Source organism: Salminus brasiliensis, chromosome 8 (genome assembly GCF_030463535.1).
Source record: "Salminus brasiliensis chromosome 8, fSalBra1.hap2, whole genome shotgun sequence".
Taxonomy (NCBI): Eukaryota; Metazoa; Chordata; class Actinopteri; order Characiformes; family Bryconidae; genus Salminus; species Salminus brasiliensis.
This window is the reverse complement of record NC_132885.1, coordinates 28703562-28764509: the sequence shown is the minus strand read 5'-3', so window position 1 is coordinate 28764509 and position 60948 is coordinate 28703562. Positions and strand designations below refer to the sequence as shown.

Sequence of the window (60948 nt, the reverse complement as noted above, 5' to 3'; positions counted from 1 at the left end):
CAGTTGTCAGTGAACCGCCTATAAATATAAGTATATCTATAAAAAATATTCTGTTCTAATAATTCTAATATTTTAATCTTCATTTTTATTGATCAGTGACCACTAGATAATATCATATATGAATATTCTGTCCATTTACAATCACTTAGTATTCAGATCAACGACATGTGATCAGTCCTCGTGACCCAACTAGACTAGCATATGCGCTAACTAGCAGATGCGCTTGTCGGCTGGGTGACGTTTGATGGTGGAACGTTTATGACGTCATAGAGTGAGAGAGATTCCATGGTAACGAACAGAGCGGCGGAGCTTTTAAGGAGCAGACAGCAGCTGATCGAGTCTCAGAAGAGATGAGCGATCACCAAAAGAAGAAGAAGAAGGAGGAAGTAAGAGAGGAGAAAGCCCTTCTGTCTCCCAGCAGACAGAACCAGAAGCACCTCGCCATGCTCAAGGTGGACCAGGTTCTTTTTTACCTGTTCTCTTAAACTTCTCCATTTACCTGTTTTTTCAGGTTCTTTCCAGAGCTTTTGGTAAATACATTTTGTGTAAGATGTGTGTATGGATATAGAGTCTAAATGAATGTCTGTCTTTTTGGGGGCAGAAAACATCTAAAACCTCTTTGGAACCACAGTCCGTGATGGAGGAAGTGGAGGAACCAGGAGAGGGCTTCATGGAGCTGCTCCACGAAAATGTAAGAAAGACAAAGGAGTTTCACTTCAGTAATGAACTATAAGGAGTCACTGGGTTTAATCCATCATGTGCTGAGTTGTGGAATTGCTCTACTATAAATCCTAAGACCTTTATAAGACCAGCTTTGGCTCTTCACTGGGCCTTTGAGTCCTGACCAAAAGTTCTGAGATGTTAATAATTCTCACTCTTCTCTTCTCACATGTAGACGGAGTACAACATTGGAAACTACATCTCTGCAATGTTCCAGTATATTGTGGAGCACCCAATTGTCCAGTTCCTCATCCTGGTCATTGCACTCCTCAACTGCATCATCATCAGCGTCCAGACCAACTCGAGGATTGCCAAGGTGAGAACCCAAAATCTTGATGTCACCAGATATTTTCAGACAGTTCGATCATGTTCCCTCTCCCACTGACTGACTAACCCTACAGTACAGTTCTGTGCTTCTGTCAGTGTGTTTTGTAGGACAGGTGATGTTTCTGGTACTTGTGTTTGAGTGTACTTTCAGAAACCCTGTATATTAAACTCCACTCTCTTTCTGACTGTAATTTCAGGACCATGAGACTGCATTCCTGATCTGGGAGTGGATCATCTTCACCGCTTTCATTTCAGAGATTGTTCTCAAGTTCACCTACGGTTTCAGGATTTTCTGGATGGTACTGTTTTTTTCTCAAAATGTTTACTTCTATTAATCCATATTTTCTTTGTAGAAGGTTGCTGTGTCTCATCAAGTCTTATTTGATCATTATTTCTTCTGTATCTGCAGAGTGGGTGGAATGTCCTGGATTTCTTGGTCAGTCTGGGTCTGATGGTGGGGTACAGATTCTTGCCCCCAAGCCAAAATAGGATCATCAGGTGAGGAAAATTACAGTGACGTGTTCCCACATTTTAAAACTCCTCAGGTTTTTCATCTAGATCAGTGTTCCTCATAAAAGGATGGAAAAGAGGAGAGTGATGGTGTATCTGTTCAGACTGAGCTCACAGTTTGTAACTGTTCAATATTTGTGCTTCTTTCTTTTCTCCTTTTCCAGAACGCTGCGACTCTTTCGGAGTGTAAGGCTGTTTGCTTTTTCCGAGGGATTTTCCAGAGCACTCAACAGCATCGCCCGTTCCATGTCTGCACTGCTGAACATCTTCATCCTCATCATGTGCTTCATGGTGGTATGTGCTCTTCCACAATTCGTATTTGTATGATAAAATCTCAGAAACGATCCAAAAGATAAGGTCTCTGTACTTGTGTTTTGTTCATGGTGAAATGCTGTACGCTGTGTCTGAAATGCTCTGTTATTGATTGTGCTCTAGATGTTTGGCCTGTGTGGAGTGATGCTGTTTGGGGATGAAGTTCCATCTGCTTTTGGAGACTTCCCTACAGCCCTGTACACTCTGTTCATCTGCATCACCCAGAATGGCTGGTTTAAAATCTACTATGGATTTAAGGGGTAAGCAGCTCTTGTCTGGATCTCTGACTATAACTAAATAAGTAAAAGTGTCAGTTCTGAAAGAGAACACTAGGTGAACATATGCGAGTGCAGTAAACTTCAGTGTACGTCCATCTGTTTTGGCACGTTTGTATTTGGTGAAGATTCATATTTTATAGCCACTCTGCTGACAGTTTTGTCTAATTTAATATTCTGTCCATTTCAGTGTGGATGAAGCACTTCGCTATGCTGCGTTGGTGTACTTCTTCATCTTCATCTTCAGCTGTGGGTTCATCTTCCTTAACTTTTTTAGTTCTGTGATTATCACCAATCAAGAACTAGCTGTGGAAACGGATTCCACTAAGGTAAGCCTGCTTTACATCCTAGCTTCACCTCCTGAGAACAACAGCGTGCAAATACCCAGTTTAACCCCCTACTCTACCTGAACATATTAATATTGTCTGCATGTAAGTCATGATTTTCCTCTTATTTTATTCCAACTAAAACTTTTGTCTTAATAACAGTCAGAAGAAGATGAATCCCAGAAGGATCTGGTACATGTGGATGAAGTGGTCGCAAAAACCAGCATGACCCAGCGCCAGACACCGTGGCACGACAGCTGCCTGACGAACCTGACTCTGGAGAACTTTGAGAATCTCGTCCTGTTAAGAGAAGCCATCGACAGGAATGAGAAAGAGTTCCAGGAGATTCGTCAGAAGTTGATAAAGTAAGGTTCAACAGCACAGCTGATAAACACCTTATTTTACTTTCAGTCTGTCAACGGCTATTACGAAAAGGTCCGCCTGGACCGTAGAATGATGAACTGCTCTGACTGTAAATGTGTTCATCCAGGATTGTGGAAGAGGTCCGAAACCTGCCCGTCAATAAAGAGCGGGAGCTCCAGGCCCAGAGGGAAAAAGAGATGGCTACCACCTTGACGGACAACTTGTTGGGTGATGACATCGCCTCTGGCCAGGCTGGAGATATTCTGTCCACTTTCATCGCTCTGGAAGAGGTGAAGAAATACTGTTACTGAGCACAAACACTTGAAGCACCGTAATCAGATGAGAAGTGTATCTTGTTCCTCTAGAAATAAGACTTCTATTTACTCTGAGCTTTCTTCTCTGTTTCAGGCCAACCTTCTGGATTCACGGACAACAACTGACGTGTTTGGTGAAGGTTTGGTGCAGGAAGGGATTCGCAGGCTGGCCAGAGAAGCTGTGACCGATTCCCTGTTGCGCAGCAAGTCTTCAGTAATGTCCGTGACCCATAGTAATTAAGTCATGCTGAAGCATTGACTATTGATCCTTGGTGGGATGTTATTGGACTTCTGTGCTAGTCACAGTTTGTCCATAACAAACAGCACGTTCAAACACAAGGTTGCTTATAAGTGTACTTGGTACAGAGCACCTTGGGTCAGAGGTAAGTTACCGACATCGAGGTCTTGTCGTCTGACCTGTGGCTGCGTGTTTCGGATGCATTGGTAAAGAGAGGTGCTGAGCTGTGAGCTGATCACCATCTGATGAGTTGAATCAGGTGGCAGCTAAACCTGCCAGACAAACCTGACAGGCCCAAACGAGTAGTCTGTGTCTGCCAGGGAAAGCTGGCAGAGGACTCTGATTTTCATCTCTGAACTCTCATCTCCAAGGGAGCTTCTCACATGTTCTGGAGGAGGTTGGAGACACTGATTCAGAATTGACCTTGTTGAAGACCTCAGTTGTGGAAGCAACTGTTCATAGCTGTTGCCAAAACCTTGTCCGTGCCTGTTATGATGGCAACCAAAGAACCTGTTGGTGAACACCAGCAGTGAGGGAGGCTGTCAAGCGGAAGAAGGAGAATCGGGGCACTCTTGATTCCGCTGATTGGCACAGACAAGTAAATAAGGTAGCAGCTTTGGCAGTGGCAGAAGCGAAATCCAGGGCATGTGAGGAGTCTGTAGAGTTAATGGAGACTGATTTTCAGGTGTCTTCAAAGATGTTCTGGAAAAGGCTCCAACAACTCAGAAGGGGGAGGAGGGACATTGCCCAAACTGTGCTCAATAAGGGTGATGAAGCTCTGAACTCAGCTGAGGATATTGTTGGGCACCAGAAGGAACACTTTGAGAAGCTCCTAAAGCCGAGGAACATGCCTTCTACCCTGAAGGTTGAGCTGGAGACTTCCAGGGAGGCAGAATTCGTCTGTGGCCAAAGTCACTGATGTAGTGAAAAAGCTTCACAGTGACAAGGCACTAGAGTGGATGAGATTCGCCTGGAATTGCTGAAAGCTCTTGCATGGACCTCAGAAAGCTCTCAATTTACCAGCTGAACTACATCCCCACCCTGGTCACGGACACAAGCGGTTGAAATGAGGTTATGTCCTCTGTTATCTGGGAGAGTCTCAGAGTAGAGCCGCTGCTCCTTCTCATTGAGAGGAGCCAGCTGAGGTTGTTGGGGCGTCTGATAAGGATGTCCCCCCAGTTGCCTCCTGTTGGAGATGTACTGGGCACAGCCAGCTGGGAGGAGACCCCGAGGTAAACCTTGGACTTGCTGGAAGTATTATATCTCCTGGCTGGCCTGGGAGCGCCTTGGGATGCTGGAGACAGGGATGCCTGGGTTTCTGTGCTTCCCCCATTGCCACTGCAGGCCCTGAGCTGAATGAAGTGGATAAGAATATGAAAAAAGACGATTAGGCATTCCACAACATCTTCTGGGTGAAACTGGTTGTTAGGTAACATTAAGTAAAGTCCAGCGGTAAGATGAGGTAAGTTTGTGTTTTTTTTTATTTCTCTTGGCTCTGATTTAAACTCCTGCAGCCGTGTTTGAATCAGCTGGAGATGTTTAATGATCTTTTTGGAGTCAGTTTAGGTTTTTGATTCTTTATTGTTGAGATTTTAATACAAAGTTGTTCTGGTGATTTTTTTTCAGGGTGAAGATCTGAAGGCCACTAGTGCCATGGAGATAACAGCTGCTTGAGACCTGGTTTATTAATTTCTAACTGGTTTTGATCAGAGGAGGATGGGTCTCCCCTTGTGAGTCTTGGTTCCTCCCAAGGTTTCTTCCTCCAGCTTTGAGGGAGTTTTTCCTTGCCACTGTCGCCTTTGGCTTGCTCACTGGGGGGTTTTATCTTCTATGTTTTGTTTCTTTTTACTTTTTTCTATCTGTACTTTTATTTGTTCATTTTTTTGAAACTGGTGTCTCTTTGAATGACCTTCAATCAAAGAACTGGTAAGTAATACTTTTTAAAGACATTTTAAAAAATCTGTATTTTATTCTGAAATATTTTATTAAGAAATAAAAATATATTAATATTAAGAAATAGCCAGTTGTTTATATTGTCAGGAAATTGAAAAGAGCCTGGTAAACTAATTACAGACCAGTGGGTCTAAAATGATCACTGATAGCAGCTGTATGGAGCTCATCATTTCTTCATTAATATTCTGTGTCTTTATTTTATGCCCTGTTATAAACAGGAGGACAGAGGTACATCTGGCAGCTGGTGTGAAAGATGAAGAACATAGCGAGAGAGAGAGAGAGAGACGCAGCAGAAAGATGATGGTGATCAGGTGATGGAGAGAGGTTGAGCAGGCGAGGATGGAAAGGGAAGGGTGAGGAAGGAGAAATTAGAGGAATTTGGTGTAAAGAAGAGAATAGTACAAATAAACAGTGAAAAGAAAAAACTACAAAGCCTTGTCATTACTGCACTCTGTGAGAAAGGTGGAAAGTGTCACAAGCTCCTCCAAAATCCTCTCTAACCATGTTTAGACACAGTGGTGCTCAGTTCTGGAGATCTATGAGAGTTCATATCCAACACATGGTTCTAATACTCTGATACCCCTGAAGGTCTTCATGACCTGGTTCTGGTGTGTTAGATTAGGACTGGAGATAAACTCATCAGGGTCAGGATTGGACACCCTTGTTCTAACAGCAACTTCTGTCTCAGGTAAACTGTTGTCATGAAGTCTGCTAAATGTCACTTATACCTCCACATTAATTATGGCCGTGTACGTTATGTGGTCTACATGTGTTTACAGTAGAAGTCTTAGTAAGTGTGTAGAATTTAGAATTAAGAAAAAGCACAGGCTTTCCTGAGGGTTGATTTATGTCTCCCTGTTTTCAGGAAACAGTGCCTTCATAAATGTTAGTCAGTTGTGCACGCTAGCTATTGTTTCTCCCATTCTGGTTCTGCCAATTAACCCACACGTTTGTAGCTCCTAGAAATGCTCCTGACACTCGGAGGGTACTTAACCCATGTCTCCAACAATACATGCGAAGCCAGCCCCCGCAAACATGCTGAACCGCAGCTCCACTGCACCAGCTAACAGAACTATGCCTGCCAACATCACTTAGGAGTGATGAGAGGAAAGAGCACGGCCAATTGTGCTCACTTGGACTCCAGCCACTGATGGCAAGGCGGCATGGCTCGGGATTCGAACTCAGAACCCCCCGAGTCATAGTGAAAAGAACTGAATTCTAAAATAAGACCTGAAATCTAGACTGTTATTATGTGTGTAAATCAAAAACTCAAAAGGAGCATTAAAAAAAAAAACATTTTTTTTTCTTTTTTACTTTTTTTTTTTTTTTACACTCTGTCCTTCTTCTACATAGCCTTGTGTGTGTGTGTGTGTGTGTGTGTGTGTGTGTGTGTGTGTTTGCATGTGGTTACATTTCAAGCACTGAAAACCTGTCAATTCAATTCAAATTTGGGGGGTAATATAGGGGGACAGGATCCAAAGTGTAGGCAAGGGCAACCGACCACAAATGGACTCGGATCAGCAGCAAGCAGACAGCAGAGGGCAGTTCAGCACACAGGGGAGAGAAAACAAAAGAGAAAATGATGATGTGTTTAGGAGTTTGAATAGACTGATGTGCAGCCTGTAAAGGAAGTAGATTAGAGAGACTGCAGCACTGATCAGGGACCTGTGAACAGAGAGCTGTACAGTCCAAATGTGTTAGTATTCTTACAAGCTCCATCAGCAAGGATAACAGTACAGTGCATTAATGGATTATCTGAGTCCCGAACACCAATAGGAAGTTTATTCCAGAGTTGGGGAGCCTTATCAGAGAAAGCTCTTCCTCCAGTGTTGGTTCTTCTAAAGCCAGGAGTTGTGAACGAAGTGTACGTGATGGGTTGTGTGGTTTAAGAAGTTCCTCAAGGTATTGTGGGGCCAAAACATTTATTTTATAATCAATGCAGAATTTAACTGGTAACCAGTGCAGGGACGAGAGAATAGGACACAGCTTCTCTGTGTCATGTAAGGAGAGTACATTACGCAGATTGGCAATATTACGTAGGTGAAAGAAGGCCATTTTAACTATGTAACAGATGTGTGCATCAAATGAGAAGCCAGAGTCAAAACAACTCCTGGGTTTTTTACAGTGCTGCTGGTTATGACTGAGAATCCATTTAATTTTACAGTAATATTTGGAATTTTTGGATTTATTCATATTTGGATCAATTAGTAAAACCTATGTTTTTTTCTGGATTAAGCAAAAACAAGTTGTGAGCCATTCAGTTCTTGTCCAGTTTATGTCTGCTCCAACATTCCTGCACATTTTAGTCTCTGTCTTGTGGAAACCTTTCTGTATGTGCTCACTCTATCCTACCTGCAAATTAGGATGGATAAGTGAACAGATTTGCCAGTATTGCTCTGCATCACAGCTGATCAAGATGGAGAGAAGAGTCTCTGCTTAAAGGGGCTTGGAAATCACTTTTTAAGAGAAAGACGTTTGGGGAGATGATGAAGAGAACGATCTTTCAGAATTTGAAGATCACATTTTTGTTGATTCAGGAGGAGGATGCTGGTGCCCTCTCAGCCCAACCCACAGAACAACCATCTGCAGAATCTGAAGTAGGTGTAAGATGCTGTGCATGTGGTGTACGTCTGTAGCAGCAGAAAGACTCAGTCTACCTGCATCAAGTGCAGGAAATACATCTGCAGCTCACACACAGTACAACTCTGCCCCTCATGTGTTCTGTAGGCTGGCATGAACTGACTATGTGTTCAGTGAGGCTGATGTGCTGATGTGGCTCTATTGGGTTAAAAAGCCAGTAATGCAGAGTGTCCAACCAGACCTACAGACATTGGCCGAGTGACACAAACACAAACAGCACAAGACTTCAGTCCATTTTGTAGCATTTTGTACTTTTATACTTGAGTAAAAAAATGTAAATCGTACTTTAGCTTTATTAGGAGCACCTGTACACCACTTCCATCCTGCAGTGATCTACTCAGCCAGTAGGTGGCAGCAGTGCAATAATGCCCATAATGCCCCAGAGTCTGTTCAAAAGCTTGAGCAGCTAATGCTGTCAGACACTCAACAGACAAGGTAATGCAGCTCAGAGCTGTGTGTGCTTTAGTTAAGGCCTTTTATAAGCGGATAACTTACCAACACACACATGAGAACAGTAAAGAAAAGGCATCAGTAGCGTTAGCATAGGCTGTATTTCTGCTAGCTAGTGAAAGAGGCTCTGATAACACAAGCTTGTAAAATGAGCGTCGCGAGCTCGCCAATATAGCAGTAACCTCCTCATTAAAAAGCCTGGCTTCTCCAACTAACATGAGCTGATGATGCAAAGATGACATCACTATTTCACATGTAGTTTTATTCAGCAAAGAGAATAGTTCATACATGTGAGTGACAGCAATATTACTAGTATAATAATCTTCTTCTTCTTATTAACTAGTAAAATGATTAGACAAGCAGAGGTAAAACTAGTCTAGAAACGCCCTGTATTGGATGATAACTATAAATAATACTACACTCCCATGAGGAGAACTTTGGAGATGATTTAATGAACACAGTGATGAAAAACCACAACTTTCTATAGGAATGTTATTAGTATTTATTTTAATATTAATGTTTTACTGAGGAAATAAACACTTGCTCAGAAAAGCCGCTTTTTAACTCTTAATTATCACAGATATCTAAAACATCTGCACAGAGCTGTATAGTTTTATATATTTTTAAATTATTTAATTTTTGTCACCTTGCAGTTACTTCTCTATCTAGATCAACATCATGAACCGAGCGGTGGAGCTTTTAAGGAGCAGACAGCAGCTGATCGAGTCTCAGACAGACGTGTTTCTGATGGAGGAGCTTCTTTAACCGCTCCGTTAGAAGAGATGACCGATCATCAGAGGAAGAAGGAAGAAGAAAGAGAGGAGAAAGCCCTTCTGTCTCCTAGCATGAGAACCTGAGGTGGCTTGTAATTAATGCTCACTCTTCTCTTCTCACATGTAGACTGAGTACAGCATTGGAAACTACCTCACTGCAATGTTCCAGTATATTGTGGAGCATCCCATTCTCCAGTTCCTCATCATGGTCATTGCTCTGGTTAACTGTGTCATCATCAGCGCCAAGACCATCTCAAGAATTGCCAAGGTGAGAACACTAAATCTTAACGCCACCAGATATTTTCAGACAGTCCGATCATGTTGCCTCTCCCACTGATTGACTAACTCTACAGCACAGCTCTGTGCTTCTATCAGTGTGTTTTGTAGGTGATGACGGGTGATGTTTCTGAGACTTTCAGAAACCCTGTATATTAAACTCCACTCTCTTTCTCACTGTAATTTCAGGACCATGAGACTGCATTCCTGATCTGGGAGCGGATCATCTTCACCGCTTTTATTTCAGAGATTGTTCTCAAATTGACCTGCGGTTTCAGTATTTTTTTGGTGGCATTGTTTTTTACAGTTTTCTCCTGGAACCTCCTCAAAATGTTTACTCCTATTAATCCATATTTTCCTTGTAGAAGGTTGCTATGTCTCATCAAGTCTTATTTGATCTTTACTTCTTCTGTATCTGCAGAGCGGGTGGAATGTCCTGGATTTCTTGATCAATCTGGCTCTTAGATTGATCAAGGGTACAGATTCTTGCCCCCAAGCCAAAATAGGGTCATCAGGTGAGGAAAATTACAGTGACGTGTTCCCACATTTTAAGATCTCATCAGGTTTTTCATCTAGATCAATGGTCCTCATAAAGAAATGGACAAGAGGAGAGTGATGATGTATCTGTTTAGACCGAGTTTACAATTCTTAACTGTTCAATATTTGTGCTTCTTTCTTTTCTCCTTTTCCAGAATGCTGCGACTCTTTCGGCGTGTCAGGCTGTTTGCTTTCTTCTAGGGATTTTCCAGAGCACTCAACAGCATCTCCCGCTCCTTCTCTTGGGCATGGTGTAATGCTCTACGCTGTGTGTGAACAGCTTTGTCTTTAAATGTGCTCTAGATGTTTGGCCTGTGTGGAGTGATGCTGTTTGAGGATGATGTTCCATTTGCTTTTGGAGACTTCCCTACAGCCCTGTACACTCTGTTCATCTGCATCACCCATGGCTGGTTTAAAATCTACTATGGTTTTAAGGGGTAAGCAGCTCTTGTCTGGATCTCTGACTTTAACTAAATGAGTAAAAGTGTCAGTTCTGAAAGAGAACACTAGGTGAACATATGTGAGTGCAGTAAACTTCAGTGTACGTCCATCTGTTTTGGCACGTTTGTATTTGGTGAAGAGTCATATTTTATAGCCGCTCTACTGACAGTTTTGTCTAATTTAATATTCTGTCCATTTCAGTGTGGATGAAGCTCTTCGCTATGCTGCATTGGTGTACTTCTTCATCTTCAGCTGTGGGTTCATCTTCCTGAACATTTTTAGTTCTGTGATTATCATGAATCAAGAACTAGCTGTGGAAGCAGATTCCACTAAGGTAAGCCTGCTTTACATCCTAGCTTCACCTCCTGAGAACAACAGTGTGCAAATACCCAGTTTAACCCCCTACTTAAAGATACGCAAGATGAACATATTAATATTGTCTGCATATAAGTCATTTTTCTTTCTCTATATTTATTCAAACTGAATTATTTTTGTCACAATAACAGTCAGAAGAAGATGAATCCCAGAAGGATCTGGTACATGTGGAGGAAATAGTCGCATAAACCAGCATGACCCAGCGCCAGACACAGTCTCATGACAGGTGTCTCACGAACCTGACTTTTGACAAAATCTGGTCCTGTTAAGTTTGGCCATTGACCGGAATGAGTTCCAGGAGATTCGCCAGAAGTTGATGAAGTATGGGTCAACAGCACAGCTAATAAACACCTTATTTTACTTTCAGTCTGTCAACGGCTATTATGAAAAGGTCCGCCTGGACCGTAGAATGATGCACTGCTCTGACTGTAAATGTGTTCATCCAGGATTGTGGATGAGGTCCGAAACCTGCCCATCAATAAAGAGCGGGAGCTCCAGGCCCAGACGGAGAAAGAGATGGCCACCACCTTGACGGACGACTTGTTGGGTGATGACATCGCCTCTGGCCATGATATTCTGTCTACTTTCATCGCTCTGGAAGAGGTGAAGAAATACTGTTACTTAGCACAAACACTTGAAGCACTGTAATCAGATGAGAAGTGTATCTTGTTCCTCTAGAAATAAGACTTCTATTTACTCTGAGCTTTCTTCTCTGTTTCAGGCCAACCTTCTGTTTTCTATCAACCTTTTATTTTATATTCCTGTTAAAAACAGAAGGACAGAGGTGGACATCTGGCAACTGGTCTAAAAGATGAATAGTGAGAGATAGATATAGAGATAGAGATGCAGCAGAAAGATGATGGAGAGAGGTTAAGCAGTCGAGGATGGAAAGAGAAGGGCGAGGAAGGAGAAATAGGTGGAATTTGACCTGATGGAAAGAAGATTGATGTTCAGATAAACAGTTAAAAGAAAAAAACTACACAGCCTCGTCATTACTGCACTTTGTGACAACGCTGGGGTGTGTGGATATTGTAAGATTACTGTGGATATAAGTGTAAATATTGTTCAAAATAAATATATTTGATAACCGCCTTTTCTATCTTGTTTGCTTAATTTGGTATCAGCTAGCTAGCTGAGACTTTGTAAAACGCGTAGCTAGTCGCTAATAAGCTAGCATGTTAGCGAGCTAGCTGAATATTCAGAATTAACCAGCTAACGTTTTAAAGAGGGTCAAATATTGTGTTATGTGCTAAATATGAGATACATGGTCATAAATGTAATAAACTGCATTATGGACAGTTTACTTAGCTAGTGAAGTTATAATCAAACTCAAAAATACTGAATAACATGAAGTTACTTCAGAGAAGACGGCTATGAAGCTAGCACTAGCTAGCTAACTTACTGTTAGCTATGTTGATGGTTTCAGGGCAGCTTGGTGAAACTACTTACTGAAATGTATTATTAATAAGAAAATTAGGAGTGATATTTCATGAACTTGTCCCTCAGTAGATGATGAGTTAGCACTAATGTTATATTAATTGGGGTTTTGGGTGTTTTTTCATTCATTTAATGTAATGTTTAGCTTCTACAGTCTCCACTCACTCTGTGTAGGATTTGTACAGTAGGGGTTGGCTCTGTTCTCTTGTCTGCACTCATATTAACGGCCTGTGCTCCACCCATAACTTCATTACTTTAATGCTTTGTGTAGACCCACATGATATAAATTATGTAATTTACAAAAATCTAATTTATCCTGTGTGTTTTTTCTTTATTTTGGTTAGTTTGGAGGTGAGTGAGTGAGACTGTGGAATAGTTTAATTTTAAACTTATTATTAGCACTGCTGAGATAAATAATTATTAGCACTGCTGAGGTAAATTATTATTAGCACTGCTGAGGTAAATAATTATTAGCACTGCTGAGGTAAATTATTATTAGCACTGCTGAGATAAATAATTATTATCAATGCTGAGGTAAATAATTATTAGCACTGCTGAGGTAAATAATTATTAGCACTGCTGAGGTAAATAATTATTAGCACTGCTAAGGTAAATTATTAGCAATGCTGAGGTAAATAATTATTAGCACTGCTGAGGTAAATTATTATTAGCACTGCTAAGATAAATAATTATTATCAATGCTGAGGTAAATTATTATTAGCACTGCTGAGATAAATAATTATTAGCACTGCTGAGGTAAATAATTATTAGCAATGCTGAGGTAAATAATTATTAGCACTGCTGAGGTAAATAATTATTAGCACTGCTGAGGTAAATAATTATTAGCACTGCTAAGGTAAATTATTAGCAATGCTGAGGTAAATAATTATTAGCACTGCTGAGGTAAATTATTATGCAGACTCTGAGGTAAATTATTATTAGCAATATTGAGGTAAATTATTATTAGCAATGCTGAGATGGAATTATTATTAGCACTACTGAGAAATTATTATTAGCACTGCTGAGGTAAATTATTATTAGCACTACTGAGATAAATTATTATTAGCACTGCTGAGGTAAATAATTCTTAGCAATGCTGAGGTAAATAATTATGAACACTGCTGAGGTAAATAATTATTAGCAATGCTGAGGTAAATAATTATTAGCACTACTGAGATAAATTATTATTAGCACTGCTGAGGTAAATAATTATTAGCACTATTATGCAGACTCTGAGGTAAACTATTATTAGCAATGCTGAGATGAAATTACTATTAGCACTGCTGAGATGAAATTATTATTAGCAATGCTGAGATGGAATTATTATTAGCGCTGCTGAGGTAAATAATTATTAGCACTACTGAGAAAAATTATTATTAGCACTGCTGAGGTAAATAATTATTAGCACTACTGAGATAAATTATTATTAGCACTGCTGAGGTAAATTATTATTAGCACTACTGAGGTAAATTATTATTAGCAATGCTGAGATAAATTATTATTAGCACTGCTGAGGTAAATAATTATTAGCACTACTGAGATAAATTATTATTAGCACTGCTGAGGTAAATAATTATTAGCACTATTATGCAGACTCTGAGGTAAACTGTTATTAGCAATGCTGAGATGAAATTACTATTAGCACTGCTGAGATGAAATTATTATTAGCAATGCTGAGATGGAATTATTATTAGCGCTGCTGAGGTAAATAATTATTAGCACTACTGAGATAAATTATTATTAGCAATGCTGAGGTAAATTATTATTAGCACTACTGAGATAAATTATTATTAGCACTGCTGAGGTAAATTATTATTAGCACTACTGAGGTAAATTATTATTAGCAATGCTGAGATAAATTATTATTCGCACTGCTGAGGTAAATAATTATTAGCACTACTGAGATAAATTATTATTAGCACTGCTGAGGTAAATAATTATTAGCACTATTATGCAGACTCTGAGGTAAACTATTATTAGCACTGCTGAGATGAAATTATTATTAGCAATGCTGAGATGGAATTATTATTAGCGCTGCTGAGGTAAATAATTATTAGCACTACTGAGATAAATTATTATTAGCACTACTGAGGTAAATTATTATTAGCAATGCTGAGATAAATTATTATTAGCACTGCTGAGGTAAATAATTATTAGCACTACTGAGGTAAATTATTATTAGCAATGCTGAGCTAAATAATTATTAGTACTGCTGAGTGCTGAGGTAAATAATTATTAGCAATATTGAGGTAAATTATTATTAGCACTGCTGAGGTAAATAATAATTAGCAATGCTGAGGTAAATTATTTTTAGCACTGCTGAGGTAAATAATTATTAGCACTACTGAGATAAATTATTATTAGCACTGCTGAGGTAAATAATTATTAGCACTATTATGCAGACTCTGAGGTAAACTATTATTAGCAATGCTGAGATGAAATTACTATTAGCACTGCTGAGATGAAATTATTATTAGCAATGCTGAGATGAAATTGTTATTAGGACTGCTGTGTGCTGAGGTAAAGTATTATTAGCAATGCTGAGGTAAATAATTATTAGTACTGCTGAGGTAAATTATTATGCAGACTCTGAGGTAAATAATTATTAGCACTGCTGAGGTAAATAATTATTAGCACTGCTGAGGTAAATTATTATTAGCACTGCTGAGGTAAATAATTATTAGTACTGCTGAGGTAAATTATTATGCAGACTCTGAGGTAAATTATTATTAGCACTGCTGAGATGAAATTATTATTAGCACTGCTGAGGTAAATTATTATTAGCACTGCTGAGGTAAATAATTATTAGCACTGCTGAGGTAAATTATTATTAGCACTGCTGAGGTAAATAATTATTAGCACTGCTGAGGTAAATTATTATTAGCACTGCTGAGGTAAATAATTATTAGCACTGCTGAGGTAAATTATTATTAGCACTACTGAGGTAAATTATTATTAGCAATGCTGAGGTAAATAATTATTAGCACTGCTGAGGTAAATAATTATTAGAACTGATGAGTGCTGAGGTAAATAATTATTAGCAATGCTGAGGTAAATAATTATTAGTACTGCTGAGGTAAATTATTATGCAGACTCTGAGGTAAATAATTATTAGCGCTGCTGAGGTAAATAATTATTAGTTGTGTTGACGTAAATTATTATGCAGACTCTGAGGTAAATTATTATGCATACTCTGAGGTAAACTATTATTAGCAATGCTGAGATGAAATTACTATTTGCACTGCTGAGGTAAATTATTATTAGCACTGCTGAGATGAAATTATTATTAGCAATGCTGAGATGAAATTATTATTAGGACTGCTGTGTGCTGAGGTAAATTATTATTAGCACTGCTGAGATTAAATTATTATTAGCACTTGCCGAGTGCTGAGGTAAATTTTTATTAGCACTGCTGAGTGCTGAGTTTAATAATTATTAGCACTGCTGAGGTAAATTATTATTAGCACTACTGAGGTAAATAATTATTAGCACTGCTGAGGTAAATAATTATTAGCACTGCTGAGGTAAATTATTATTAGCAATGCTGAGATAAATTATTATTAGCAATGCTGAGGTAAATAATTATTAGCAGTGCTGAGGTAAATTACTATTAGCAATGCTGAGGTAAATAATTATTTGCTCTGCTGAGGTAAATTATTATTAGCAATGCTGAGGTAAATAATTATTAGCAATGCTGAGGTAAATAATTATTAGCACTGCTAAGGTAAATAATTATTAGCACTGCTGAGGTAAATAATTATTAGCAATGCTAAGGTAAATAATTATTAGCACTGCTGAGGTAAATAATTATTAGCACTGCTGAGGTAAATAATTATTAGCACTGCTAAGGTAAATAATTATTAGCACTGCTGAGGTAAATAATTATTAGCAATGCTAAGGTAAATAATTATTAGCACTGCTGAGGTAAATAATTATTAGCACTGCTGAGGTAAATAATTATTAGCACTGCTGAGGTAAGTTATTATTAGCATTTACACTGCCCGCTGCGTCCGCAAAGCAACCACCATTGTGGATGACCCCACCCACCCTTCACACAGACTGTTCTCCCTCCTGCCATCAGGAAGAAGGTACCGCAGCATCAGGTCCAACACGACCAGACTCTGCAATAACTTCTTCCCCCAAGCCATCAGACTGAAAGTAGGGTGTCGGATTAAAAAAAACTAGCTTTCTACAAAACCACCTTCTCCAGTTTTAACTGGATGCACAAGAAAATAGAAATGAAGCTCCAGTCACTGGTTAATCAGTATTCCTCCCTACAAATGAAGACACCATGAAGACTAAAGAAAGAACACTCCACACAGCTCTGAGAAATGGTTATTGGTGAGTGTGAGTCAGGGAATGGAGACAAAACAATTTCCAAGTCACTGAACTTCACCTGGAGTTCTGTTAAATCCATCATTCAGAAATGGAATATGACACATGTGTAAATCTGCCTAGAGCCGGCCAGTCATAGGTGTCTTGGTGGCCTTCCTCTCTAGCCTCCTTCTTGCACGGTCACTCAGTTTGTGAGGACAGCCCTGCTCTAGAAAGATTTACGTGTGCCATATTCCTTCCATTTCTAAATTTAATTTAATTTCTTTTGTAAATTATTGTGACAAAAAAAATAAAATGATGTTGACCATGAAAGCAATAAAAGGGGAAACCATCCAATGGGCTGAATACTTTCATAGGCGCTGTAGGTCGTATATCACCTCCACATAAATAAGGGCACTATAGACTACTGTACTGTAAATCATCTGCAAACTGGTAAATCTGGTCTCTTCATTTCACTGTGATATAGAGAGACTATTCTCACAGGTCTCAGGTCAGTACCAGTAATTACCATTCACAGTTTCTCACTTCCTGTTCTGTTTGAGTATTTAAGCTTCATCCAAAACTCTTTTCTAACATCCAGCAAAACAAACGCTGATCTTACATTCAAGTTTTTCTTTGATCTCTGTTTATGCTTTATGAAACTTTGTGTAATTAAATCTGACATATGAAAATATTTAAACCTGCACAAGCCTTCATTTTCTATCTTTCCTCTTTCTTAGAGTGTCAGAACTGTCTGTATTTAAATGTAAAGGTAAATATTCAGCAGTTCCTGATTGTCACTCTCCGGCCTACCTGTGATTAGTAGCTTAGTGTGTTAAAATTATTACCTGTCCACATCTTAACTCATTGAATTTATGCAGTATAACAAATATTAAATATTATTTTATTATTAAATAAGCAGGCATTAAATGTGGTATTCACTTTAATGTGGCTACAATGTAAGTTTCAGTCTTTACCAAAAACCTGCAGATCAGTGCCCTCTACTGGTCACGTGTCCGACATTCTTGATGAATTTAAAATTTTCAATAAATATTTCTTTATTATTTAATAAACGTCCCTTACCCCATAAGCAGTCAATCCCCCAGACATGTTTGATATCTGAAGGTGCTTATTATGAGGGGAATATAATGATAAAAATGTATAAATGTGAAATCTAAATATAAATTTTGTAACTTTTGTTGATGTAAATTCCCAATATAAAATATGATAAAAATATCAGTGTGTTTGATGTGGAACAGACTGTAACATATCTTATATTTATAAAACAATGAAATCTTTAGTTTATGGATTTTCTTCTTTTTCATTTTTAAACACATCGTTGATGAAATTTTTCTTTAGACAAGTTTTTTTTTAAAGAAGCTGCAGAAAAGTTTATTTACTTATTTGCAAGCTCTGTATTTCCTTCAGGTAATGCTAATCTGTAATATCACAATACGGGTAGTGTATCGAACACAACCTAAACCTTTATATTTCATCAATATTCATTATTTTTTCTTTAAAGTGGAGCTAAATTGTTAACTGTTAACACAAATTCAGAATGACTTCAGTGAAACACTTCCAGCAATAAAGGGGTTGGTTTTATCAACCGGAAGTTGATCCTCCATGTTTACAGTTGTCAGTGAACCGCCTATAAATATAAGTATATCTATAAAAAATATTCTGTTCTAATAATTATAATATTTTAATCTTCATTTTTATTGATCAGTGACCACTAGATAATATCATATATGAATATTCTGTCCATTTACAATCACTTAGTATTCAGATCAACGACATGTGATCAGTCCTCGTGACCCAACTAGACTAGCATATGCGCTAACTAGCAGATGCGCTTGTCGGCTGGGTGACGTTTGATGGTGGAACGTTTATGACGTCATAGAGTGAGAGAGATTCCATGGTAACGAACAGAGCGGCGGAGCTTTTAAGGAGCAGACAGCAGCTGATCGAGTCTCAGAAGAGATGAGCGATCGCCAAAAGAAGAAGAAGAAGGAGGAAGTAAGAGAGGAGAAAGCCCTTCTGTCTCCCAGCAGACAGAACCAGAAGCACCTCGCCATGCTCAAGGTGGACCAGGTTCTTTTTTACCTGTTCTCTTAAACTTCTCCATTTACCTGTTTTTTCAGGTTCTTTCCAGAGCTTTTGGTAAATACATTTTGTGTAAGATGTGTGTATGGATATAGAGTCTAAATGAATGTCTGTCTTTTTGGGGGCAGAAAACATCTAAAACCTCTTTGGAACCACAGTCCGTGATGGAGGAAGTGGAGGAACCAGGAGAGGGCTTCATGGAGCTGCTCCACGAAAATGTAAGAAAGACAAAGGAGTTTCACTTCAGTAATGAACTATAAGGAGTCACTGGGTTTAATCCATCATGTGCTGAGTTGTGGAATTGCTCTACTATAAATCCTAAGACCTTTATAAGACCAGCTTTGGCTCTTCACTGGGCCTTTGAGTCCTGACCAAAAGTTCTGAGATGTTAATAATTCTCACTCTTCTCTTCTCACATGTAGACGGAGTACAACATTGGAAACTACATCTCTGCAATGTTCCAGTATATTGTGGAGCACCCAATTGTCCAGTTCCTCATCCTGGTCATTGCACTCCTCAACTGCATCATCATCAGCGTCCAGACCAACTCGAGGATTGCCAAGGTGAGAACCCTAAATCTTGAAGTCACCAGATATTTTCAGACAGTTCGATCATGTTCCCTCTCCCACTGACTGACTAACCCTACAGTACAGTTCTGTGCTTCTGTCAGTGTGTTTTGTAGGACAGGTGATGTTTCTGGTACTTGTGTTTGAGTGTACTTTCAGAAACCCTGTATATTAAACTCCACTCTCTTTCTGACTGTAATTTCAGGACCATGAGACTGCATTCCTGATCTGGGAGTGGATCATCTTCACCGCTTTCATTTCAGAGATTGTTCTCAAGTTCACCTACGGTTTCAGGATTTTCTGGATGGTACTGTTTTTTTTCTCAAAATGTTTACTTCTATTAATCCATATTTTCCTTGTAGAAGGTTGCTGTGTCTCATCAAGTCTTATTTGATCATTATTTCTTCTGTATCTGCAGAGTGGGTGGAATGTCCTGGATTTCTTGGTCAGTCTGGGTCTGATGGTGGGGTACAGATTCTTGCCCCCAAGCCAAAATAGGATCATCAGGTGAGGAAAATTACAGTGACGTGTTCCCACATTTTAAAACTCCTCAGGTTTTTCATCTAGATCAGTGTTCCTCATAAAAGGATGGAAAAGAGGAGAGTGATGGTGTATCTGTTCAGACTGAGCTCACAGTTTGTAACTGTTCAATATTTGTGCTTCTTTCTTTTCTCCTTTTCCAGAACGCTGCGACTCTTTCGGAGTGTAAGGCTGTTTGCTTTTTCCGAGGGATTTTCCAGAGCACTCAACAGCATCGCCCGTTCCATGTCTGCACTGCTGAACATCTTCATCCTCATCATGTGCTTCATGGTGGTATGTGCTCTTCCACAATTCGTATTTGTATGATAAAATCTCAGAAACGATCCAAAAGATAAGGTCTCTGTACTTGTGTTTTGTTCATGGTGAAATGCTGTACGCTGTGTCTGAAATGCTCTGTTATTGATTGTGCTCTAGATGTTTGGCCTGTGTGGAGTGATGCTGTTTGGGGATGAAGTTCCATCTGCTTTTGGAGACTTCCCTACAGCCCTGTACACTCTGTTCATCTGCATCACCCAGAATGGCTGGTTTAAAATCTACTATGGATTTAAGGGGTAAGCAGCTCTTGTCTGGATCTCTGACTATAACTAAATAAGTAAAAGTGTCAGTTCTGAAAGAGAACACTAGGTGAACATATGCGAGTGCAGTAAACTTCAGTGTACGTCCATCTGTTTTGGCACGTTTGTATTTGGTGAAGATTCATATTTTATAGCCACTCTGCTGACAGTTTTGTCTAATTTAATATTCTGTCCATTTCAGTGTGGATGAAGCACTTCGCTATGCTGCGTTGGTGTACTTCTTCATCTTCATCTTCAGCTGTGGGTTCATCTTCCTTAACTTTTTTAGTTCTGTGATTATCACCAATCAAGAACTAGCTGTGGAAACGGATTCCACTAAGGTAAGCCTGCTTTACATCCTAGCTTCACCTCCTGAGAACAACAGCGTGCAAATACCCAGTTTAACCCCCTACTCTACCTGAACATATTAATATTGTCTGCATGTAAGTCATGATTTTCCTCTTATTTTATTCCAACTAAAACTTTTGTCTTAATAACAGTCAGAAGAAGATGAATCCCAGAAGGATCTGGTACATGTGGATGAAGTGGTCGCAAAAACCAGCATGACCCAGCGCCAGACACCGTGGCACGACAGCTGCCTGACGAACCTGACTCTGGAGAACTTTGAGAATCTCGTCCTGTTAAGAGAAGCCATCGACAGGAATGAGAAAGAGTTCCAGGAGATTCGTCAGAAGTTGATAAAGTAAGGTTCAACAGCACAGCTGATAAACACCTTATTTTACTTTCAGTCTGTCAACGGCTATTACGAAAAGGTCCGCCTGGACCGTAGAATGATGAACTGCTCTGACTGTAAATGTGTTCATCCAGGATTGTGGAAGAGGTCCGAAACCTGCCCGTCAATAAAGAGCGGGAGCTCCAGGCCCAGAGGGAAAAAGAGATGGCTACCACCTTGACGGACAACTTGTTGGGTGATGACATCGCCTCTGGCCAGGCTGGAGATATTCTGTCCACTTTCATCGCTCTGGAAGAGGTGAAGAAATACTGTTACTGAGCACAAACACTTGAAGCACCGTAATCAGATGAGAAGTGTATCTTGTTCCTCTAGAAATAAGACTTCTATTTACTCTGAGCTTTCTTCTCTGTTTCAGGCCAACCTTCTGGATTCACGGACAACAACTGACGTGTTTGGTGAAGGTTTGGTGCAGGAAGGGATTCGCAGGCTGGCCAGAGAAGCTGTGACCGATTCCCTGTTGCGCAGCAAGTCTTCAGTAATGTCCGTGACCCATAGTAATTAAGTCATGCTGAAGCATTGACTATTGATCCTTGGTGGGATGTTATTGGACTTCTGTGCTAGTCACAGTTTGTCCATAACAAACAGCACGTTCAAACACAAGGTTGCTTATAAGTGTACTTGGTAAAAGAGCACCTTGGGTCAGAGGTAAGTTACCGACATTGAGGTCTTGTCGTCTGACCTGTGGCTGCGTGTTTCGGATGCATTGGTAAAGAGAGGTGCTGAGCTGTGAGCTGATCACCATCTGATGAGTTGAATCAGGTGGCAGCTAAACCTGCCAGACAAACCTGACAGGCCCAAACGAGTAGTCTGTGTCTGCCAGGGAAAGCTGGCAGAGGACTCTGATTTTCATCTCCGAACTCTCATCTCCAAGGGAGCTTCTCACATGTTCTGGAGGAGGTTGGAGACACTGATTCAGAATTGACCTTGTTGAAGACCTCAGTTGTGGAAGCAACTGTTCATAGCTGTTGCCAAAACCTTGTCCGTGCCTGTTATGATGGCAACCAAAGAACCTGTTGGTGAACACCAGCAGTGAGGGAGGCTGTCAAGCGGAAGAAGGAGAATCGGGGCACTCTTGATTCCGCTGATTGGCACAGACAAGTAAATAAGGTAGCAGCTTTGGCAGTGGCAGAAGCGAAATCCAGGGCATGTGAGGAGTCTGTAGAGTTAATGGAGACTGATTTTCAGGTGTCTTCAAAGATGTTCTGGAAAAGGCTCCAACAACTCAGAAGGGGGAGGAGGGACATTGCCCAAACTGTGCTCAATAAGGGTGATGAAGCTCTGAACTCAGCTGAGGATATTGTTGGGCACCAGAAGGAACACTTTGAGAAGCTCCTAAAGCCGAGGAACATGCCTTCTAGCCTGAAGGTTGAGCTGGAGACTTCCAGGGAGGCAGAATTCGTCTGTGGCCAAAGTCACTGATGTAGTGAAAAAGCTTCACAGTGACAAGGCACTAGAGTGGATGAGATTCGCCTGGAATTGCTGAAAGCTCTTGCATGGACCTCGGAAAGCTCTCAATTTACCAGCTGAACTACATCCCCACCCTGGTCACGGACACAAGCGGTTGAAATGAGGTTATGTCCTCTGTTATCTGGGAGAGTCTCAGAGTAGAGCCGCTGCTCCTTCTCATTGAGAGGAGCCAGCTGAGGTTGTTGGGGCGTCTGATAAGGATGTCCCCCCAGTTGCCTCCTGTTGGAGATGTACTGGGCACAGCCAGCTGGGAGGAGACCCCGAGGTAAACCTTGGACTTGCTGGAAGTATTATATCTCCTGGCTGGCCTGGGAGCGCCTTGGGATGCTGGAGACAGGGATGCCTGGGTTTCTGTGCTTCCCCCATTGCCACTGCAGGCCCTGAGCTGAATGAAGTGGATAAGAATATGAAAAAAGACGATTAGGCATTCCACAACATCTTCTGGGTGAAACTGGTTGTTAGGTAACATTAAGTAAAGTCCAGCGGTAAGATGAGGTAAGTTTGTGTTTTTTTTATTTCTCTTGGCTCTGATTTAAACTCCTGCAGCCGTGTTTGAATCAGCTGGAGATGTTTAATGATCTTTTTGGAGTCAGTTTAGGTTTTTGATTCTTTATTGTTGAGATTTTAATACAAAGTTGTTCTGGTGATTTTTTTTCAGGGTGAAGATCTGAAGGCCACTAGTGCCATGGAGATAACAGCTGCTTGAGACCTGGTTTATTAATTTCTAACTGGTTTTGATCAGAGGAGGATGGGTCTCCCCTTGTGAGTCTTGGTTCCTCCCAAGGTTTCTTCCTCCAGCTTTGAGGGAGTTTTTTCCTTGCCACTGTCGCCTTTGGCTTGCTCACTGGGGGGTTTTATCTTCTATGTTTTGTTTCTTTTTACTTTTTTCTATCTGTACTTTTATTTGTTCATTTTTTTAAACTGGTGTCTCTTTGAATGACCTTCAATCAAAGAACTGGTAAGTAATACTTTTTAAAGACATTTTTAAAAATCTGTATTGTATTCTGAAATATTTTATTAAGAAATAAAAATATATTAATATTAAGAAATAGCCAGTTGTTTATATTGTCAGGAAATTGAAAAGAGCCTGGTAAACTAATTACAGACCAGTGGGTCTAAAATGATCACTGATAGCAGCTGTATGGAGCTCATCATTTCTTCATTAATATTCTGTGTCTTTATTTTATGCCCTGTTATAAACAGGAGGACAGAGGTACATCTGGCAGCTGGTGTGAAAGATGAAGAACATAGCGAGAGAGAGAGAGAGACGCAGCAGAAAGATGATGGTGATCAGGTGATGGAGAGAGGTTGAGCAGGCGAGGATGGAAAGGGAAGGGTGAGGAAGGAGAAATTAGAGGAATTTGGTGTAAAGAAGAGAATAGTACAAATAAACAGTGAAAAGAAAAAACTACAAAGCCTTGTCATTACTGCACTCTGTGAGAAAGGTGGAAAGTGTCACAAGCTCCTCCAAAATCCTCTCTAACCATGTTTAGACACAGTGGTGCTCAGTTCTGGAGATCTATGAGAGTTCATATCCAACACATGGTTCTAATACTCTGATACCCCTGAAGGTCTTCATGACCTGTTTCTGGTGTGTTAGATTAGGACTGGAGATAAACTCATCAGGGTCAGGATTGGACACCCTTGTTCTAACAGCAACTTCTGTCTCAGGTAAACTGTTGTCATGAAGTCTGCTAAATGTCACTTATACCTCCACATTAATTATGGCCGTGTACGTTATGTGGTCTACATGTGTTTACAGTAGAAGTCTTAGTAAGTGTGTAGAATTTAGAATTAAGAAAAAGCACAGGCTTTCCTGAGGGTTGATTTATGTCTCCCTGTTTTCAGGAAACAGTGCCTTCATAAATGTTAGTCAGTTGTGCACGCTAGCTATTGTTTCTCCCATTCTGGTTCTGCCAATTAACCCACACGTTTGTAGCTCCTAGAAATGCTCCTGACACTCGGAGGGTACTTAACCCATGTCTCCAACAATACATGCGAAGCCAGCCCCCGCAAACATGCTGAACCGCAGCTCCACTGCACCAGCTAACAGAACTATGCCTGCCAACATCACTTAGGAGTGATAAGAGGAAAGAGCACGGCCAATTGTGCTCACGAGTCATAGTAAAAAGAACTGAATTCTAAAATAAGACCTGAAATCTAGACTGTTATTATGTGTGTAAATCGAAAACTCAAAAGGAGCATTAAAAAAAAAAAATCACTTTTTTCTCTTTTACTTTTTTTTTTTTTACACTCTGTCCTTCTTCTACATAGCCTGGTGTGTGTGTGTGTGTGTGTTTGCATGTGGTTACATTTCAAGCACTGAAAACCTGTCAATTCAATTCAAATTTGGGGGGTAATATAGGGGGACAGGATCCAAAGTGTAGGCAAGGGCAACCGACCACAAATGGACTCGGATCAGCAGCAAGCAGACAGCAGAGGGCAGTTCAGCACACAGGGGAGAGAAAACAAAGGAGAAAATGATGATGTGTTTAGGAGTTTGAATAGACTGATGTGCAGCCTGTAAAGGAAGTAGATTAGAGAGACTGCAGCACTGATCAGGGACCTGTGAACAGAGAGCTGTACAGTCCAAATGTGTTAGTATTCTTACAAGCTCCATCAGCAAGGATAACAGTACAGTGCATTAATGGATTATCTGAGTCCCGGACACCAATAGGAAGTTTATTCCAGAGTTGGGGAGCCTTATAAGAGAAAGCTCTTCCTCCAGTGTTGGTTCTTCTAAAGCCAGGAGTTGTGAACGAAGTGTATGTGATGGGTTGTGTGGTTTAAGAAGTTCCTCAAGGTATTGTGGGGCCAAAACATTTATTTTATAATCAATGCAGAATTTAACTGGTAACCAGTGCAGGGACGAGAGAATAGGACACAGCTTCTCTGTGTCATGTAAGGAGAGTACATTACGCAGATTGGCAATATTACGTAGGTGGAAGAAGGCCATTTTAACTATGTAACAGATGTGTGCATCAAATGAGAAGCCAGAGTCAAAACAACTCCTGGGTTTTTTACAGTGCTGCTGGTTATGACTGAGAATCCATTTAATTTTACAGTAATATTTGGAATTTTTGGATTTATTCATATTTGGATCAATTAGTAAAACCTATGTTTTTTTCTGGATTAAGCAAAAACAAGTTGTGAGCCATTCAGTTCTTGTCCAGTTTATGTCTGCTCCAACATTCCTGCACATTTTAGTCTCTGTCTTGTGGAAACCTTTCTGTATGTGCTCACTCTATCCTACCTGCAAATTAGGATGGATAAGTGAACAGATTTGCCAGTATTGCTCTGCATCACAGCTGATCAAGATGGAGAGAAGAGTCTCTGCTTAAAGGGGCTTGGAAATCACTTTTTAAGAGAAAGACATTTGGGGAGATGATGAAGAGAAGGATCTTTCAGAATTTGAAAATCACATTTTTGTTGATTCAGGAGGAGGATGCTGGTGCCCTCTCAGCCCAACCCACAGAACAACCATCTGCAGAATCTGAAGTAGGTGTAAGATGCTGTGCATGTGGTGTACATCTGTAGCAGCAGAAAGACTCAGTCTACCTGCATCAAGTGCAGGAAATACATATGCAGCTCACACACAGTACAACTCTGCCCCTCATGTGTTCTGTAGGCTGGCATGAACTGACTGTGTGTTCAGTGAGGCTGATGTGCTGATGTGGCTCTATTGGGTTAAAAAGCCAGTAATGCAGAGTGTCCAACCAGACCTACAGACATTGGCCGAGTGACACAAACACAAACAGCACAAGACTTCAGTCCATTTTGTACATTTACATTTACATTTATGGCATTTAGCAGACGCTCTTATCCAGAACGACTTACAAAGTGCTTTGCTATTTACCCAAGAAAGAAACCTTAGCTAGTTAGAATAGACTAATAATTCAAAGATACTAAACACAAGACAATAAGGCGACCATAGTACTCTATTCGCCCAAGTACTCTCTGAAGAGGTGGGTCTTCAGTTTGCGTTTGAAGACAGCAAACGACTCGGCCGTTCGGACACCCAGGGGAAGCTCGTTCCACCACTTTGGTGCCAGGACAGAAAAAAGCCTGGACGCTTGTCTTCCGTGGATTTTGAGGGATGGCGGGTCGAGCTGAGCCGAGCCGTACTTGAAGCTCGAAGGGCTCTTGGTGCAGACCGGCTTTTGACCATTGCCATCAAGTACGGAGGGGCTGGTCCAGTCTTGGCTTTGTAGGCCAGCGTCAGGGTTTTGAATCTGATGCAGGCAGCTACAGGAAGCCAGTGGAGAGAACGCAGCAGTGGAGTGACATGGCATTTTGTAGCATTTTGTAGCATTTTGTACTTTTATACTTGAGTAAAAAAATGTAAATCGTACTTCAGCTTTATTAGGAGCACCTGTACACCACTTCCATCCTGCAGTGATCTACTCAGCCAGTAGGTGGCAGCAGTGCAATAATGCCCATAATGCCCCAGCGTCTGTTCAAAAGCTTGAGCAGCTAATGGTGTCAGACACTCAACAGACAAGGTAATGCAGCTCAGAGCTGTGTGCGCTTTAGTTAAGGCCTTTTATAAGCGGATAACTTACCAACACACACATGAGAACAGTAAAGAAAAGGCATCAGTAGCGTTAGCATAGGCTGTATTTCTGCTAGCTAGTGAAAGAGGCTCTGATAACACAAGCTTGTAAAATGAGCGTCGCGAGCTCGCCAATATAGCAGTAACCTCCTCATTAAAAAGCCTGGCTTCTCCAACTAACATGAGCTGATGATGCAAAGATGACATCACTATTTCACATGTAGTTTTATTCAGCAAAGAGAATAGTTCATACATGTGAGTGACAGCAATATTACTAGTATAATAATCTTCTTCTTATTATTAACTAGTAAAATGATTAGACAAGCAGAGGTAAAACTAGTCTAGAAACGCCCTGTATTGGATGATAACTATAAATAATACTACACTCCCATGAGGAGAACTTTGGAGATGATTTAATGAACACAGTGATGAAAAACCACAACTTTCTATAGGAATGTTATTAGTAATTATTGTGTAAAAATGTGGTATTCACTTTAATGTGGCTACAATGTAAGTTTCAGTCTTTACCAAAAACCTGCAGATCAGTGCCCTCTACTGGTCACGTGTCCGACATTCTTGATGAATTTAAAATTTTCAATAAATATTTCTTTATTATTTAATAAACGTCCCTTACCCCATAAGCAGTCAATCCCCCAGACATGTTTGATATCTGAAGGTGCTTATTATGAGGGGAATATAATGATAAAAATGTATAAATGTAAAATCTAAATATAAATGCTTTTGTATATTTTGTAACTTTTAGTGATGTAAATTCCCAATATAAAATATGATAAAAAATATCAGTGTGTTTGATGTGGAACAGACTGTAACATATCTTAACAATGAAATCTTTATGAAGTTTATGGATTTTCCTCTTTTTCATTTTTAAACACATCGTTGATGAAATTGTACTTTAGACAAGTTTTTTTTTAAAGAAGCTGCAGAAAAGTTTATTTACTTATTTGCAAGCTCTGTATTTCCTTCAGGTAATGCTAATCTGTAATATCACAATACTGGTAGTGTATCGAACACAACCTAAACCTTTATATTTCATCAATATTCATTATTTGTTCTTTAAAGTGGAGCTAAATTGTCTGTTAATACAAATTCAGAATGACTTCAGTTACGTGTGAAACACTTCCAGCAATAATTCTAATAATTCTAATATTTTAATCTTCATTTTTATTGATCAGTGACCCCTAGATAATATCATATATGAATATTCTGTCCATTTACAATCACTTAGTATTCAGATCAATGACATGTGATCAGTCCTCGTGACCCAACTAGACTAGCATATGCGCTAACTAGCAGATGCGCTTGTCGGCTGGGTGACGTTTGATGGTGGAACGTTTATGACGTCATAGAGTGAGAGAGATTCCATGGTAATGAACAGAGCGGCGGAGCTTTTAAGGAGCAGACAGCAGCTGATCGAGTCTCAGAAGAGATGAGCGATCACCAGAAGAAGAAGAAGAAGGAGGAAGTAAGAGAGGAGAAAGCCCTTCTGTCTCCAAGCAGACAGAACCAGAAGCACCTCGCCATGCTCAAGGTGGACCAGGTTCTTTTTTTACCTGTTCTCTTAAACTTCTCCATTTACCTGTTCTTTCAGGTTCTTTTCAGAGCTTTTGGTAAATACATTTTGTGTAAGATGTGTGTATGGATATAGAGTCTAAATGAATGTCTGTCTTTTTGGGGGCAGAAAACATCTAAAACCTCTTTGGAACCACAGTCCGTGATGGAGGAAGTGGAGGAACCAGGAGAGGGCTTCATGGAGCTGCTCCACGAAAATGTAAGAAAGACAAAGGAGTTTCACTTCAGTAATGAACTATAAGGAGTCACTGGGTTTAATCCATCATGTCCTGAGTTGTGGAATTGCTCTACTATAAATCCTAAGACCTTTATAAGACCAGCTTTGGCTCTTCACTGGGCCTTTGAGTCCTGACCAAAAGTTCTGAGATGTTAATAATTCTCACTCTTCTCTTCTCACATGTAGACTGAGTACAACATTGGAAACTACATCTCTGCAATGTTCCAGTATATTGTGGAGCACCCAATTGTCCAGTTCCTCATCCTGGTCATTGCACTCCTCAACTGCATCATCATCAGCGTCCAGACCAACTCGAGGATTGCCAAGGTGAGAACCCTAAATCTTGAAGTCACCAGATATTTTCAGACAGTTCGATCATGTTCCCTCTCCCACTGACTGACTAACCCTACAGTACAGTTCTGTGCTTCTGTCAGTGTGTTTTGTAGGACAGGTGATGTTTCTGGTACTTGTGTTTGAGTGTACTTTCAGAAACCCTGTATATTAAACTCCACTCTCTTTCTGACTGTAATTTCAGGACCATGAGACTGCATTCCTGATCTGGGAGTGGATCATCTTCACCGCTTTCATTTCAGAGATTGTTCTCAAGTTCACCTACGGTTTCAGGATTTTCTGGATGGTACTGTTTTTTTCTCAAAATGTTTACTTCTATTCATCCATATTTTCCTTGTAGAAGGTTGCTGTGTCTCATCAAGTCTTATTTGATCATTATTTCTTCTGTATCTGCAGAGTGAGTGGAATGTCCTGGGTTTCTTGGTCAGTCTGGCTCTGATGGCGGGGTACAGATTCTTGCACCTAAGCCAAAATAGGATCATCAGGTGAGGAAAATTACTGTGACCTTTCCACATTTTAAAACTCATCTAGATCAGTGTTCCTCATAAAAGGATGGAAAAGAGGAGAGTGATGGTGTATCTGTTCAGACTGAGCTCACAGTTTGTAACTGTTCAATATTTGTGCTTCTTTCTTTTCTCCTTTTCCAGAATGCTGCGACTCTTTCGGAGTGTAAGGCTGTTTGCTTTTTCCGAGGGATTTTCCAGAGCACTCAACAGCATCGCCCGTTCCATGTCTCATGGTTAAATGCTTTACGCTTTTACTATGGATTTAAGGGGTAAGCAGCTCTTGTCTGGATCTCTGACTATAACTAAATAAGTAAAAGTGTCAGTTCTGAAACACAACACTAGGTGAACATATGTGAGTGCAGTAAACTTCAGTGTACGTCCATCTGTTTTGGCACGTTTGTATTTGGTGAAGATTCATATTTTATAGCCACTCTACTGACAGTTTTGTCTAATTTAATATTCTGTCCATTTCAGTGTGGATGAAGCACTTCGCTATGCTGAGTTGGTGTACTTCTTCATATTCATCTTCAGCTGTGGGTTCATCTTCCTTAACTTTTTTAGTTCTGTGATTATCACCAATCAAGAACTAGCTGTGGAAACCTCCTGAGAACAACAGCGTGCAAATACCCAGTTTAACCCCCTACTTAAGGATACTCTACCTGAACATATTAATATTGTCTGCATGTGAGTCATTATTTTCCTCTTATTTTATTCCAACTAAAACTTTTGTCTTAATAACAGTCAGAAGAAGATGAATCCCAGAAGGATCTGGTACATGTGGATGAAGTGGTCGCAAAACCCAGCATGACCCAGCGCCAGACACCGTGGCACGACAGCTGCCTGACGAACCTGACTCTGGAGAACTTTGAGAAACTCGTCCTGTTAAGAGAAGCCATTGACAGGAATGAGAAAGAGTTCCAGGAGATTCGTCAGAAGTTGATGAAGTAAGGTTTAACAGCACAGCTGATAAACACCTTATTTTACTTTCAGTCTGTCAACGGCTATTATGAAAAGGTCTGCCTGGACCGTAGAATGATGCACTGCTCTGACTGTAAATGTGTTCATCCAGGATTGTGGAAGAGGTCCGAAACCTGCCCATCAATAAAGAGCGGGAGCTCCTGGCCCAGAGGGAAAAAGAGATGGCTACCACCTTGACGGACAACTTGTTGGGTGATGACATCGCCTCTGGCCAGGCTGGAGATATTCTGTCCACTTTCATCGCTCTGGAAGAGGTGAAGAAATACTGTTACTGAGCACAAACACTTGAAGCACCGTAATCAGATGAGAAGTGTATCTTGTTCCTCTAGAAATAAGACTTCTATTTACTCTGAGCTTTCTTCTCTGTTTCAGGCCAACCTTCTGGATTCACGGACAACAACTGACGTGTTTGGTGAAGGTTTGGTGCAGGAAGGGATTCGCAGGCTGGCCCGAGAAGCTGTGACCGATTCCCTGTTGCGCAGCAAGTCTTCAGTAATGTCCGTGACCCATAGTAATTAAGTCATGCTGAAGCATTGACTATTGATCCTTGGTGGGATGTTATTGGACTTCTGTGCTAGTCACAGTTTGTCCATAACAAACAGCACGTTCAAACACAAGGTTGCTTATAAGTGTACTTGGTACAAGAGCACCTTGGGTCAGAGGTAAGTTATCGACATTGAGGTCTTGTCGTCTGACCTGTGGCTGCGTGTTTCGGATGCATTGGTAAAGAGAGGTGCTGAGCTGTGAGCTGATCACCATCTGATGAGTTGAATCAGGTGGCAGCTAAACCTGCCAGACAAACCTGACAGGCCCAAACGAGTAGTCTGTGTCTGCCAGGGAAAGCTGGCAGAGGACTCTGATTTTCATCTCCGAACTCTCATCTCCAAGGGAGCTTCTCGCATGTTCTGGAGGAGGTTGGAGACACTGATTCAGAATTGACCTTGTTGAAGACCTCAGTTGTGGAAGCAACTGTTCATAGCTGTTGCCAAAACCTTGTTCGTGCCTGTTATGAGGCCAACCAAAGAACCTGTTGGTGAACACCAGCAGTGAGGGTGGCTGTCAAGCGGAAGAAGGAGAATCGGGGCACTCTTGATTCCGCTGATTGGCACAGACAAGTACATAAGGTAGCAGCTTTGGCAGTGGCAGAAGCGAAATCCAGGGCATGTGAGGAGTCTGTAGAGTTAATGGAGACTGATTTTCAGGTGTCTTCAAAGATGTTCTGGAAAAGGCTCCAACAACTCAGAAGGGGGAGGAGGGACATTGCCCAAACTGTGCTCAATAAGGGTGATGAAGCTCTGAACTCAGCTGAGGATATTGTTGGGCACCAGAAGGAACACTTTGAGAAGCTCCTAAAGCCGAGGAACATGCCTTCTAGCCTGAAGGTTGAGCTGGAGACTTCCAGGGAGGCAGAATTCGTCTGTGGCCAAAGTCACTGATGTAGTGGAAAAGCTGTCACAGTGACAAGGCACCTAGAGTGGATGAGATTCGCCTGGAATTGCTGAAAGCTCTTGCATGGACCTCGGAAAGCTCTCAATTTACCAGCTGAACTACATCCCCACCCTGGTCACAGATACAAGCGGCCGAAATGAGGTTTCTCCGTGAGGTGGCTGGGCCCTTTCTTTAAGAGAGAATGGTGTGCTCTGTTATCTGGGAGAGTCTCAGAGTAGAGCGGCTGCTTCTCATTGAGAGGAACCAGCTAAGGTTGTTGGGGCATCTGATAAGGATGTCCCCCCAGTCGCCTCCTGTTTGAGATGTACTGGGCACAACCAGCTGGGAAGAGACCCCGAGGTAAACCCTGGACTTGCTGGAAGTATTATATCTCCCGGCTGGCCTGGGAGCGCCTTGGGATGCTGGAGATAGGGATGCCTGGGTTTCTGCACTTCCCCCATTGCCACTGCGGCCCTGAGCTGGAATAAGTGGACAAGAATATGAGAAAAGACGATGAGGCATTCCACAACATCTTCTGGGTGAAACTGATTGTTAGGTAACATTAAATAAAGTCCAGCGGTAAGATGAGGTAAATTTGTGTTTTTTTTATTTCTCTTTGCTCTGGTTTAAACTCCTGCAGCCGTGTTTGAATCAGATGGAGATGTTTAATGATCTTTTTGGAGACAGTTTAGGTTTTTGATTCTTTATTGTTGAGATTTTAATACAAAGTTGTTCTGGTGATTTCTTTCAGGGTGAAGATCTGAAGGCCACTAGTGCCATGGAGATAACAGCTGCTTGAGACCTGGTTTATTAATTTCTAACTGGTTTTGATCAGAGGAGGATGGGTCTCCCCTTGTGAGTCTTGGTTCCTCCCAAGGTTTCTTCCTCCAGCTTTGAGGGAGTTTTTCCTTGCCACTGTCGCCTTTGGCTTGCTCACTGGGGGGTTTTATCTTCAACGTTTTGTTTCTTTTTACTTTTTTCTTTCTGTACTTTTATTTGTTCTTTTTTTAAACTAGTGTCTCTTTGACCTTCAATCAAAGAACTGATAAGTAATACTTTTGACATTTTAAAAAATCTGTTTTTTTATTCTGAAATATTAAGAAATAGACAGTTGTCAGTGGTGTCAGGAAGTTGAAAAGAGCCTGGTAAACTAATTACAGACCAGTGGATCTAAAATGATCACTGATAGCAGCTGTATGGAGCTCAACATTTCTTCATTAATATTGTGTGTCTTTATTTTATGCCCTGTTATGAACAGAAGGACAGAGGTGAACATCTGGCAGCTGGTGTGAAAGATGAAGATCATAGCGAGAGAGAGAGAGAGAGAGAGAGACACACAGCAGAGAGATGATGGTGGTCAGTTGATGGAGAGAGGTTGAGCAGGCGAGGATGGAAAGAGAAGGGCGAGGAAAGAGAAATTAGAGGAATTTGGTGTAAAGAAGAGAATAGTTAAAATAACAGTGAAAAGAAAAAAGTACAAAGCCTCGTCATTACTGCACTCTGTGAGAAAGCTGGAAAGTGAGACAACACAGACGCAGGTTTGGAGAAACTCAAAGTGGCCTTTATTCACACTAAACCTGTTACCAACACCCAAATAAAATAAACACACATGTCCAACTGGGATCTTGAAGGCACTATTGAACAGTGCAGTGACTCAGTCCTGTTGTGGTGCTTAGCCGTCGTTCTCACCTCCGCTTTTGGAAGCTAAACTGAGCCCTTTTATTCAAGGGTCCAGGTGGCAATCGTTAGAGGTGCCCTGGCGGATTATGAGAGGGGTTGAACCCTCATTGTGCCTCCTCACCACCACAGAGGACATTTGTGTTTCACCCAGTGCTGTGTGGCGAACTAAGACAGATGTTGTACAACGCTAGTGAGAACTGTGTTACGCTGCTTAACCCGAGTCATAGAGTAATATTACCCTGCCGCCTCAGTCCACATACTTCTATACCTGTCAGCGACTTGTCCAGTAATGCATGTGTAGAATGTGTCATTTAGGGGTGGTGCAAGCTATAAATTACACCTCCTAACTGTAGGGGGAGCCCTGGAGTACAAAAAGTCATTTGTTTCCTAATTATGCTTTAGTAGGTGGAATGCAGATGGTGTGCATCTCTGTAGTTCAGGATTATGTGCTTAATGTGAAAGACATATATTGCCCAATTTATATATTTGCCTAAACAGAACTGATGAGGCAATAGTGTTCTTACAATTATCATTTTAATATTATCTTAAAGATTTTAATCAGACCCTTTATTCATAAAGCTAGTAGGAGAGGTTATTGTCACTAAGATCACTGCGAATGAGACAGAAATCTGATCTTAGATCATCACATATACGCTGAAGCTTTATGAATATGGGTCTAGATTTAGTAAACCTTAAACAATCAATTTGATTTTACTGGATGACAAATGTTCTCATTGTATGAAATGTTACATTACCTCTAGGAGAGAATTCCTCACTTCTTCATCTGGTATATCTTCGATAAGATATTCACTTTACCTACAAGGTACTGGAAGAGATTTGGGAAGACACTGAGGCCCTGGACCACCACTATGGACACAGCGATCATTCTTCCTTTGTCAGCAGTATGATTAAAAATGTTGAGATTAATCAATTTTACCTGGACTGTTGAATGCTAGATATTTTGCAGGGCTTCTGCCTTTAAAGACTCTTCTTAATGGAAACTGTTATGGAGTCTATTAGCAATGTAAGAAATTCACGTTTAGGCCCTCCTGTGTCCATGGCCTCTTCTGTCTGCCCAACATCATCAGAGAATTTTACCAGCATGTCATAGGATGGGCTGTACGTAGATCTCTTAAATCCTTGTATGGCTCCATCCCACACATTTGCTCTGTTAATGTTGAATCTGCTGCAGGACGTTTTATCTATCTTCAGAGAGAGACTGGACACTACATCTGAAGCGGTCAGTCCCTTACTGTAAATTAACCAGATATACAGAAGTTTATTCATGGTTTCACCAGAGTAAAAAAATTAAAAGTAGTGATTTGACAGTTATTAAGTGGGCAAACCAGGAAAACCAGGACGCAAGTGTTTCAGGGTTCTCCTGTGGCTCTCTATTTTTAATTGGGCCACACTCCGATACTACGAACAGCCGGACATTCTCTGCTCTCTATAAACTGATACTGCTCAACATTCTCTGCTCTCCATAAATCCATTCAGAATGAAATCTGTCTCCTTATCTTCTCAGAGTAAATGTTCACCTGCTTATCCGGTCCGACCTGTTAGAAGACTGACCGCTGGGGTCCCCTCTACCTGCTTCAGCCTAGCTGCCACCCACCAGTCCGACCACTAGGCTGCACACCCTCCTACCACTGCTACCTGCCCAATGACCATGTTAAAATTTACATGGACTTTTAACTACCTGCCACTACTACTATTACTACCATTACCATTACTCTCATTACTCTGACCATCATTGCTATGATTATCCTACGTTATAATAAACCATGATTATAATAAACATATCTATAATAAACATCAATATATAATAAACACCTGAGCTGTATAACAGTCTTGGTGGTTCGGTGACTTTTATTTTAATAATTTATAAATAGTCTTCTTATGTTGTTGATTTCTTGCCTTTTTACTGATTACTGATTCTGTAAAGCTGCTTTACCACCAATATATGGACTTTCCAATCAGGGGTTAAAATACACTTGATCGGTTCTACACAAACATCAAGCATGCATTCAGGGCGGCACCTCACTCCCACCTTGGGTATTCAAACCATCTCTCTGCTATGCTGCATACAAGCCCTGCTAACCAGAAGCAAGCCATGTGTAAAGCAGATAAGAACCTGGCTAGAGGGAACTGTTTCAGCACCTCGGGACTGCCTTCAAGTCTGGGGCCAAAGATGGTCTAAGATCTATAAGAACCAACTTAAATCAGAGCATGAGAGCAGTGCTTATGGTCAGAAGATCCAGAGTCACTTCACTGACTCAAAAGAACCCAGGCGCATGTGGCAGGGTATCCAATCCATCATAGACTACAGATCACTCCCACCATTCAGCAATAACAATGCTGACTTCCTCAACGCACTCAACACCTAGTCAGCTGGTTTGAGGGAAAGAACTATACCACAAAAACAAAGGTGGGAGACCTTTGTTTTTGTGGTATAGTTCTTTCCCTCAAACCGGCTGACCAGGTGTTGAGTGCGTTGAGGAAGTCAGCATTGTTATTGCTGAATGGTGGGAGTGATCTGTAGTCTATCTCAGTCTGGGCAATGAAATACTCAACGGGCCCTATACAGGGTCAATCTGCGAAAAGCTGCAGGTCCTGACAATATACCAGGATGTGCTGACGAACTGACACACATCCTCACTGACATCTATAACACTTCCCTGAGCCAAGCCAACATTCCACCATGCTTTAAAACCACCACCATCACACCACTACCACAGAAGCCACAAGCATTACTACTCAAACACTACCGTCCCATAGCACTTACTACCATCCTGATGAAGTGCTTTGAAAGGTTGGTCAATAAACACATCACATCTGGACTCCCTGCAACACTTGACTCACTCCATTTTTGCATACCGCCCCAAACGTTCCACGGATGATGCCATATCAGCAGTGCCCTCACCTGAGCCTGGCCCATCTGGACAACAAGAACAGGTACGTGCAGATGCTCTTCTTTGACTTCAGCTCTGCCTTTAATTCGGTCATCCCTCAGCACTTGGTCAGGAAATGAACCACTAGGCATCAATACCCCACTGTGCAACTGGTTTTAGGACGTCCTCACAGACAGACCCCAAACAGAACGAGTCGGACCAAACACCTCTGAAACCGTCATCATGAACACTGGTGTTCCCAAGGGGTGTGTCCTGAACTCAGGCTGTTCACCCTGATGACCCATGACTGCTGTGCCAAGTACAACATGAACCACATCATCCAGCAGACAACACAACAGTCGTGGGCCTCATCAGCAACGACAATGAGTCTGCCTACAGAGAGGAAATAAACCAACTTGTGGTCTGAATGTCCACAAGACAAAGGAGATTACTGTCGACTTCAGGAGGAAGCACACGGTACACCAGCCACTCACAGTCCATGGCAATGCTGTGGAGGACCTGACAATGACTACACACACCACCTTCCTTGTGAAGAGGACACAGCAGCGTCATCACTGCCTGAGACGGATGAGGAGAGCAAACCTCCCACCTCCAATCCTCACAACTTCCTACAGAGGCATTATTAGGAGCATCCTGTCCAGCAGCCTCCTAGTCTGGTATGGCTGCTGCACCACCTCAGACCAGAAAGCTCTAGACTTCATTCCAGATTACTAAACACAGACTAACACAACACACAACATGATGACCTCAGGACTGTTGATCAAAAACATACATGAACAAACAAGTGCAATAATAACTGTAAACAAATAAAATAATAACTGTAAACAAGTGCAATATTCTTGTGCAGTAATTTATTTTTATTATTTTTATATTTTATTATATTTCAATTTGTTATATGCTATATTTATTTATTCTATTCTATGTATGCTTTTATGTCTGTCAGGGCTGTCTGATAGGTCTACTTGTCTAGTGTAATCTGGAGAAATGCAATCTCGTTTAGCTATGCACTCCTGCTGTATAGTCTAAATGACAACAAAGTTCACTCTGATGATCCTCCAAATCAATCAATCAATGGCCTGCCAGTGGGTCACAAATCAATCACTGTGAATATTTGTATATATGAAGCATTACAGGTACAATACAGGCAGCAAAGGTACCCTATTAAAGCCTTTTGGTTATTTAGAGTAAGTTTTCTTTATTATTCCCAGAATATAAACGCAAGTTTAGCAGGTTGTTGGGTTGCATGTATAAATGTACGTAGTCTATGTATGTATGGTGTATGCATGTATGTGTAGTTTATTTTTTATATAAAATGAACATTGTGCTGCTATAAATTTAAATCTTACTAGCATGTGTGAATGACAAAACATTAGAACAGCAAACCTTTGCGACACCTAGAGGCAGAAAAGAGAATCACAGCCTTGAAATACAGGAGCTCTCCTTCATTTCAGGACATTTATTAGACTTTTATTAGAGCAAAATCAGTTTAAACAAGCTCACACAGGAAAGATTTAAAAATGGACCCCAAGTTATAAAACATCCTGGTAAAAGTAATCAAAGTAATGTGTATATATACAAACACACACTATTAACTCTAAAAGCGCAGAGAATCGGTTATTTCAGTGACCAAATATGGCCATATGACATTATCTTTTCACCATCTCCAAAACAGTTCAACAGTTCAAACTAAGTAAGCTAGAGGTCTACTACTTTCTGACTTTACACCCATGCATTTGTACCCAAAAAAAAAAGTATTTGCTGATGAGGGAAAAAAAATCCTGTGGTAACATGACAGAAATCCCACCACTTTCTGTTCTTCAAACCATTTCCAGTGAAACAATCTTGTAGTACGTCAGGTTTTCTCCATTTGTGATACATATAATACTAATAAATAATACTAAAATAAATACTAATACTCAACTCCATCCTTGAGAGACCTTCAGAGGTCAAAATCATGCCTGCACTCAATGACATTTTGTCAGCATCCATATTTTGGAAAAAAGACAGCAGATAAAATGTATTTGACAAAATAAGAACTCCAACAACAAGTATTACAATAATATACACTTATATATACTCATTCTCTAAACAATTTCAGAACAACACATTAACATAGACACAGTATCATTACATAAAATCATTTAAGCTGTATATTTTCTTGCAAATAACTACAATATAGTTCAGCATTGTTGAAGAGCAATGCAATCTTTGTTTTATTCTCTTTTTTTATTTTTTTGTAGCAAAGCCAGCAATTTCTTAATAATTGCTCCATCTGAGGAATGTGATGGAAAACGATGAGGAAGTGGTTGGAGCTACTGAAGGCTGAAATGGCAAAATTGCATCGACAGCAATGTCTGCAAACTTTCTCCATTGGAACGATGCCAGTCCTGAAACAAAATGAAACTATTATCAAAGACTATGTCCACAAAATGGAAGAAAAGAGTTTTCCACCACTTTTGAGTTTTCTGAAGCAGACTGTATGTGTTTAACATTCGATCAGATCTGGCAACACCTGCCATGTGTTTACTGTAGCTGGTTGATAGACTAATGTCCCGCGTGGCACCATTCTTTACCATCCTAAAAACCTCTGATGGATCATTAGCATTGTGGAATTTAGAGAGGCATGTAACTGCTTGCGTGTTCTTTCACTGAATAACTAAGAAGTTTCCATAAATTCTACACCACCTCATATCACCACGTTAAGCTTGCCGCTCCTAATTTTTTTTACCTCTTTGAAATCCACTGGGAGTTTCTTACGATTAATCCTACATGTCCCACATGCACCGATTTCCCACTCTTTGAGTCAGACCATAACAGTTGGTAATGTACAGAAGTTGTCAAACCAAACTGTGTGAGCTTAATTTTTAGATTACTGCATATGTCACGCCCGCGCCGCCGCGCCCGCCCCAAAGGCGGTCCCGGGCCGCGGCTCACAGAAAGAGATGAACTATTTGTCACTGAACCATGTCGGGTTTATTCGAAGGAAGGACTTTTATGTTGACATGGACTTTTGGGTTGACACCCCTCGTCGCCATTTTGGTTTCTGGTTTTGTTTGTCATGTGACTGTTCATTGTCTGGTTAATGTGTTACACCTGTGGGCTGGTGTATTTAAGTAGGGCTAGGGCCAGCTGCTGGTTGCCGAGGATTACCCTTAGTGCACCACATGCACCCAGGTTATTCAGTTAACAGTAGAGACTCAGTATTCACTGGTCTGGTCTGTAGAGTGCATCCTTGTACAGAGGACTCTCTACCTAGCTAGCTTAGCAGGGGAAGCTAACTAGCTAGGCTGCTCTCATCTCAGGGTCCATTAGGGAGCTACTGCAGGTCTGCGGAGATCTCTCGCCAGGCTTCTTCGGTTCTGCAAGCTGGGGTCCTGGAGCTCCAGGAGTGAGCGACTCTCCAGCTTGCTTCAGCAGTTAGCTCTCCTCACCGTTGGACCGGAACAGTCGTCTAGGTTTGGTGGCTGACTCCTCACGCTCTCAAGTCTAGTAAGTTCAATGCGCCTGACTAGCGCTACTCTATATGTCCTAGTTCATAGCTTTCCCAGGCTCGGCTTGGAGGTTTATGTTTCTGAGTAATGGTATTGGCTCAGCCCCGGCAGCCAGCACTGCCCTAGTGCCTCACCAGCCCCAGGTGTGTTCTTTTTGTTTGCCCAGTATGGTTTGTCACAGTTTTGTTTAGTTCTTCCTTATCCCTAGTAATTGGTGCTGCATTTCTGTTTGTTTATGGTTTATTGTTATCAATAAACTCCTCGCTTCGGTCCATCCCCTGCGAGTGTTCTCCCGTCATTGTCAGACCGAGTGGATCATGACAGAATCCTCGGCCGACCACCTCCGAACAGCGGGGATGGAGGCCTTGGGTCAGGCTGTTTGCGCCCAGGGTCGATTCCTGGGGCAGCAGCAACACACGTTACAGAGTGTGTCAGAGACGGTTGGTCGCCTTGTGCAGCAACAGGCTGATCAGCAGCAACAAGTCGCCCAACTAGTGGGTGGCATCCAGGGGCTCACGAATCTGGTTCAGACTTCGTTGGAGCCTCCTAGTCCTCCCAGCCCTGTCACGACTTCCCCTAGCCCGTATCTGATCTTCCAAGCATGGCGTACCATGGCGATTCAGAGCTTTGCGAGGGGTTCTTGCTACAGTGTGCAGTTTTCTTTAATCACCCAACCGGCACTGACCAGGCGAAGATCGCCTTTCTCGTATCCCGACTTGCTGGAAAAGCTCTGGACTGGGCCACAGCCACCTGGGAGGACCTCAGTGAGAAGCCCTTCTCGGACTATTTGAAGCAGTTCAAGGCGGTGTTCCAACACCCCCGAGAGGGGCTCACTAAGGGCGATCTCCTGCTGGGGATGGAGCAGGGCTCCAAGCTGGCAGCCCAGTATGCACTGGAGTTCCGAATGCTAGCCGCTGGTAGCGGATGGAACCAGCCGGCCTTGGTGGCACTGTTCCGCAATGGACTTAATCCGCGTCTGCAGCGGGAGATGGCATGCCGGGGTGAGTCGATTGAGCTTGACGAGCTTATCGCGCTCGCTATTATGTTAGACCAGCTTCTTGGTCGTCCTACTAACCCCAGGTTCCCGAAAGCTGGGGGTTCAGCGGCCAGGCCGGGAAGGCAGACCGGTCCGGCTGTCCAGAGTGGAGACCTACTCGCTGGTTCAGAGGGGCGAACTGCCCTGACGTCGTCGGCAGGAACGACCTGCGAGCCCATGGAATTGGGTTCCTGGGGCCTTACACAGGAAGAACGCAGTAGACGGAGCCGAGAGGGACTCTGCTACTACTGTGGGGCTGTGGGGCTCCGAAGGAAGGCCCGTCCTCGACGACTCAAATCCTGCCTATTCACCGAGGAGCGCGAGGAAGGGACCCCTCGCGCCAATGCGGTGAGTCTGCCCGTCCAGGGACTCGTTTTCCGGTCGATCACGTTGCCTGTCAGGGTTTCCTACCAGAGCCAGTCTCTTGTCGTTTCAGCACTGATCGACTGTGGAGCGGAGGGCAGCTTCCTGCGAGCTGACATCGCGCAGCGTCTGCGGATCCCGACCGTGCCGCTCCCGAAGCCCCTCCGCGTCACTGCCCTGGACGGACAGCCCATGGGTCTTCGGCTCATTACTCACCGTACTGAGGGATTTCGTCTCGCCGTGAGCTTCCTCCACCAGGAAGTGGCGTCCCTGCTGGTTCTACCCGTCTCCGAGCATGAGATGATACTAGGTCTGCCCTGGTTGAGCCAGCATAACCCTCATATCTCCTGGCCTGAACGGGAGATTGTATCCTGGTCCCCTTATTGCCGTGACAAGTGCCTTACCCTAGCCCCCCTTAGGGTCATGTCTACCTCCATAGAGAGCCCCGAGCCTGAAAACACGGTAGTCCTGCCACCGGAGTATAACGATATGCGAGATGTGTTCAGTAAGTCCAGTGCCGCTAAACTTCCCCCCCATCGCCCTTACGATTGCGCCATAGATCTGGTTGAAGGGGTCACTTTACCTAAAGCCAGGATCTACCCCCTTACGGGGGAAGAAGAGAGGGCAATGGAGGACTACATTTCAGAGGCTTTAGCTCAGGGATACATCACTCCGTCCAAGTCTCCAGTGGCTTCGTTTTTTTTCATCAGGAAGAAAGGGGGTGGGTTAAGGCCATGTATAGATTATCGGGCACTCAACGCAATCACCAATAGGTACCCGTTTCCTATGCCGTTGGTGCCTTCCGCTCCTGCTTGAGCTGCTGGGAGCCCGGATATTCACGAAATTGGATCTCCGCAGTGCGTACAACCTGGTGCGTATCAGGGAGGGGGACGAATGGAAGACGGCATTCATGACCACCAGGGGGCATTTCCAGTACCGGGTTATGCCGTATGGGTTAGCTAACGCCCCCTCCGTCTTCCAGGCTTTTATAAATGACGTCCTGAAAGACTACCTCGGAGGCTTTGTGGTGGTCTTTCTGGACGACATTCTAGTGTACTCCCCCGACCTGTATACACACATCCGTCAAGTTCGTCTGGTCCTGGCGAGGCTTAGGGCCCACCTGCTATTCGCTAAATTAGAGAAGTGCGTGTTCCACGTCCATGAGATCCCTTTTCTGGGGTACATTATCAGCGAGCGGGGGGTTCAGATGGATCAGACCAAAGTCCAGGCAGTCTTGGACTGGTCGTCACCTGGCTCCGTGAAGGAGGTCCAGCGGTTCCTAGGTTTCGCTAATTTTTATCGGCGGTTTATCCAGGATTTTAGCAGGTTGGCAGCCCCGATAACGTCGTTACTCAAAGGAGCTCCCCGGCGCATCACGTGGACGTCGGCCACGGAGGACTCCTTCCAGGCGCTCAAACGCGCATTCACGTCGGCCCCGCTGTTGCGCCACCCCGATCCCCGTAAGCCGTTCGTGGTCGAGGTGGATGCCTCCAACATCGGGGTAGGAGCGGTTCTCTCCCAACGTCACAGGGAGAATGATAGACTCCATCCGGTGGCGTTCTCGTATCGTCCGGGCTCCCGCAACACCAAAGCGGACGCTCTCTCTCGTATTCACCAGTCTGTGGATGAGGGAGAGACCGCTCCAGCACCCATCCTGCCATCGGGTGTCACCGTCGCGGCAATTCAGTGGGACCTGGATACAGAGATAGACGAGGCCATCAAACGCACCACCGTGCCCCCATCATGCCTTGTGGACAAGGTCTACGCCCCAGGGGCTTTCCGGGAGAAGCTCATCGGTTGGGCTCACGCTTCTCCGGCATCGGGTCATCCAGGTGAGGCCCGCACGTACTATCTGCTCTCTCCCAAATATTGGTGGGAGGGGATGAGGGCAGATATACATCGGGTAGTGGCATCATGCAGTGAGTGTGCTCAATGTAAGACCCCGAAGACGCTCCCGTCGGGGAAGCTCATGCCGCTACCCATTCCTGAACGTCCGTGGTCTCACCTGGCTGTTGACTTCATTACTGACCTGCCTAAGTCTGAGGGGCACACGGTGGTGATGACGGTAGTGGATCGTTTCTCACGAGGGGTTAGGTTCATACCATTCTCACACCGCTCAAGCCTTGGTAGACCAGAATTTCGGGATTCCGGAGGACATAGTATCTGACCGGGGGGCCCAGTTCACGTCTAAGGTATGGGCCTTCTGTGAACACCTGGGGGTGAGTGTAAGCCTGTCCTCGAGTCTAACGGCCAGTGCGAGCACACTAACCAGGAGCTGGGGAAGTTCCTACGGCTGTACTGTCATGACTACCCCAGCGACTGGTCCTGGTATGTGGTCTGGGCCGAGATGGCCCAGAACTCACTGAGGTGCGCAACCACTGGCCTGACCCCATACCAGTGTCACCTAGCCTACCAGCCTCCGCTGGCCCCCTGGACTGCCACGGAGACCCAAGTCCCAGCAGTGGATGCTTGGATGCGTCGCAGCGAAGCGGTCTGGACCGGAGCCCACCAGCACATCCAGACGTTCCTGCGACGCTACAAGGCCCAAGCGGACCGGAAGAGAGAGGAGACTCCGACATACCAACCAGGTGACCGGGTCTGGTTGGCCACGAAGGACCTCCGGACTAGTCTCCCTTCTCACAAGCTGAAAGTTAAGTACTCTGGTCCTTATGTCATAGAAAAAAGAGTCAACGATGTTGCTTATCGTATCCGACTACCCCCACAGTCACATGTTCACCCGGTTTTTCATGTGTCTCAGCTCAAGCCCGTGGTACCTGGACCCCTGGACGAGGCCACCCCGGCGGACACGCCACCGGAGATTGAGGGGACCCCCACCTACACGGTTCGACGAGTGCTGGACTCTCGTTTGCAGTAGAGACTCAGTATTCACCGGTCTAGTCTGTAGAGTGCATCCTCGTACAGAGGACTCTCTACCTAGCTAGCTTAGCAGGGGAAGCTAACTAGCTAGGCTGCTCTCATCTCAGGGTCCATTAGGGAGCTACTGCAGGTCTGCGGCGATCTCTCGCCAGGCTTCTTCGGTTCTGCAAGCTGGGGTCCTGGAGCTCCAGGAGTGAGCGACTCTCCAGCTTGCTTCAGCAGTTAGCTCTCCTCACCGTTGGACCGGAACAGTCGTCTAGGTTTGGTGGCTGACTCCTCACGCTCTCAAGTCTAGTAAGTTCAATGCGCCTGACTAGCGCTACTCTATATGTCCTAGTTCATAGCTTTCCCAGGCTCGGCTTGGAGGTTTATGTTTCTGAGTAATGGTATTGGTAATGGTATCGGTCCATCCCCTGCGAGTGTTCTCCCGTCATTGTCAGACCGAGTGGATCATGACAGCATAAGGTCTTCAATTACTTTTGTAGTCAAATCAGTTATGCACCCATCAAGACTGCCTGTGTATACATCAGAGTCTAAGCTAATGTCAATATAAATAGCCCAGACTGATATGTTGTTCACCTATATGGTAGCATAGCATACTTTAGTCTCTTTCAAATAAATGTAGCACTAGAAATATTTTAGAAAATGATGCAAATTTCACAAATAGTTTAATAATTTAGTGATAAAATAAAAATAAAATAACATTATTTTTCCATTATAAGTACAAATTTCCACAGATAAAATATACTATGAAAATAAATTATAAATTACCCAGACTGATATGATCTCCACCTTTATGCTTTCTGCCTCAGCTAACTTACTGTAGCCAGTCACTTCACTGTAAAGCTGAAAACAATGATATTATGAGCAAAACTGAGGTGATTTCTAACAGATTTTAGACAATATTGAAGTAAAACAAGTAAGATATAACTGATTTCAAGATTACATACAGATAATCTTACAATACATAAATATAATCTTACTTACAGATAATCTTACTTGCATAAATATAATCTTACATAAATATAATCTTACTTACATAAATATAATCTTTCATAAATAAAATCTCTGGAGTTTGTTGAGCAGCTTGTTTCAACCCCAGAGCTGCAGACTGCAACAGCTCCGGTAGAGCTAGATTAGCTTATCTTAGCTTGGTTCACTACTATTCACTTATTTGTGTAAAACTGCTGCAAACTTTACAGACTACTAAACAAACGAGACTAAAAGAAATGTGATAAACTCTCCACACATGTTTATTTCCATCTAGATGAAGAGAAATCATTATAATGGACTCAGAGAGGAGAGCTGTGCTCCTGACTGACTGAACCTAGAGCCCGTCTCTCTAAATCAGCTCAGCTCTGCCAGAGCGGCAGCACTGATAATATCACACCTTCACCATTAAAGCCACGTTTTCTGAGCAGAAATGAGAAGTAATAAAACTAATAAACAGTTTAACCCGATCTGACCTCCTCTGACTAACAGGCTTTCTCTCTGTGTGTGGTGATGGAGCTCCACTCTCTCCGCTGCTCTCCGTGAGCGGGAGACTTAAACCGCCTGACCAACAACATCAGCTTTTAGCCTGGAGGTCAGCTCCTGGAGCAGTTCTCACATTTACACTCAGAGACTGGAGATACGAGGCTTTACACCATCGACATTATTGTTTGGAGATGTGAACGGGCAAAGCTGCTTCCCCACCCTTCAGTGCTGGTCTACAGGCTGTATGAAGCACTGAGAGCAGGTCTGTGTGTGAGGGAGCTCTGCTCTACAGGACCGCCTGAAATAAAGCCCTGAACACTTTGAGAACAACTGACTTAATGTAGCATCTTACTGATGTGGGACATTTTCACCCTTTTTATCTAAAAGCAGCTTAATAAATCCTAAAAAGTCTGAAGTGCCACAGCCCTTCTTTATTGATCAGCAGCTGATCAGAGTATTGATCCTCTATCAGGTTCAAATAGAGGTGAAACCCTCAGTTCTGTAAGAGAGATGTTCAGCTTGATGTTCAGGCTTTGCAGTGTTTAAACTGGGCTTTTCTAATATATATGTTTTCTAGTTCTTCACTGTCTAACTCGCTCTTTCATCTTATTTTAAACAGACTGTTGGTAGAAAACCTGAGGATTTGCAGGTACGACTGCATGTGAAGATACGTAAATCATCTGAATGAATTTTCTAATTCCTGCAGGTAATGTTGTCTATTTCATTTTAAAAGAGCAAAATATACCTAATTATATTTACTAAATCTTCTGCTTACAGATTTGTACTGTTTTCTAGGTCACCTTAAATGAGCTGCTCATGTAAAATCTGTAGCTTTAATAATCTAGAATACTAGAACTGCTGAGACGCTCCAGACTGAAGCCTGGACATGGGGGTCATCGCCTGTCAGGACCATGTTTATACAGTGATGCCCCGTTCTTTCAGGACATGGACCCCCCTTACGTCTTAAAAACGTAGGAGTTGAAGTAAAACGTCACTCAGAGTAGAAATACTTGAGTAAAGAAACTGTACTGAAGTAATTGTTTATTTAATGAATTACATTTACTGAGTTACTGTCCTCCACTGCATGGGATATAACATTATGGTCATATGCTGATTGTTGATGAATCTGCAGGACGTGAATAAAGATGAGCTGAGCGACAGCTGCGTTACTCCTGTCCTGAAGAGAACTGTGTGCAGCAGAGAGTCCTAAACTTCTAGATGGAGGAAGTTGTTTCTTCACTCTAAAAAGCAGCTTTTCTGAGCTGCTGTCCTGCTGCTCACTGTGTCTGAGGCTTTTGCTGAAATCTGCTGAAAACTCGAGTTCATATTTCTAGAAATCTGCCAAGAAGAGAAATGTTTTTTATGTTCACATATTTACTGAATGAGTTTTTACTTTGATATTTTACTATAAATTAAAAAGATCTGACTTGTTCTTCAAAACCTCTGTAAATATGACTGTTCAAAGAAACCTTTGATGATGTGAGTGCTGCAGTGTTCACCTTCAGCTACACCAATAACCGCTCATGTTCACATTAAAAAATAAGGAATATAAATCAGTGTTGTTTATTGCAGCTTAGTCCAAAGACTTTCATGTTCTTGAGAGTTGGTTCTGTAAAATAAATCAAATAAATAAAACACACACACACACACACACACACACAGTACAGTTTGTCAGAGACGTGTTTTCAGATTTAGTGATGTGGATTTTCATAAAACTTTTCAGTGAAGAACTATAAACATGCGTTTTTATTTATGAAACTTAATGCACTGTTGGTCTCTAATAAAAAATGACATGCCGTCCATGTGTTGAGTCAGTGAGACTTGTTCTGTTTACTAAAGAAATTTTTGAGATTAATATAAATATTTGAATGTTTTTGATCTAAGAATATTTACATTTCACCAGAATTAGATTAGATTATGTATCAAATTATTTTAGTAAAAACACACGACTGGACTGATGTTAGTAATGTTGTATGAGTGTCATGCTGGGTCAGGGTCAGTGAACACAGGGAAACACTTGCAGGGATGCAGGACTTTAATGATAAAACGGGACACGGGGAACAAAACAGACACGCAAAGCTAAATCAGAGGTTCAGCAACCTAGTGAACTAACCTGGAGAGAGACGAACAGAAACACAAACCGGCTAAAGTAGCACACCTGGGACTGGGAGGAAGCTGAGCGGTGTACGAGAGACACCACAACACAACACAACACCACAACAACAAAACACAACACACCACAACAACACAACACCACAACACAACACAACAACATGACAACAACACATCACCACAACACCACAACACAACACCACAACACAACACCAAAACACAACACAACACAACAACATGACAACAACACATCACCACAACACAACATGACAACAACACATCACCACAACACAACAACACAACACAACACAACACCACAACAACACACAACAACACAACACAAGGAGCGGTATCGCAGGTCCTTCCTTCCTGCTGCCATCAGACTGCACAACCAGCACTGCTCCCAGCGGACCACATACACACACACTTAACTAAACACATGTTCATGTTCAGGGAATACTATGTGCAATACCCCCCCCCCCATGTGCAATTAAGAGTCTTTTGCTGTAAATAATATTGTTATTGCTCTTTTAATTCTTATTTATATTGTGTGTGTGTGTGTGTGTGTGTGTGTGTGTGTTTATAGTGTAAATTATTTATCCAAATTTTTGTAACTGAGTGTCTTGCTATCGCTTTCTACTGTTACACTGAATTTCCCCACTGCGGGACTAATAAAGCACTATCTTATCTTATCTTATCTTATCTAACACAACACTACACCCCAGCACCACAACACAACACATCAACACAACAACACACCACAACACCACAACACAACACCACAACACATCAACACAACACACCGCAACACTACAACACAACACTACACAACAACACAACACAACACCACACCACAACAACACAACAAATTAACACAACACAACACCACACCACAACAACACAACAAAATAACAACACAACCGAGTTCTGCATTTCTGGAATCCTCTGATAATTGATTGAGGCTGATCATCTGTGTAAAAAATCTCCTTCTGTTGAGAGTTTGATCTGGTGTTAAACTGCTTACAGGATTTACATCTTAAGCTCTTTTACATGCTTTTCCTTTCCCAGCTTCACCTGATGAGGTCAAAAGCTGCTAAACTTCTGGACAGGGAGGGAGGTTATAGCTAGAGAGCTCGCCCATGCCCATCACCAAGATTTTCACTCTTTCAGAAATGATTAGCTGTCCTGCACTGATTCACATCACACAGCGTTTGAGCTGGTTTAGACTCACTGTGGTGATGAAGCCCCAAGTTCAAGATCCCTTCAAGATCTGTTTAATCTAGTGTTGTATGACTGAAACTGTTAGTGCTGCCATCTGGTGACCAGACAACACACCACAACACCACAACACAACAACACACCACAACGACACAACACAATACACAACAGCACAACACAACAACAACAGCACAACACAACACCACAACATAACACAACACAACACCACAACACACCACAACACAACACAACACAACAACACAACACAAAAACATAACACAACACATCAACACAAAAACACCACAACACAACACCAAATCACAACACCACGACAACACAACAAACAACGCAACACCACAACACAACAAAACAACACAACACAACACCACACAACACCACAACACACCACAACACAACACAACAACACACAACACATCAACATCACAACACAACACACCGCAAAACTACAGCACAACACCACAACACAACACCACACCAAAACAACACAACACACAACACAACAAAAATACAACACCACAACACCACAATACCACACCACAACACCACAACACACAAAACAAGACGACAAAAAACACCACAACACAACACCACAACACAACACAACACCACAACACAACAACACATCACAAAAAAACACAACACAACCACAACACAGACACAACACAACAACACAACTCAACAATACAACAACAAAAAACACCACAAACAAGACACAACACCACAACACAAAAACACAAAACCACAACACACCACACCACCACAACACAATACAACAACACAACACAACAACTACACAAAACATCAACACAACACCACAACACACAAAACAAGATGACAAAAAACACCACAACACAACACCACAACACAACAACACAACTCAACAATACAACAACAAAAAACACCACAAACACAACACAACACCACAACACAAAAACACAAAACCAGAACACACCACAACACCACAACACAATACAACAACACAACACAACAACTACACAAAACATCAACACAACAACACCACAACACACCAAAACAAAACAACAGAACACAACACATCAACACAACACAACACCACAACACAACACACCACAACACAATACAACAACACAACACCACAACACAACAACTACACAACACATCAACACAACACAACAACACCACAACATAACACCACAACACAACAACACACCACAACAACACAACAAAATAACACAACAACACAACACAACAACACAACACCACAACATAACACCACAACACAACAACACAACACAACAATACAACAACACACCACACAACACAACACAACACCACAACACGACACAACCACATCACCACAACACAACACCACAACACAACACAACACAACAACATGACAACAACACATCACCACAACACAACAACACAACACAACAATACAACACCACAACACAACACAACAACCCAACACATCAACACAACACCACAACACAACACAACAACACAACGACACAACACCACAACACAACACAACACAACAACACAACACAACACCACACAAAATAACACAAGACCACAACACAACACATCAACAAAACACATCAACACAACACAACAACACCACAACACAACACACCACAACACCACAACACAATACAACAAAACAACACCACAACACAACACCACAACACAACAACACAACACCACAATACAACACCACAACACAACACTACAACACCACACAACACAACAACACACCACAACACAACACCACAACAACACAACACAACAAAACACCACAACACAACAACACAACACATCAACACAACAACAACGAAAACACATCAACAACATATCACAAAAACAACACCACACAACAAAACAACACAACACAACAACAACGAAAACACCACATCAACAACATATCACAACAACACAACACAACACCACACCACACCACACCACAACACAACAACACAACACAACAACACAACACAACACAACAACACAACACAACAACACACCACACCACACCACAACACAACACAACACAACAACACAACACAACACAACACAACACAACAACACAACACAACACAACACCACACAACATAACACAAGACCACAACATAACACATCAACAAAACACAACTCATCAACACAACACACTGCAACAACCCAACACAACACACAACAGCGCAACACAACAACAACACAACACATCAACACAGCACACCGCAAAACCACAACACAACACTGCACAACAACACAACACCACAACAACACAACACAACACATCAACACAACACACCGCAACACTGCAACAACACAACACAACAACATGACAACAACACACCACCACAAGACCACAACACAACACCACACAACAACACATCACAAAAACACAAAACCACAACAAAATAACACAACACAACACAACACCACAAGACCACAACACAACACCACACCACAACACAACACCACAACACAACACCACAACACAACACAACCCCACAACACAACAACACATCACAAAAACAACACAACACAACCACAACACAAATACAACACAACAACATAACACAACACAACACAACTCAACAATACAACAACACAAAACACCACAAACACAACACAACACCACAACACAAAAACACAACACCACAACACACCACAACACCACAACACAATACAACAACACAACACAACAACTACACAAAACATCAACACAACACAACAACACCACAACACACCACAACAAAACAACAGAACACCACAACACACCACAACACAACACAACAACACAACACAAAAACATAACACAACACATCAACACAAAAACACCACAACACAACACCAAATCACAACACCATGACAACACAACAAACAACGCAACACCACAACACAACAAAACAACACAACACAACACCACACAACACCACAACACAACAACACAACACAACACCACAACACAACAACACATCACAAAAACAACACAACACAACAACAACACAAATACAACACAACAACATAACACAACACAACAACACAACTCAACAATACAACAACACAAAACACCACAAACACAACACAACACCACAACACAAAAACACAACACCACAACACACCACAACACCACAACACAATACAACAACACAACACAACAACTACACAAAACATCAACACAACACAACAACACCACAAAACACCACAACAAAACAACAGAACACAACACATCAACACAACACAACAACACCACAACACAACACACCACAACACAATACAACAACACAACACCACAACACAACAACTACACAACACATCAACACAACACAACAACACCACAACATAACACAACAACACACCACAACAACACAACAAAATAACACAACAACACAACACAACAACACAACACCACAACATAACACCACAACACAACAACACAACACAACAATACAACAACACACCACACAACACAACACAACACCACAACACAACGACACAACCACAACACATCACCACAACACAACACCACAACACAACACAACACAACAACATGACAACAACACATCACCACAACACAACAACACAACAACACAACACCACAACACAACACCACAACACAACACTACAACACAACACAACAACACACCACAACACAACAAAACACCACAACACAACAACACAACAACAACGAAAACACCACATCAACACAACAAAACAACAATAAAAACACCACATCAACAACATATCACAACAACAACACAACACAACAATACAACACCACAACACAACACAACAACCCAACACATCAACACAACACCACAACACAACACAACAACACAACGACACAACACCACAACACAACACAACACAACAACACAACAACACAACACAACACCACACAAAATAACACAAGACCACAACACAACACATCAACAAAACACATCAACACAACACAACAACACCACAACACAACACACCACAACACCACAACACAATACAACAAAACAACACCACAACACAACAACACAAGACCACAATACAACACCACAACACAACACTACAACACACCACAACACAACAACACACCACAACACAACACCACAACAACACAACACAACAAAACACCACAACACAACAACACAACACATCAACACAACAACAACGAAAACACATCAACAACATATCACAAAAACACCACACAACAAAACAACACAACACAACAACAACGAAAACACCACATCAACAACATATCACAACAATAACACAACACAACAACACAACAAAACCACAACACAACACAACAACATAACACAACACAACACAACACAACAACACAACACAACAATACAACACATCAACACAACACCACAACACAACACAACACAACAACACAACACAACACAACACAACAACACAACACAACAATACAACACATCAACACAACACAACACAACACAACAACACAACACAACACAACACAACACAACACAACAACACAACACAACACAACACCACACAACATAACACAAGACCACAACATAACACATCAACAAAACACAACTCATCAACACAACACACTGCAACAACCCAACACAACACACAACAGCGCAACACAACAACAACACAACACATCAACACAGCACACCGCAAAACCACAACACAACACTGCACAACAACACAACACCACAACAACACAACACAACACATCAACACAACACACCGCAACACTGCAACAACACAACACAACAACATGACAACAACACAACACCACAAGACCACAACACAATACCACACAACAACACATCACAAAAACACAAAACCACAACAAAATAACACAACAACACAACACAACACCACAAGACCACAACACAACACCACACAACAACACAACACCACAACACAACACCACAACACAACACAACAACACAACACAACAACACATCACAAAAACAACACAACACAACCACAACACAAATAAAACACAACAACATAACACAACACAACAACACAACTCAACAATACAACAACACAAAACACCACAAACACAACACAACACCACAACACAAAAACACAACACCACAACACACCACAACACAATACAACAACACAACACAACAACTACACAAAACATCAACACAACACAACAACACCACAACACACCACAACAAAACAACAGAACACCACAACACACCACAACACAACACAACACAACAACACAACACAAAAACATAACACAACACATCAACACAAAAACACCACAACACAACACCAAATCACAACACCATGACAACACAACAAACAACGCAACACCACAACACAACAAAACAACACAACACAACACCACACAACACCACAACACAACAACACAACACCACAACACAACAACACATCACAAAAACAACACAACACAACCACAACACAAATACAACACAACAACATAACACAACACAACAACACAACTCAACAATACAACAACACAAAACACCACAAACACAACACAACACCACAACACAAAAACACAACACCACAACACACCACAACACCACAACACAATACAACAACACAACACAACAACTACACAAAACATCAACACAACACAACAACACCACAACATACCACAACAAAACAACAGAACACAACACATCAACACAACACAACAACACCACAACACAACACACCACAACACAATACAACACAACACCACAACATAACAACTACACAACACATCAACACAACACAACAACACCACAACATAACACCACAACACAACAACACACCACAACAACACAACAAAATAACACAACAACACAACACAACAACACAACACCACAACACCACAACACAACACTACAACACCACACAACACAACAACACACCACAACACAACAACAACACAACACCACAACACACTGCAACAACACAACACACAACACAACACAACAACAACACAACACCACAACACAACACCACAACACCACAACACAACAACAACACAACAACACAAAACCACAACAACAACACACCACAACAACACAACACACTGCAACACCACAACACACTGCAACAACACAACACAACACACAACAGCACAACACAACAACAACACATCAACACACCGTAACACCACAACACAACACTACAGAACAACACAACACCACACCACAACAACACAACACAACACAACAACACACCACAACACAACAACACAACACAATAAAACACCACAACACAACAACACAACACATCAACACAAAAACACAACAACAACGAAAACACATCAACAACATATCACAAAAACAACACCACACAACAAAAAAACACAACACATCAACACAACAACACAACAACAACGAAAACACCACATCAACAACATATCACAACAACAACACAACACAACAACTCAACAAAATGACAACACAACACAACAACACAACACAACACAACAACACAACACAAAACAACAATACAACACATCAACACAACACCACAACACAACACAACGACACAACACACCACAACACAACACAACACAACAGCACAACACAACACAACACAACACAACACAACACCACACACCATAACACAAGACCACAACACAACAAATCAACAAAACACATCAACAAAACACAACTCATCAACACAACACACCGCAACACCACAACAAAACACCACACAACAACATAACACCACAACACAACAACACAACACATCAACACAACACAACAACACAATACCACAACAAAATAACACCACAACACAAAAAGAACACAACACATCAACACAAAAACACAACACCACAACACAACACCACAACACAACAACACGACACCACAACACACCAAAACACAACACAACAGTACAGCACCACAACACAACACCAAAACACAACACCACCACAACACACCACAACAACAACACAACACAACAACACAACACCACAACACAACACTACAACACAACACAACAAAATAACAACACAACAACACACCACAACACAACAACACAACACAACACCACAACACAAAAACACAACACAACACAACAACATAACACAACAATACAACACAACAATACAACACCACAACACAACACAGCACACCACAACACCACAACACACTGCAACAACACAACACACAACACCACACAACAACACAATACCACAACACACTGCAACAACACAACACACTGCAAAAACTCAACACAACACACAACAGCAGAACACAACACCACCACAACACATCAACACAACACACCGCAACACCACAACACAACACTACACAACAACACAACACCACACCACAACAACACAACAAATTAACACAACACAACACCACACCACAACAACACAACAAAATAACAACACAACCGAGTTCTGCATTTCTGGAATCCTCTGATAATTGATTGAGGCTGATCATCTGTGTAAAAAATCTCCTTCTGTTAAGAGTTTGATCTGGTGTTAAACTGCTTACAGGATTTACATCTTAAGCTCTTTTACATGCTTTTCCTTTCCCAGCTTCACCTGATGAGGTCAAAAGCTGCTAAACTTCTGGACAGGGAGGGAGGTTATAGCTAGAGAGCTCGCCCATGCCCATTACCAAGATTTTCACTCTTTCAGAAATGATTAGCTGTCCTGCACTGATTCACATCACACAGCGTTTGAGCTGGTTTAGACTCACTGTGGTGATGAAGCCCCAAGTTCAAGATCCCTTCAAGATCTGTTTAATCTAGTGTTGTATGACTGAAACTGTTAGTGCTGCCATCTGGTGACCAGACAACAAACCACAACACAACAACACAACACAACACACAACAGCACAACACAACACACCGCAACACCACAACACAACACCGCAACAACACAACACAACAACACAACACCACAACACCACACAACATAACAACACAACAAAAACACAACACATCAACACAACACAACACAACAATACCACAACAACACAACAATACCACAACACAACACAACAACATAACACAACAATACAACACAACAATACAACACCACAACAAAACAACACAACACAGCACACCACAACACCACAACACACTGCCACAACACAACACACAACACCACACCACAACACAACAACAACACAACAACAACACACTGCAACAACACAACACACAACACAACAGAACAACACAACACCACAACACAACAACACACCACAACAACACAATACACTGCAACACCACAACACAACACACAACAGCACAACACAACAACACAACACAACAACGCAACATCACAACACAACAACACAACACAGCACACCACAACACACTGCAACAACACAACACAGAACACAACACCACAACACAACTTAACACAACAACAACACAACAACAACACACTGCAACAACACAACACACAACACAACTGAACAACACAACAGCACAACACAACAACAACACAACACACCGCAACACCACAACACAACACCGCAACACCATAACACCACACAACATAACAACACAACAACAACACAACACAACACAACAATACCACAACAACACAACAATACCACAACACAACAACACAACACAACAACATAACACAACAATACAACACAACAATACAACACCACAACACAACAACACAACACAGCACACCACAACACCACAACACACTGCAACAACACAACACACAACACAACACCACAACACAACAACAACACAGCAACAACACACTGCAACAACACAACACACAACACAACACCAAAACACAACAACAACACAACAACACAACAACACACCACAACAACACAATACACTGCAACACCACAACACAACACACAACAGCACAACACAACACAACAACACAACACCACAACACAACAACACAACACAGCACACCACAACAACACAACACACAACACAACACCACAACACAACAACACAACAACAAAACACTGCAACAACACAACACACAAAACATTAGAACAACACAACACCACAACACACCACAACACAACACCACACCACAACACAACAACACAACACATCAACACAACACACCGCAACACCACAACACAACACTACACAACAACACAACACCACACCACAACAACACAACACCACACCACAACACAATACAACACCACAACACAACACACCACAACACAACACCACACCACAGCATCACAACACAACACCACAACACAACTACACAACACAACACAACAACTCAACACAACACAACAACACACCACAACAACACAACACACCACAACACCACAACACAACAACACACCACAACAACACAACACCAAAACATAACCGAGTTCTGCATTTCTGGAATCCTCTGATAATTGATTGAGGCTGATCATCTGTGTAAAAAATCTCCTTCTGTTAAGAGTTTGATCTGGTGTTAAACTGCTTACAGGATTTACATCTTAAGCTCTTTTACATGCTTTTCCTTTCCCAGCTTCCCACCACAAAAACACAACACTACACAACAACACAACTCAACAAAAACACAACAACACACCACAACAACACAACACACTGCAACACCACAACACACTGCAACAACACAACAACAACACTACACAACACAACACCACAACACAACACCTCAACAAAATAACACAACAACACAACACCACAAGACCACAACACAACACCACAACAAAATAACACAACACCACAACAACACAACACAAAAACAACACAACACATTAACACAACAATGCAACACAACACAACACATCAACACAACAACAGCACAACACAACAATGCAACACAACAAAATAACAACACAACACCACAACACATCAACACAACATAACACCAATACAACAACACAACACAACAACACAACACAACACAACAAAATAACAACACAACCGAGTTCTGCATTTCTGGAATCCTCTGATAATTGATTGAGGCTGATCATCTGTGTAAAAAATCTCCTTCTGTTGAGAGTTTGATCTGGTGTTAAACTGCTTACAGGATTTACATCTTAAGCTCTTTTACATGCTTTTCCTTTCCCAGCTTCACCTGATGAGGTCAAAAGCTGCTAAACTTCTGGACAGGGAGGGAGGTTATAGCTAGAGAGCTCGCCCATGCCCATTACCAAGATTTTCACTCTTTCAGAAATGATTAGCTGTCCTGCACTGATTCACATCACACAGCGTTTGAGCTGGTTTAGACTCACTGTGGTGATGAAGCCCCAAGTTCAAGATCCCTTCAAGATCTGTTTAATCTAGTGTTGTATGACTGAACCTGTTAGTGCTGCCATCTGGTGACCAGTCTGTGTCTTGTTTCTCATCTCTCTCTCTGTCTCTCTCTCTCTCTCTCTCTCTCTCTCTCTCTCTCTCTCTCAGCTGATTTCAGTGCATGTGTTGATTGGCTGCATTGTAAGAGCCTCATCTTTGTAAAAGTGCTGGTGATGTTGATTCAGTCGGCTGAGGTGTTCAGTGTTGTACACTTATCCACTTTGTCCCTAAATCTAGCGACTTTTTTAAGGCGACTAGCGACAAATCAAGCGACTTTTTCTGCTGTTATTTGACACTTTTGCAGATGAACACACACGTTCTTCAGTTTCTGTCCTCAGCAGCAGGTGCTGCCGTGAGCCCCGTCCCACAACCCTCACAGCGCTCAGTCTCTCAGTCCGAGCAGACCCACACCGCTCCACGTCCACACTGCAAATGAACTGCACATGCCCAGAGCCGCCTCTGACCCCGCCCCCTGTTTACAGAGTGGGATGTAAATATAAATGCGTCTTCAGAGAGACACTAAATAAATAAATAAACAAATAAAACTAAGTATCTCTGCCAAACTGTCTGTTTTAGGGTCACTTTGTGGGTCACTTAAGCCTGGATAAAGGAGGAGGATTGAGCGTAGAGTAGCAGTTCCTCCCCACAGAACAGTCTTCTGATTAAATTTGATAAGCTAACATTTAACAACACAGAACTACATTGATTTATGACATTTATGTAAAAATGATTTATGTAAAGTAGGATATTTTACATATTTCAAATGAAAAAAAGGATCAACTTAAGAAGGAGAACTGCAGGAGTTCAAGCCTGGGGGAGTCGATTCATTCACAGCAATGATTCATTAGGTTTAACCCCCGTTTCACAAAGACACAGTGAACTGAGGAGGTTTTCAGTAATGATTTCATTGACTGACTGCTTTAGCTTCTAGAGATCCTACATTTAACAGCCCAAACTTAATGAGGGAAACACGAAGCTCTAATGTTGATTGAATCAGGTTGTTACGAGTCGAGCTTCTAAAGAAGAACCGAATCTAAACAGCGGTTCAGAGTCTCGCTCAAAATACCGGAGATCACGTGATCGCTCGAAGTGACGCTTCGCACGTCACTGAACGTAATGACGTTCAAGGCGCGTCAGTTTCCCGGGAGTATGAATATGAACTGAAATATGAACTGAAATATGAACTGAAATAAAACAGTAATAGATAATTAATAATAAGTTTCTGTTTATTTCTGTGTTCAACAGATGTTCAGTCTACATGCAGATTAAACAGGGGGTTTTTCACATCATCAAATATTATCAAACGTGGCTGTTTTATTTACGAGGAGAACAAAGCAGTTACACACTCAGATGA

At 41.8% G+C, this 60948-nt stretch overlaps 2 protein-coding genes across 2 annotated transcripts; both read left to right on the top strand.

Annotated features, from left to right (window-relative positions):
• The first annotated feature begins 350 nt into the window (after positions 1-350).
• Positions 351-3388, top strand: LOC140561372 (cation channel sperm-associated protein 4-like). The gene is made up of 11 exons (XM_072686541.1): positions 351-461; positions 632-691; positions 896-1036; positions 1245-1346; positions 1457-1545; positions 1722-1851; positions 1993-2129; positions 2335-2473; positions 2633-2835; positions 2961-3123; positions 3242-3388. Exons 1-11 carry the CDS (start codon positions 351-353, stop codon positions 3386-3388), a joined length of 1422 nt encoding a protein of 473 aa, XP_072542642.1.
• A 1071-nt stretch (positions 3389-4459) lies between these two features.
• Positions 4460-21600, top strand: LOC140561371 (cation channel sperm-associated protein 4-like). Its single transcript, XM_072686539.1, has 16 exons — positions 4460-4617; positions 5557-5566; positions 9329-9469; positions 10318-10391; positions 11277-11433; positions 18511-18672; positions 18843-18902; positions 19107-19247; positions 19456-19557; positions 19669-19757; positions 19934-20063; positions 20205-20341; positions 20547-20685; positions 20845-21047; positions 21173-21335; positions 21454-21600. Exons 1-16 carry the CDS (start codon positions 4460-4462, stop codon positions 21598-21600), a joined length of 2013 nt encoding a protein of 670 aa, XP_072542640.1.
• Positions 21601-60948: the final 39348 nt, after the last annotated feature.

What these genes read in the sequence shown, in the direction of transcription:
- LOC140561371 (XM_072686539.1), top strand. Translation starts at nt 4,460, where the DNA reads ATGTCCTCTGTTATCTGGGAGAGTCTCAGAGTAGAGCCGCTGCTCCTT. An exon ending in TGGAGCTGCTCCACGAAAAT is followed by an intron (nt 18,903 to 19,106) that starts GTAAGAAAGACA and finishes TCTCACATGTAG; the next exon opens with ACGGAGTACAACATTGGAAA. An exon ending in AGCCAAAATAGGATCATCAG is followed by an intron (nt 19,758 to 19,933) that starts GTGAGGAAAATT and finishes CTCCTTTTCCAG; the next exon opens with AACGCTGCGACTCTTTCGGA.
- LOC140561372 (XM_072686541.1), top strand. Translation starts at nt 351, where the DNA reads ATGAGCGATCACCAAAAGAAGAAGAAGAAGGAGGAAGTAAGAGAGGAG. An exon ending in TGGAGCTGCTCCACGAAAAT is followed by an intron (nt 692 to 895) that starts GTAAGAAAGACA and finishes TCTCACATGTAG; the next exon opens with ACGGAGTACAACATTGGAAA. An exon ending in ATTCGTCAGAAGTTGATAAA is followed by an intron (nt 2,836 to 2,960) that starts GTAAGGTTCAAC and finishes GTGTTCATCCAG; the next exon opens with GATTGTGGAAGAGGTCCGAA.